General features: G+C 39.3%; 1 protein-coding gene across 1 annotated transcript; it reads right to left on the bottom strand.

The window, feature by feature from the left end:
- Nucleotides 1-12,545: 12,545 nt before the first annotated feature.
- On the bottom strand, nt 12,546-53,765 carry Tmprss11e (transmembrane serine protease 11E). Its single transcript, XM_032916744.1, has 11 exons — nt 53,761-53,765; nt 52,823-53,014; nt 33,913-34,037; nt 30,676-30,797; nt 27,701-27,768; nt 26,090-26,253; nt 23,753-23,791; nt 21,907-22,087; nt 20,750-21,009; nt 17,139-17,281; nt 12,546-12,707 (listed from the first exon to the last, which is right to left on the bottom strand). The coding sequence occupies exons 1-11, from the start codon at nt 53,763-53,765 to the stop codon at nt 12,546-12,548; spliced, it is 1,461 nt and encodes a 486-aa protein (XP_032772635.1).
- Between the last annotated feature and the right edge of the window lie 18,324 nt (nt 53,766-72,089).

Genomic DNA, 72,089 nt, shown 5'->3' with positions numbered 1-72,089 from the left:
TTGTACAAATTCTGCCCCAATTGTTTACAAAGTATATAACTCTCTATTAGAGTCTGCTCAGGATCATCTCCCCTTGAAGTGGGAGGACCCCAACATGTCGGAATTAAACTCCTCTTGCTTTTACATCAATCACTTCCTCAATGCATCGCATTCAAGAGGTCCTGGAAGAAGTTCAACTTGGACCTCACAATGCCAAGAAGTACATGCTGACAGAAGCCTGATGATATAGCTGGTTCCTGAGAGGCTCTGCCAAAGCATGACAAATACTGAGGTGGATGCTTGCAGTCAACCATTGAACCAAGAATGAGGTCCCCATTGGAGGAGTTAGAGAAAGGACTGAAGGAGCTGAAGGGCTTTGCAACCCCATTAAGAACAACAATAGCTCCCAGGGACAAAACCCCCATCCAAGGAGTACACATGGACAGACCCATGGCTCCAGCTGCATATGTAGCAGAGGATGGCCTTGTTGGGCACCACTGGGAGGAGAAACCCTTGGTCCTGCCAAGACTTGACTCCCCAGTATAAGGGAATGTCAGGGCAGGGAGGCAGGAAGGGGTGGGTGGACGGGTAGGGGAATGCCCTCTTAGAAGAAGGGGGAAGGGGATGGAATAGGGAGTTTATGGACAGGAAACTGGGAAAGGGGATAACATTTGAAATGTAAATAAAAAATATCCAATAAAAAAAATAAAAAGAAGGAAAAAAAGAGATTTGACTATTATGTTAGCTAATGAGGCTACGGTTGAGCTGAAATTAAAAATTAGGCCTAATTTCTGTTCTCATGTTGCTGAGACAAAGGAAAAAGCATTTTAAAAATCAAAAACATATTATGAAATATTAGATTCGTGGTTTTATTATATTTTGGTAAATCACGAGTACATCACAGCCATGGATATATAAAATTTACGCGTAATTAAATCAATTCTATTACACTGTTAACAGGTTTAATAAATGTGGTGGAAGCACTGTTCTTTCAGCTTCGTTAATCCTGCTGCTACAAAGCTAGGATTGACAACTTTCTTAGCTGTTTATCTTTCTGTCACTGGATGTTTTTAAAGTTCGGCAACAGATGTCAATTATCAATATAATAAAAGATGATGGTTATTTAGTATTTATTTCATGAAACTCAAGGAATCAGGTGAAAAAGAATCACAAAATATACCAGCTTAGCATCATGAAACTAGAAGAGTTTAGACCTACAGGTAGGTTTTCAAAGCCATACCTAACCTAGTCTATATGAAGTTCGAATGTTATCTTTCAAATATTGCAAAGTATGATGCCATGTGACTGCCTGTTTGAAGGAAGTTTTGCAATTCTCTCTCTCTCTCTCTCTCTCTCTCTCTCTCTCTCTCTCTCTCTCTCTCTCTTCAAATTTAAAAATGACTCCAACTATTCTTCAGTCTGTGTTCTGCATCACTCTGTATAAACCTTTTAAACACACCTGTAGCTGGGACATGCCTGGCAGATTAGCTATGTGAAGATGTGGATGTTTTTGTTCTCACTGCAATGAACTGTTAGGCAGGTTTTGTTTTATTGGGTAGGGTTGTCATTTGCTTTGCTTTTTCAACATTACCTTACCCACAGCTGCGCAACTCCACCTAGTCCTATTTCCTCTTTACACTGCTCTATGCCTAATCCTCCTTCCTTGTACCCATCCCTTTGGATGACTTGCTAATCAGCAGTTTCCAGGAACTACCTTATTTGTGAAATCTCTTCAAAGAAAGTCCCTATTTCAGTCACATCCGGTGGAAGCTTTCACCAGGAGCTCAGCTATGTAACCTCATCCTCAAAAGGAAAATGACTACTAGGACCAATGTTTCCTTATAGGGTTTCAACTCCCTTAGTACTTTATAAAACGCCTTTTCTGAAGACTGTAAAAAGATTTACAGTCTGAGTAAGGACTCGATTGTTTTGGGTCATCCTGCTCACGTCGTGTGCAGCTTGGTAAATCTGGGGTGTGGTTATTATTCTGAGGGACTCAAATATCCAACAACTTAAGTGATGGTGCTGGAATGGTGAAATGGCTTCTACAAAAGTAACTATTACTTTTTATTACAACATATGAGAGATTGTTCTCTGAAAGATGCTGTTGGATACTCTGGAAAGTTATTAAAAAACTCATATTACTGTCTCAGCTGATAGAAGACTGTTTTTCTTCTATGTGACTCTCTTCCTGTCAAAATCAACAAAGAAAATCCTTTACCATGATTTATGATTAGTTCATCCTTTCCTTCAGTAACTGTGATACATGTATTGTGGAAATTGACTGTTTCGGGACTTCGTGCTTCATAAGGTAGTCTCAAACTACTTATGCACCCAAGGAAGAGCTTGAATTTCTAATCCTACTGCCTCTACCATCTGGTGCTGGGATTAGAGATGTGCACTCCCACACAAGATTTATGGGGTTTGGAGACTAACTAGAACCTAGGGCTTTGTACTTGTCCTGCAAACATTCTACAAGTGAACTACTTCTCCAACCAGTTTGATTATGTTTTCAGAAAGAATTTATATTGCAGGATGATTATTTCACAAAGACTTATTTTTAGTTAACTTTCAACAAACTTAATTTTTTTTCACATATTAAACTAAGCATAAGATTCCCTCACTTTGAAATTGAATCTATTTTAAGAGTTCTTTGTTATTCTGTATGAGTCAGCCGTTGGTCTTACTCACTGTGCAAAAACTGCACTAATTTTTAAGTTAATATAATGATGATATTCACAATACTAAAACATCATCTTCACTGTAGATCTATGCTCAGGCTCCAATGAGGAGTACCACTTTTCGGTTAGCTTTATCCATAACTATAATCAGGAACTGGTTCTACACGCAAGCTGCATAGGACACAAAAATATAAAGAATTTGATTTGCAAACTGCCTGAATCAGTTGTACCAAAACCCATTATATAGTCTTTAAGCCAAATTCCCTGAATTTTGTAAAGATAAACATTTTTCTGTAGAAGACTTTTAGACGATGGCATGAAAACTCTTAATAAGGAGCTCAGAGTCAGATGCAAAACTGACTGGGTTGGTGGCTTATACGACTCTCTCCTGGAACCCTGGAGCCCATGAGCCTACCAACAAATGCATGGAGTTTAAGACCCCATATAAACAAGAATGCCAAGCAACCAGAGCTTCCAGGGACTAAGCCACTACCCAAAGACTATACATGGACTGACCCTGGACTCTGACCTCATAGGTAGCAATGAATAGCCTAGTAAGAGCACCAGTGGAAGGGGAAGCCCTGGTCCTGCTAAGACTGAACCCCCAGTGAATGTGATTGTTGGGAGAAGGGTGGCAATGGGGGGAGGGTAGGGAGGGGAACACCCATAGAGGGGGAGGGGTTAGGGGGATGTTGGCTCAGAAACCGGGAAGGGGAATAACAATTGAAATGTAAATAAGAAATACTTAAGTTAATAAAGATGAAAAAAAGAAAGACAGAAATGCGGGCCACCTGCCAGCCTCTGATTTGTGTTTTTATTAAAGTTGATTTGTAATAACACTCACCTATTAATTGTTTAAAATAAGACATTTTTATTTGCTGGTGTGTGTGTGTGTGTGTGTGTGTGTGTGTGTGTGTGTGTGTGTGCAGGGTGAATGTGTGTGTCGTGTGTGCATTTGAGTGTACAGGTGCTCATGCATGTGAGCGTGCATGCAAGATGTTAGGTACCTTCCTCTATTCCTCTCTGCCTCTTATTTTGAGACAGGGTCTCTTGCTGGATCAGAAGTTCACCATTTCAGCTATGCAGGAAGCGCCAGGATCTGCCTGAGTCTGTCCCCGAACTCTGGAGTTTTAGGAATACACAGCCATGCCCATATCTTTACATAGGTTCTGGGGGTTGGAACTCAGGTCCCCTGGCTTATAGAGTAAGTATTGTTACCAACTGAATCTCCTTCCCACCCCTAAGAAAGATTTATATAATATAAAATGTGAAAGCAGGCCTAGTGGTACATGTTTGTAATTTCAGTACTTAAACTGAGACGATGAGTCAGGGTTGAAGTAAAGTACAGGGTAAAACATTCTCACAACATCAGGAAACAAAACAAAAATTTTAATTGTACAAAATTATAGTGTTGTTATGGATGACTAAGAACTTAAATGTTATACCTAACTCCATGAATGTTCCAACTCAATTATAAATTTATAATTTCCCTGTAAATCAAAATCTTACTAAGTTATGATTCATTTTGTTTTTATGTTTTTACCTTTGAGAATTTTCTCAGAAACATTAATGAACATTAAATTAAATTCATACATTAAAATATAGTATGTTTTACCTGGGTGTTGTGGCTCATGTGTTTAATCTCAGCACTAGGGAGGCAGAAGTAGCTGATTTTATAGATAGGTAGATAGATAGATAGATAGATAGATAGATAGATAGATAGATAGATAGATAGAGACAGAGAGATAGAGACAGAGAGATAGAGAGAGAGAGAACACTGTAGAACAACCAAGAGGGCTACATAGAAAGGCCTTGCCTCTTGAGCCCAATATGGCTGTCCCCTGAGAGGTTCTGCCAGCACCTCACTAATACAGATGCAGACACTCACAGCCAACCATTGGACTCAGCCAGGAGATAGAAGAGCTAGGAAAAGGACCGAAGGAGCAGAAGGGGATTGCAAACCCCTAGGAAGAACAATATAAAATAACTTGACCACCCAGAGCTCCCAGGGACTAAACCACCAACCAAAGAGTATACATGGAGGGATTCATGGCTCCAACTACATATGTAGCAGAGGATGACATTATCTATCATTGATGGGAAGGGAGGCCCTTTGTCCTGTGGAGGCTTGATACCCCAGCATAGGGGAACGCTAGGGTGGTGAGGCAGGAGTGGGTGGATGGGTGGGGAAACCCCCTCATGGAAGCAGGGCAAAGGGGAGATGGGATGGGGGTTATGCTGAGGGGAAACCAGGAAGGGGGATAATGTTTGAAATGTAAATAAATAAAATAACCAATAAATAAATAAATAAAATTCAAATTTGATCTATTTTGTATTTATTCAAAGAATCCTGATATTTTTCTAAATCCAGCTTTAACACTAATGTGTAAATTGAAATGACATTTAATACATGAAAGTAACTTTGTATTTCTAGAATAGCCCCAACTTGATGGCAGCTTATACAGGTTGTTTGTGAAAGGTCTCTGTGTGTTTAGCATTTTTTGCTAGGCATTTTACATCTATTCATCTAGAGGAATATTCTATCTCATTGTTGTTACATTTTATGATCAAGGTTGTTTTGTTCTCATAAAATAAGTTGGGAAGTAGTCATATTATTGAAAGTAACTTGTCTGAGATTTATATATATATATATATATATACATATATATACACATAAATTTATATATAAAATATATATATTTATATATAATGAACATACTTTTAGGGCAATAAATACATGTTTTCAAAGCAATACAACCATAACTATAAAATGGCTACCTCCTTTTCAGACATCCATATTTAGGGCTAAACGAACTCTAAGCAATTCATCTTATTTATCCATTAAGATTTGGGAATTTGAATGTAGATATAGACAATACTAATATTACCTTTAAGTAATAAAAGTGATATTTAATGTCTATAACCCATTAGCTTCTTTAGGGTTGGTTGGTTTGTTGAGAAAAAGCCTTACTATGAAGCCCAGGGTGGCCTCTATGTTTCTCGGTAGCTTAGGCTTGCCTCCAGCTTATGATTATTGTCCCCAACCCCTGGGTTGCTGGAATCACAAGCAAGTGTTCTAAAGTATCAATTATTTAGCACGCATAATCTCCCTGTGTTTTTTCTTTGGATTTCCTCCAATTCCAGAAACAAGAGCTTGAATTGCTGTGGTCCTACGATCTTCCATAAATTAACAGAGTTACTGCTGAAGCAGTAGGACTTCCATCTTGAGCAAAGCCCAACATTACGCTTCATGCCACTGTCCCCTTTAGCTACACAACCACAGAAGTCTTGTCAGTCTGAAGAAAGAACACTTGTGTCTTGAGGGTTTATCTATATGAGTACACTGCAGCTGTCTTCAGACACACCAGAAGAGGGCATTGGATTCCATTACAGATGGTTGTGAGCCACCATGTGGATGCTGGGAATTAAACTCAGGACCTCTGGAAGAGCAGTCAGTGCTCTTGACTGCTGAGCCATCTCTCCAGCCCCACTGTCTTGTTTTTTGTTTTGTTTTGTTTGGGGTTTTGTTTGTTTGTTTGTTTTTTGTTTTGTTTTGTTTTTTGTGCCTCGTTGGACCATCATTATTTGATGCAGTGAGTTACAGAGTGTATATTTGTTCCAAGAACACGCCCTCAAACTATCAGTGTCAGTTCAACCATGAAGCTGCTGCATCAGCTGGAATGAGAATTAATCAAATATTCCTTAGCAACTGCAGCTCCCCGTGCATAATAGGCCTCATTTTCCCTTAGTTTGTACTCCCCAAAAAAGCTCTGTCATGGAATTTGCACCTAGAGCTCAAAAATCCCTCAACCTTCCTATTGAAATCTGCTGAAGAAATTGTAACTCACATTATTATCATTATGTCGTAATGCTCAAAACAGCATATGCCACTAAAAATAGTTATGAGCTCCCAAAGTTAGGGTTTATACACTATACTAGCAGTCCGTATATTCCAGTCTCTCAGAAAAACATGTAGAAGTTGAACATGAACAGAAAACTCCTTCCCTCCCTGTTTAACATGCTACTTGATTCTATACCACTTTCCTTTATGTTTATTTTGTTTTATGGTTTAGCTTGGCTTCCATGTAACCAGAGAATGGTTCTTCTTTTGGTTTCGCATGGGTGTTTTTTTCTTGGAGATCTAGCCTGAACCAGCCTAGAATTTGCTGGTAGCCTAGACAGGCCTCAATCTCTATCCTCCTACCTTGGGGTGTGAAGGCTAGAATTATAGGTATAAATCACCTTGCCAGGCTCCAGAGAACATTTTGTTCAGCTGTGCTGGCAATCGAATTTAGTGCCTCATGCATGCCAAGCAAGTGGTCTACCATTGGACTGTATCTCCTTCCGATTTCTGTTTACTATTTTAAATACATTGTAAGTTATTTGCTATAAAGCAAAATTATAGAAGATACAATTAGAGGTCTTGATTTTTAGATTTGGGTTTTGTTTTCTGAGGGTTTTTTTTTTTTGGAGGGGGTTGTTTGTTTGTTTTGTTTGTTTGCTTCCTTTTCGACACAAGGTTTTTCTCTGTAGCCCTGGCAGTCCTGGAACTCACTCTGTAGACCAGGCTGGCCTTGGACTTGCAAAGATGCTCCTGTCTCTGCCTCCCAAGTGTTGGGATTAAAGACATGTGCCACCACCACCCAGCACAAATATATTTTTAATACTTCTCCACTACTCTCAACTATAGCTTCCCCAACCCCTGCCCATATCCACTAGAGTTAGGCTGGTGAACCTTATTTTGTACTTTTCCTGGCATCCATCCACTAAGGTCCAGTCTTGATGGGGTCCATGTTATGGCTTCAAATGAATAATAACAGAAACGGACCACTACATGACCCTGAGTAGTTCCACTCACTAAGAATGAACAGATATTTCATTAGATGTATCCTCATTAAATACAGTTCTCACAGAACTGCCTGTAAAAACAATATGACACAATATGTTTGTGGGGCAAGTAGAACCATATCACCAGACAGAAAAACTGGTAAGGTCAAGCAAATTAATGAACCCCAGCAATTCTCATAATTGAAAATGATAGAAATTTGAATCTGCTCCTGTTCCTGTCCTGGAGCATGTGATCAAAACACCCCACTTTCCGCTAGGAAAACAGTTTGGCGAGCAAGGGCTATCTTCTTCCTCAAGGACCACCGTGAGGGGTCTCCCACAGAAGGCCTCTCTGCACAGTATTAGTGATGATTTCCCTCTTGCAGAACAAGTCCAAATATAACCAAGAGAGCAGTCGGTTACATCATAAACTGTCTTGCCAGTATTGCATCGCATCCTACCCAGTACTGTAGTCTGCAGGGCCCACTGATGTCTTTTCTCCCCAGAGGCCCACATAAGAACTATGTTGTCGTACCATGTACTATGAGAGCTAGCTAGCAAAGAAAACAATTTCTGGTCGATACATGATTGATTTTTGGGGTCTTGCAACCAAAGAGGCTAGATCACAATGTCCCAGTCATGGAGGGTATCTGAGGTTGGATAAAGTAAGGAAGAACATCAATTGATAAAAAATGGAATCCTGCAACTTGGGATAGAGATAAAAAATTCTTATTCACACAAAAAATCATTTGGGGTTTTTTTAAGCTGGTGAAATCTGAATAAGACTGACAGACTGGATTTACTGTGAAGTTCTTGATAACATATGGCTGGATCCTTATACGGTACCTACAAAAAAATAATAATAATAATAAAAGGAAAGGGAAAAGGGAAAATGTTACTGTTGCCATTGCCAAGAGTAAAAGGGCAGAAGAATGTCTGAAGGGTATCCTGGAAAATCAAATCCGCAATAACCTGAGGTAAGAAAGTGTTTTACAGTGATGAAGCATCTCAGAAGAGATTACCTACTCAGGGGGTCCCAGAGACATTTATAGAGGAGGCCAGATTTAAAATAGACTCTAGGTCTCTTGATAACCCAGCCACTATGATCCATAAAGCTTATCACTTTAAAAATCCGACATGAAAACTACAGTAAACCTTCACAATGAGAGTTCACCTTGCCAATTGTGTTTTGAAATAATCTCAAATAAATATTTTGTTAAAGGAACATAAACAATAAATCATTATGTTGGTCTAACCATTTCATTTTATGATAAATACATTAAAACTATTATCATATATTGTATTGTTTAAAATTAGACTACAGTTTAATTATAGCAACCGTTATACTATCATCTGTAGAATACCCATGTTAGTCTAAGAAAGTGTTAACAATCCTCAAACATTAATTTTTTTTACTACTATAAAGAACTGTGAATAGGGGTTGGGGATTTAGCTCAGTGGTAGAGCTTGCCTAGCAAGCACAAGGCCCTGGGTTTGGTCCCCAGCTCCGAAAAAAAAGAAAAAGAAAAAAAAAAAAAAAAAAGAACTGTGAATAAATACTTTTCCTTACAGATGAGTGATTTGGGCTTAAGTTATTTAAATAACTGGCTTCCGCTGTACAGTTAGTACAGTATAAGTTCTGTATTAGCTTTAAAACAAGTATGTAAATACAGCCAAGCATTGTTTTCTGATGGGACGCATTCTGAGAGAAGAAGCACCGGATGTTTCATTGGCATAAATGAGCATCTTATCGTGTACACAAAACTAGACGAGAGCTCAGCTGCTCAACACAACATGTGTGATGACGATGATGATGTCATAACAGGACACAATGCTTTACAGTAAACGTTTTTAATGTTGAAGACGTACATCCCCAATTAACAAAAAAAATTACAGAATAGTAGACACATGAACGACTGTTATGGTCACTTACTATCATTATTAAGTAAAAGCTTCTTAAACTGTCATGAGAATGATAGCGTAGTGGGTCTGGTCACACCAGTATAACTACAAATACATTTATGACGCAGTATTCTGCACATCATGGTGGCTACAATGGCAGAAGGTAAGAGAAGCTTCTTAGCACCATTCTAATCTTATGGGAGGACCATCCTGCACATGGAATGTCATTGATGAAAATATCGTTAATTGACACATGACTGCATAATAAAGTTATGCTTTCTGCATAATGAAATAAATAGAAGAGCCATTGAATAGCGTGTTTTGAAAGAGTATTATGTGGAGGAAAGTCTATTGGTGGTATGGGATAAAAGATAGGGAAGAGAAATGCCTGTTCTGTATAATTAAGACACATTGCAATCGCTACTTCTTAACCTCCTCCAGCTAGGCAGTATGGGTCACACTGAAATCCTGAAGAACACTAAAACTCACTCTATATTATTTCTCCAAGTGAGGTGCTATTTTAATGATATGGCATTGTGCTGACTACTTCATATAACATTTAAAGAAGTATTTGTGCTTTCTCTTTTTGTTTTGTTGTCTTGAGCAACAAAAGTTCGTCGTGACACAAACTACTATTCTTTACATATTTTATATAAGGAAACACTATATATATTTATCTAAGGAACATAGCACTATCTTTAAATTAAACCTCTAAAATGTATGTTCAATTTAACACCTCAAATCATCCAACCTTAGTCTATCAGAAATCTGAAAGATACTGATAAATGACCCAAATTAACATGAATTCACCCATAAATCTGTTTTCAAACATAAAATTTATTTTGTGGTTTTTGAGACCAAGAAACAGAAATTTGACTTCTGTTTTCGCTGTATTTTGTAAACACAAATGTCCTTAAATTCTTATTGCTTTCCTGGTAACTTCCCACAGCTGTAGAATGCCACCTAGAGGCTTATGTGAGTAGTATACTGTTGTAATTTATTCTTTAATTATTTCTTTTCTTTCCTTCCTCCTAGCCCTCCCATTTGTCTCTTCTTGCTCTTTCTTCAAATTCGTGCTCTTTTTCATTAGTTGTTGTTACATTATGTATAATGTAACACACACACACACACACACACACACACACACACACACACACACACGCATGCACACTCACACAATCTGCTCAGCCTGTATACCACTTACAAGTATATTTTAAGGACTGATCAGCTGGTATTGGATACCAAAGGTTACAGCTGGACACCACGTGGTGTAATCTTCTCTAAGGAGTTCTATCTCTCCTACTCTCTGTAGGTGTGTAGTCTGTGTGTGGTCATAGGAGAAGATGCCCATAGAGGCCAAAGGTGTTGAATGTCCTAGGAGCTGAAGTCCAATGTGCTGTCCAGTGTGAGTGCTGGGAACCAGACGTCTGTCCTCTGGAAGAACTGTGTGAATCTCTAGTCTCAGAGCATCTCTCCAGCCACTTGAATCACGTTCTAGCAGGTTTCTGAAAGTAATCTAACTTTAATAGTCTTATATACCTTTAAAGTTTATCATTTCTCAATTCCCCCAAAAAGTTTAATAAATAAAACAGTCATTCAGAATATTGAACACTGACAACACATGTCAGTTTTCATATTTTAGACAAGTGCCCAATTATCAGTGGAAATGTGAGTAGGATTTAAGTTACTAGAAGTTAACATTTTTCATGACATTAGTTTGCAATATGACTATCCTACAGTACAACGTGCTGAATTATGTCTTCTCTTGGAGTCTGTATATAATGATGAGATGGTTGCTGAATGCCTTGGTGGGAAAACTTCCCAATAACACGTCATAGAGCACAACATCAGTCCTAGTTCATTACTTTCCGGATCATTTGGATATAGGATATCTAATGACTCAGCAATAATCTGTCAAACTCAAATCACAAAGGAGGCCAGTGTCACACTGTTTCTCTTCAGCGTTTTGTTGAAGTGGGTACAGATTAAGCATGGCATTGATGTAGCCTCCAGAATGCCTTCCCTATGTTGCTGTCCCAGCAAGTAGCATCTCAGCACAGATGAATGTAACAGGCCCATTTTTCATGCACAGGCCGAACATCACAGCAGAGGAAGCATATCTGCTATGACTTCAGAGGAAAAGACCAGGTCCCAACTACAATCACGTGACTACTGCTACACGCCCATGCTGGACCTTATTCCAGTCAAGATCTGCAGTCTGGAAAAGGTTAAGGATAATCCCACCACAGTCATCAGTTTAGACTGAGTCTCTTTAAATTCCATTCAACTATACAATTATTGTATCACATAGGGGAAGCTGATTATTTTGAAATAAACCTTTAGTTTACCCTCAAACCTGGAGAAACTTCTCAATAGATTGATCAGTACTGCACTCCACACCCTCCATTCCTTCATTAATTTTCATGTCATAATGTCAAGCAGCAAGTAGGTGCTTTGTGTAATTCACCATTGGCTGTATATTGACATCCTCTGCAAGTCAATTGCAAATAAACAATCTTTGCTTTGATCGGTTCATAACAAGTACATCTTTGTAATGACAAGGAGTTCATATGATTATTGTAGCCACAGGAAACAATAGCTCTTGTGTTGTTCTTGTTCGTGATTTAGGAAGAAAATTAAGCTATATGTTAGATTCTCTGTTTCCCCAACTTCTTCTCCAATGTAGAATTTTAAGCAGTCTGTGGCTGCACCTGCTTGCTGGTCTTTTATAATGAATATGATCATTCCCCGTGCTCTATTTTAAAATATTGCTAATGTAAGTTTTTTCTTTTTAAATTTTACTTCATTCCTTATCTTACACTTGAAAAGCAGACATTTACTAATGTGAGAGAAGCTGGCGGATGAAGGAAAGGGTTGCTTCACCCCGTATGTATGCCCGCGTACTTTGGTTGGTCGAGTCAAAACTTGGGCGACAGAAAACTTGTAGGAAATAAATGAGTGTGGGTTGGCAGAGTTCTTCTGGCAGCAGCGAGATGCTTGTGTGAAGAACAAAGCTGGGAAGGAAATATACATTTCAGATTGTTCAGTGTGGCGTTTCAGGCCCTCCTGATTTGCAAGGCTTCTTCTCCATTTGGAAGTCTCCAGGAACAGTCTGTGGATGAAAACATCCATTTCATCCCTCTGGGTCTTTATGGTTTAGATACCAGTGTTGGAAGTAATCCAGTCTCGGAAGGCCGTCACTCTCGTATAAACACCAGGCTTATTGGGTTGGCCACATTCATCTCCCCAGCTCACGACTCCAGCAAGGTACCAGACATCTCTAACATCCGGAGTAACGAGTGGGCCTCCGGAGTCACCCTAAGGAAAAACAGAGACATTGTTCATTTATATCTCAGCTCACCAAGGAAGAATGTGTTATTTAGCCAAGATAAACTATAATGAACGCAGCGATTTTCAAGTACGGTGAGGGGGGTAGGCGTCTTCAGCTACCTACAAAAAAGGCGTTCTGCTGCTGGGAGAGCAGTTTGGGCCTCAGATTCCGGTACACAGCCGGAAGTCTCCATTTAGCTGAAGAGTGAACAACAGTACTGTGGACTTAGCTGATACACCACCTCATTAATATTATCCAACCCACCAGAGAGTGGTGAATAATCTGTTACTGAGGAGAAACACATTAACATTTGAGGCTGGAGAAATTATTTGACGACTAGGAGTACGTAGTAGTACTTTTCAGAGGGCCGGAGTTTGGTTCCTCGTACTCAGGACAGCCTGTTCACGAATGCCTATAACTGCAGCTCCAGGGAGATCCAACACTCTGGGCTTCCACTGGCATCTGCACTCACATGCACACACAGACACACATGTGCACATAGTAAAAGTAATAAAAAATAAATATGTATAAACAGCATTTTTATGATCCTACAGAGTTTGAGATGGCAATTAAATTTTCATCTCACACTAATAACATAAAATGTTAATGGAAATGGCTCTGGAGTAGAAATTTGAGATTAAACTTGGACAGGAGTTTAATTTGGGAGATGTGGATCTTGGGAGGAAGTCATTAAAGCAATGTCAGTTAATTTTTTTTAAGATGGTGTATTTGAACGGGAAAATAAACAATACAGAAAAATTCACATGATATCTGAATTTTAAATTCCCAGATATAAAGAATACAGAGGGCAAACCAAAGGAGCCATGAAATCCAAAGACAGATCATGTTACAGAAAAGAGAAATCTGCCAAACACTGAGATTTTTTTTAAAAAAAGACCAGATACAGTTAACAGTGTCGTTATTGGTTACTAGCCTTTTTGTGATGTTAAAGCTGTACAGAACACTACAAGGGTAGAAAACTGAGAGACAATTCTACCTCAATTGAGGTGTGCACAATTGACACTCAGGTGTCCTCCTGCTCCCTCATGTTTCGGGAGGATCATTAAAATGCCCTGAGTATTGAATTCAGGATAAAATATTGTAGTGAATGGAAACATTTGCAAATATGAGATTGGCAAGTGTACTTTCAAATAACTCCTCCATTATTTGATTTCAACCTTAGGAGGTTGGTTACAGAATAACCCTTGTCTGTTTCACGTGTTACCCCAGGAGCAATGATGGTAGGAGAGGGGAAAAATAAACACGGTGAGTCTAATCCTGAGCTCTGGCCATGGACACGCAGAAAGGTCGGCAGTGGTTGAGAGCTCAATGCAGCAAATTGAACACGGCTAAAATGACTGACCCAGGGAGAAAAGCAGGAAAGATATGTATGGTACCATTAGTGGTCCGAAGGGGCTATGGGAGGAAGGGGGAAACAGGCAGTGTTCTCATGAAATCACGAGAGAAAATATGAAAATCTGTGAAAACAAGATCTTGACAGTAATACATGTGCTCTAGATTGAAACACAGAAAATGAGATGAAATTTCAAAGAAGCGGGATTTAGAAAAACGTGCTAAACTTAGTCCTTTTAAATTACAAAGTAAAAGTTGTAGGAAGGACATACACAATGAATCACTCAGCCACCTACGATTATTTTTGGGTTTTTTTTGGGGGGGAGGGGTGTTATTATTATTGTTTTCCTCTACAATATTTTATCAGTGGTGTTTTTGAAGAAAGCATTTATATACCTTATAAAAAGATGCATTTTTATACTGACCAAGACACGAAATTGACAACCATAGACAGTTTATACCAGGAGACAAACTGGGTTTCAGGAGATGTCTGTGCTTTGAACTACGATGGGATTTAAAATCCTAAGTTTAAATTTGTATGAACAGACCCATTTCTCTCTAAACTGGAGTTCAAGCAGGCTATGTGACACCCAGACAACCTTCCCTATTAGGGGACAGCAAAGACCTCCGCTCCCACCTCTGTAATCATAGCAGGGGAGTATGGGCTACAACCATGAGGTAATGTGTCAGAAGCCCCTTTTCATTACAGTGAGGTCAGAGAACACATGGCTGGAGAGTCATTACTTTGGAAATTGCCAAGTAGGATTGAAACCACTCTGCTGAGGTGTCAGCAATCTATAAGAGCCTGGTGACAAGGTGGTCCAGCCAAAGTGATAAAAGAAAAGGTTTCACAGCGACACTGAAACTCCACCTAAGAGCAGACACAGTGAGGCACTGTCCTTAGGTTAGCAGTGAGGTAATACTTATACTATCCTGTCAGTATGGCAGTATGACAGAAAATTTAACAGCAGTCTTATGTAGTTAAATATCAGAATGCATGTGGACATTACTCATTCTATGAAGAACCAGGAAATTTTCCCCTTGAACAATAAAAGGCAATATACAGACACCAACTCTGTGGTATCACGTACAAAGATCTTAAAGCCACCCTTTTAAAAGTCACAGTATCTCAATGTGTGAGACAGATGATCACTAAAGAAATAAGGAAGGAAATCTCAGCAAAGAATCCCTAGGCACAAAGAGAGAATAAAATGGAAACTCTAGAACTTAATAATCCAATAGCCAAACTTTAAAACATGGTTCATTAGATGAACTTAATAGAAGAAGCAAGGTAAAAGGACAGTGACTTGAATTAGAATCTAAGAACTCACCCAAGCAAATAATAGAGAAAAATAAAGTGGAGACTGTAATAGACACCTCATGAACCTCTGGGACTATCGCCAGAAACAGAGCATGTTTGTCTTCCAAATCCCAGAAGTGAAAGACAAAGTTGGAACTCAAAAAAAAAAAAATTCAAAGAAAACATAGCTGAAAATACCCTTGGGTGAGCAAAGGACATAAAGATTCAAAAGAACTGAGCAAACCCCGAGCTGAATAAAGCCAAGGAAAAGCATGCTAAGAGAAGATCAAACAGAATCTTCTTGGAGACAAGAGTGAAGTCACAGAGAGAGTCACATACAGGCAAGACTGGTGGCTGTAGATTCTGCTCATAACGTAAAGGCCCAAAGAAAAGGGTCAGTCTCCAACTCTAGAGGCACACATCTGGAAAAATTGTATTTCAGAAAACATGAGGAAGCAATGGTTCTGTCAGACAAAACGCAAAACAAAACAAAACAAAACAAAGCAACCTTGTCACGTTTCAAGTAGTCGTACAGGAAATCCTGAAACAGAAAAGGAGTCTTGAAAGGAAAGAGGCCTGAAAATCTTCAAGTAAACAGATTGCTTTCTCCTCCACTCGAGAGCTGATGTTATGCTTAGCAATGAAGGAAGACATTTCCTAACGTAGCTCTCCACATAGAAGAAATGTAAATATTTGTATTTACTGATATTTAATAAAAAAGGATCATAATGAGATTTAAAGGACGGTTTTTTTTTCCTATTCTACACTCCACTGCAAAAAGTGAATACCAGCGGACTGTGATAAGGTATATATCGCATACATGTATTTACATAAACCAGTTAGAGGAGCTGCTAATTTTTTTTTCTACAAAGAAGTAGTCGAGAGTAGTAGTAGACAAATCAGACAGAATTCCAAATCAAGTCATTGTGTGACTTTATGTAACATTCTGAAAATCACAGGATTACAGAGATGGAATCTCCATATTAACTGCAAGTCCGTAAATCTATCTGCGTATGACAAAATATCATATACCTAGATGCATATTTTTGAGCCACTGTCAACTCCCTGGATTTTACATACATAATTACATTTTCCTATAGTTTTATCATAGCTGTGTGAGTGTAACCATGGAAGAAAATTGGGTAACGAGTACACTTGAGGGTTGGCAAAAAGGTTCAGTTCATCAAAATCATTTGCCCCGAAGCCTGGCTCCCTGCACTGAATCCCTAGACCAGGCATACAGAAGAAGAGAACGCGCTCCAGAAAGTGGTCCTCTGGCTCCCACATGCATGTCATGCTACACACATGGCCACATACATACACAAAATAAAAGAGCATGTAGTACACGTTCTTTAAAGAATGGAAGCAGAGGCTGCCTCTGACTCTGCTGCAAGCCATTGGATCCCTTTCCCCTAGCTGCACTGACTGGTCAGGCCTCAGTGGGAGAGGATGTGTTTAGTCCTGCTGTGGCTTGATGCCCTGGAGCAGGAGGGTACCAAGGGGAGCTTCTCCTTCTCTGAGAAGGAGGGGAGAGGGTAACGAGGGGAGGGATTTGTGAGAGTGGGACTGGAGGAGAGGAGGGAGAGGCCGAAACCAGGATGTAAAGTGAATAAAAAAAAAAACCATAAATTACAGGAAAAAATAAAAATAGAAGAAGACATGTGACTCTTCTGTGAAATGTATGCAGCTTCCTGTGAATCCATAACTATTTTGAAGTGAAAGGTGAACGTGTCACTGTACAGTATACTAATAAGCAAGTCCTTACCTGGCATGCATCTTTTTCTCCTTTCAAGAAGCCAGCACACAACATCCTAGGGGTGATGGCACCGTTGTAAGATTGAGGTCGATTGCAGGTTTGGGTATCTATGTAGTCCACTTGTACTTGCCGAAGGTAATTCTGGGCGAAACCTGAAAAAAACAGTCGTGTTTGTAGATACATGTGTTTTATAAACCTCAAAAAAAAAAAAAAGATGGTAGTGTGTGTGTGTTGTATGTGCATGCGTGCATGTTCGTGTGTGTGCATGTGCATGGACATGTGTGTGTGTGTGTATGCATGTTGTAAGAAAAGTTAAGGGCGTTTGTTTGTTTGTTTGTTTGTTTGTTTGTTTTTTAAGACAGTGCTTTTCTGTGTGGAGCTCTGGCTTTCCTGGTTCTCATTCTGTAGACCAGGCTGACCTTGAACCCACAGAGATTTGCTTGCCTCTGACTCCTAAATGCTGAGATTAAAGGTATAAGCCACCACTGTCCAAAGAAGAGTACTATTTGACGAAATACTTTCTAACTAGTTTAAATAATAAAAAAAAAAACCTCAAACTGTTTAAGCGCCACAAGATTGTGTTTGGGAGAAGAGCTGTTTGGTTATTCAATCTTCAAATTGGGTATATTATCAAACCCTAATTTCTCACCTGGATAATTGTCTAGTAAGAAATTCAGTAATAACAGCCTAGTGTGTCAGCACATGCCTGAAACTTCAGTTCTTGGGAGGCAGAGACAGGTGGATTATGGAGGTTCGTTGGCCACTAGTCTAATTAAATAGCTAGCTCTAGGTTTCTGACATCCTATCAAAAACAAGTGACAACTCATGCTGGTGAGGATGTAGAGCAAGAAGCACCATCCTCCATTGCTGGTGGGAGTGTAAACTTTTACAGAAACTTTGGAAATCAATATGGCAGTTTCTCAGAAAATTGATAATCAATATATCTCAGGACCCAGCTATATCACTCTTGGGTATATACCTAAAGGATCTCCATTCTACTACAAAGACACTTGTTCGACTGCGTTCATAGCAGCTTTATTTATAATACCCAGAAACTCAAAACAACCTAGATGTCCCTTAACCAAAAAACCAGATGAAGAAAATCTTTACCTGGGAGGCAGAAGCAGATGGATCTCTATGAGTTTGAGGTCACACTCATAGAGGTCACATACAGAGTGAGTTCCAGGACAGTCACGGTTAGACAGAGAAACTCTGTCTCAAGAAGAAAAAAAGAAGAAAAGAAAGAAAGAAAGAAAGAAAGACAGACAGACAGACAGACAAATGGACAGACGGGCAGATGGACGGGAGGGAGGGAGGAAGAAAGAACGAAAGAAAGAAAGAAAGAAAGAAAGACAGACAGACAGACAAATGGACAGACGGACAGATGGATGGGAGGGAGGGAGGGAGGAAGAACAAAAGAAAGAAAGAAAGAGAGAAAGAGAGACAGACAGACAGACAGACAAATGGACAGATGGACAGATGGACGGGAGGGAGGGAGGAAGGAAGAACAGAAGAAAGAAAGAAAGAAAGAAAGAAAGAAAGAAAGAGTGAAGGAAAGAAAAGAAAGAGAAGAAAGAAAGAATAAAGAAAAGAGGAAAAAGGAAAACATGGTACATTTCACCAAAGTATTACTATTGCTCAGCTGTTAAAAACAATGACATCATGAAATTTGCAAGAAAATGGATGGAACTAAAAAAAAATTTTTTTTCATCCTGAGTAAGGTACCCTAGACCCCAAAAGACAAACATGGTATTCACTCACATATAAGTAGGTGTTAACTCTTAAATAAAGAACAGTCATTATATAATCCATAGATCCAGAGAGGCTAGGTAACAAAGAGAACTCAAGGGGGAAGCATAGATTTCCCTGGGAAGGGTAAACTAGGACAGGTGGGGATGGGAACAGGAGGGAGCAGGCATGGAGGAGGAGAAATACTGAGGGATAGTTCTGGAATTGGGAGGCATTGTGGTGGTGGTGGTGATATCGAAACCTAGTGCAGTGAAAACTCCCTGGAGTCTATGATAGTGACCCTAGTGAATACTCCTAGTAGTGGGGGATATGGATCTTGAACTGGCCATCTTCTCTAAGCAGGCAAGGCTTCCAGCAGTGGGACTGGGATATCAACCCAGCCACAAAACTTCCATCCAATAGTCTGTCCTGCCTGCAGGATATGCACAGAACTTGTGGGACTGGCCAACCAATGACTGGTCCAACTTGAGTTGAGGCCCATGCCATGAAATGGAACCCATGCCAGACACTGCATGAACCAGAAGCAAGACAGCCAGAGACCCAGGATAGAAACAAACTCAACTGGGGGAAAAGGGTCAGTGAAATGATTCCTAATGGATATTCTGCTATACTCATAGATCAGTGACTAGCCCAGCTGTCATCAGAGAGGCATCGTCCAACAACTGATGAGAGCAAATGCAGAGACCCACAGAGACAGGGGAACCCTGAGGAAGAGGTGGAGGGAGGATTATAGGGGTAAAAGGGATCAAAGATACTATAGAACGTGGCCCACAGAAGCAACTAATTAGGGCTCATAGGATCTCACAGAGACAGAAGCAACAATCATGGACCTTCTAAGGGTCTGAGCTTCTAGGCCCTCTGCATATAAGCTGTGGTTGTATAATTTGGTATTCTTACGGGACTCCTAAAATTCTAACTCCTTTTTCCCAATTGTGTTTGTTTCTATCCTGGATTTCTTGCTGTCTAGACTCTGGTTTCTTGCCATCCAGGTAGTGTCAGGCATGGGCTCCCTTTCATGGCGTGGGCCTCAACTTGGACGAGTCATTGACTGGCCACTCCTACAAGTTCTGTGTCACTATTACCCTTCGTGGGAGCCCCTGACTCTTTTGCTTGCTCTTGGAACCCTTCTTCTCCTGTGGGATGCCTTATCCAGCCTTGATATGATAGTTTATGCCTAGGTTTTTTATAACTTGCTATGCCATGTTTGGTTGATATCCCTGAAGAGAAAGAGAGAAGGAGTGGATCTGGGGGAGATGAGAGATGGGGAAGAGGGGACTGGAAGGAGTGGAGGAAGGGAAAACTGTGGTTTGGATGTAATGTATGAGAGAAGAATAAAAGAAATAAAAGACATCTTGTTTCTAGACAGACAGACAGACAAACAGATAGATAAGACCTAAACATATACAACACACCAGATAGATAGATAGATAGATAGATAGATAGATAGATAGATAGATAGATAGATAGATAGATGGATGGATGGATGGATGGATGGATGATGGATGGATGGATGATGGATGGATAGATAGATAGATAGATAGATAGATAGATAGATAGATAGATAAGGCCCATACACATACAACACACCATACAGGGGCACACACACACATTTAAAAAAGATAGAAATTCAGGGGCTAACAGGCATATCTGCTCCTTCTCATGCCTTACAATACTATTAAGGTAACAGCAGCAATCAATAACTAGAGGCCGTGGCAAGAAAGAATGCATTCATCTTCTAAGTGACATAAAGCCTGCCTTAGCCCGAGTCCACATGAACAACCAGCATATTTTGTGTTAGCTCTCAGTTCTTTAAATGCCTTGGAACTCCAAATTAGGTCAACATGACGTGATTCTTTTCTTCTGATGCTCACCATCATTTCTCAATGCTCCAAATCCTGTCACAAACATCCTCTGCCCCGGCTGAAATTCATGGTTTGCATCAGGGAGACAAACCTTATGCACTGCATTTGTGCAGGGGACCGGCCTAGACAGCTCTACAAGTGCAATGTCATAGTCATGTGATGGGTAATTGTATTTTTCATGAACAATTATCCTCCGGATGCCTGTTGTCAGTTTTGGAGGTTGTAATGTGGCCCCAAAGCTAGCAGTCCATCTGGATGGGTCCTTGTGCCTACCAAAAATAAATAAATAAATAAAATAACAGTAATAATAGATTATAACTTACCTTGATATCAATGCAATAATTTGTAAGGAATGGTTTTATCTGAAAGTATCAGATAATTTTTGTCATAGTTCATATCAACAGAATTATGCTCTTTCTAGTCAGAGAGCTGAGCTCTGTGTTCAGGCCAGGCAGAAAAACCACAGTGCTTTTCCTAGGTCAAATGTAACCCCATGCACCATGATGTCCACGCACATCCAGAGGTCTTTGCCATCAGTGGCTACAAGCAACACATACAAAGAAAATCCTGCATTGAATGACAGTAAATACATTCTACATGCCCACATCCTCTCCCTACAAGGATATATATTTTTCTGAAGTCCACAGTGATCAAAGATAACTTTAAAATGATCTACTATGGTGTATATTGTAAATATTTTGGTGCCAGGTTAAAAACTCAACACTCCTTCTAAAATAAATCACCTGTTAGTTATAAAGTTTGTTACTTTGAACTTGTTTCATACTTCCTTATCTTTTTTTCTCTACTATCCTTCTGGTGATCAAACCTACCAACTGTGCAACCTTCGGTTCTGAGAAGGATACTCAGTGACTATCAGTTCCTCTCTGTGAAAACAAGCTCAAAATTCAAACAGGACCTAAAGTTCCTTATTCTTTAGCAAAGTATCATCAACTGATCAATGAGTAACTACCCCCCAGTGTACTTTGGAAACACTTTCATTTCCAGAGACGGAAGAACCTCTTTGGAGATCCCCATTGTTTTGTGATAAGCATGTTATCTTCCATTTGTGCCAAACTTTCTCAAAAATTCATCAACTGCTTTATGAACATAAAATGTAAAATCACATTCACTTTTCTTTGGCCCCCTCCTCAAAGGTCCCGACTTACGTTCGAAAGCAGTGAGCGGCACTCACAAGCCACGTGTTGCTGATCAAAGTTGCTCCACAGCGATGAGACCCATCCCACTGCAGGCTGCTTTGCCAAGGCCATTCTCCCTCTTCCGCTGATGTCCCGCCAACAATCCTCACACTTGTCTGTGCTGTAGATTTGTTCCGCCGTGTCCCACAACCTGCCAAGAAGACAGGAGACGAATCAGCAGTTGTTCAAGCATCCCGGTTTTCTATTATCTTTCTTTTATCTTCTTTTATCTTAAATGTTAGATCAAACATTTTCTCATGGTTTTATCATTCTGCGAACAATAGCGTTTTATTTAGTCGACTCCTGTGCATGTTGTGAAATTCTCTTCAGAAAAATGTATTCGCCTTAGACCTCTCTATCAATTTCTCTGCTTCCAAATTAAATTAATGATGACTTCTTTCATGCTTCCTTAATGACAACGCAAACAGTGGCATTCCACCTGTGGTTGACGGTTGTTTTGTCGTTATTCTCCCTGAGCATCTCTTACAGTTGAGTTTCTCCTCAGCCTGGGTACCACTGCTACTTAGCATCATAAGACTTTCAGTTATGAGCAACTATCCTGTGCTTCATAGCAACCTTAGTGGAGCTCCTCCTAATCTAGACAAACTAGACCTCAGGGACATTTCCTCATACACGATGAAAGGGCTACACTGGTGCATGATACCTTCTGCAATAGCAAGGCCCTGGGATGAAGGCTGCTGTTTTAAAAGTATGTGGTCATGAGTTTGTCTCAAACATCTAGTTATATCAGAGTGTAAGCTGCTTTGGGCAGGCCTGTGAATCCCTTTTGGCAAACACAGAACCAGCACACCTATGTTTCTAATCATTATTGATACAGAAACTGTGCCATTAAAATAATGGGATTCTATATTTGGTTCTAGGTTAGTGACATTTATGAATTAATCAACATTTTCAGCTTCTATCTTAGTTAATTACATCTATTTATTTCATGTGTCTGTGTTTGTATCTACATACTATGTGTGTGTCTGTATGTGTGTCTGTGTATGTAAGTGTGTGTATGTGAGAGAGTGAGAGAGTGTGTGTGTGAGAGAGAGAGAGAGTGTGTGAGAGAGAGAGAGAGAGAGACAGAGAGAGAGAAAGAGAGAGACAGAGAGAGACAGAGAGAGAGAGAGAGAGAGAGAGAGAGAGAGAGAGAGAGAGAGAGCGCTAGAGGACAGCATGCAGTACTTGGTTCTCTACTTCCTTCTTGTGGGTCCCAGGGATTGACTTCAGGTTGTCCGACTTAGCAACAGGTGCCTTTCCCTGTTAAACCATCTCACTACCCCTCCTTTCATTTAAAAAATGAATATCCTGTTACCAGTTTTGTAACTGTTAAATGTGTTCTTTGAATATATATGATTGCTCTGCTATAAGAGAGTGAACTAGGTCTAGAAATTTCTAGGTCCTTAAAATTTCATATTTAATTTCATTAAATATACCACAGTCCACAATTACCTGTAATTTCTATTGTAAACAAGCAATATCAAAATACTTTTATGTAGAGTAGATTGACATTTATTTTATGTCTCTGGCTAAAAACAAACAAACAAAAAAACAAAAAACACATGCATAGAGTGGTTTTGCAACTTCTTCAACAGTTGTCTAACTCACTCCCCTCTGTCCCCATGGTCACAGGCACTGAAATTCTCCCAGTCTTGCTATTCCTTAATGGATCTCAGAGACAAAACATAAGGCCATGATCTAGGTAAAAATCATCCAAACTATTCTATCTCTGGAAAATCAACACAAGGCACATGTAAATTTCTAGAGTGTTACCTTTCTGCAATCAGGTAACACAATCATACATTCTACTTACAATGGTTGAGATAGTTGTCTGATTCTGTCTTGTTGATTTCTGAAATAAACACAAATTATGAAAAGACAGGGTGAGCATAACAGAATTTCACTGAGCCAACACCAGACAGCCGATAAAGTTCTAGGACACTATCCCTGGGTTATGAGGAAATAAATATAGCTAGGTTATCACGGAGATGCATTTTTGTACCATTTCAAAGAGGAAACGGGTCATGAACGGGCTCTGTTGTGGATAAGAAGCACTTAGGCAACTTATTCATATCGTGAATTACTGTCATATTTCTCGATAATTCTGATTCAGGAGTGTTGTGTTGAAATCTAAGAATATGAGTTTTATACCAGAAAATAGGACTCTGGAATTCGATATCCCTTCTTTAATAAATATCTCATTAAACTGTAATATTGATTCCCTAAACTCAATGGTAGTTTTACGAAGCATCACTTCAGAATATTTCACTATGAATATAGCATAGTTGCACACATGTAGCACACTGCCCAACTCTGTGATCACATTTAGAAATAATGTTACTCCTCTCTAGTTTTTCTTTCTGATAGGGATTTAGATACATAGACTGCCCCCATATGGAGAATCAATTCAGCTGACCCATATCTTGGTGACCCTCAGCACTGAGGACCTAACCAAGTGCAAATATTTGCCCAAGTAAGAGGTAAGGAATGTACCAAGCATTCACATTTCCCAAGTTAATGGTTTTACAGTGGTTAGAACTATTCTCTTTGAACACATGTGGCAACACAAGTTTCTAAATGCAGAAAAAATCATAATAAACTATTATTTTTCCTTCTGGTGTTTAATAATTTTAATATACTGGAGGTTCTCTTACAGATACCCTTTTTTTACCTTCTCCATCTAGCCATTGTGGGGAAATGGAAGACATAAGAAGGATTGATTATTGAGTCTTAGTAACTGTTCAGGCACTCAACAGTCTGTTTCAATAATCTATTCTCTACCTCAACTTCTTTCTAAAAATTCTGTTTTTGCCTGTTCCCACACTGAGAATAGCTCTGCGCTTGTTTCTATGCCATTCTGCTACTACCCTGAATTTTTTAATACTTTTATCTTGCAACTGGTGCTTTGAAAGTGAAGTCCAGTGTGATACTCAAACATGGTATGGACAGAGGAGGCATATGGAGCTTGTGTATCTGTGATGTCTCATCATGCCACTTTCATGTATTAGTCATGGTGCTCTATGAAGTCAGAATCCTGGTAAACACATGACATGGGGGCGGGGGGCATAGCAAGACTCAGAACAAGCACAAGGCACATGTGTTAAACTCAGCACCAAGAATGGAGGGGGAATTGGCAATAAAGGGGGACATGTCTGTGTTTGAACTACAAATCTCTAGAACCCAGGAAGAAAGCAATGGCATTCTAATAAGTACAAATGTACACGGCACCCTTCCATAGATTTTTTTTTGCTCAATTTTTGTATGAATTAGGTAATTGTTTTAGCTGAAAATGATATTGAAAGAAAGGGAAATTTAGCCCATTCTTTACCCCCTTTCTTCTTATTGATATGCCAAAGCTTTGAAAGAATGTGTCTTACATAAAGGATTAATGTAAAAGATGTCAAAGACAATGATGCTCTAAAATGGTTTAGTATCTGCATGTAACAGTCATGCATCTTCCTATGTGCTTTAAATCTCTTTAGATTACCTAAAACACCTGACAATACAAATCCTATGCACAAAGGTGTTTCCCATTTTTAAAGAATAACAAGAAAAATGTGTGTAGTCAATAAAAATGTTTTTTCTATGCTCCTTTGACTGCATGGGTATGGAACCCGTGGACCAAGAGGGTGATCGTACTTGCATTAACTATAAAATAGCATTGCATAGTCCTTCATGGTCCCAGAAAAAAATAAACAAAAAATATTTACTTCAACCTGTCCAATTACAGTAGTAAAAACACACAAAACTGAATATACAGTGAATTACAGTTGTTCAATGGCAAACGATCCTAAGAAAGCAGCTATGACAATACATATGTTGAAGCTTTTCTGTGTCATACATGTGTTGGAAGTAACAAACAGGAGAATCTTCAAAGCTATGTTCTCCATATACAATTAGATTCTGTATCCAACATAGAAGCTCCAATAAAAACACCTCCCAGGAGAGAATAAAAACCTGTGTGGGAGACTTACACTTAGAACACCTTCATGAATAAGAACAGTTCGTCAACACCAATTTAGTTCCAAAGCAATGACTTACAGGTGTCAGGACCTCAGCAATTAAAGGGCAAGAGAATTTTCTACTTAATGCCTAAAGCAATTCTAGAATTATTGTAGGTGCGAGAAATGAGAAAGGCAACCCAACCTACTTTTAATTTCAACTGATTCAGGATCAACTTTTGGGGGTCCCGTCGCATATTTCAGCTTTTCACGCAGAACATATTCAATAATTTGATGCACAACTTCAGGATCCTCAGTAGAGCGAATTCGAAAAATCAGCAGCATGTGAGCCAACACTCCATCGTCTTCTTTACTATTGTCCAGAAGGAAGGGAAGGAGGGGAAAGGGGATAAAAGTGAGGAAGGGAGGAAATTTGGGTGGAATTATTATGCATGGCTCTTGGTTTTCATTTTTGTATAATGCCGTGCTTTCCTCTTAAGTTGCAAACTTAACAGACACTATCAAGCTCGACTCCTTGTCCTTCCATCCAGTCAGACTCACTGCCTCAGCTTCTATGGTCTGCTAGTGTCTTAGCTCGATGGTCTGCTAGCCGTTCATGCTTCCCCTAAGCTTGAGCTTCTTCAAGGTACAGCATCATAGGAAGGAAGGGTGAGGAGCAAAGGCAGGGTGGCTGAGATACAGAAGTGAACAAGCTGGAAAGCAACGTGGGAAACACAGCTTTGGTAAAGCTTAGTCATTTTACATCCTGAGGGGCTCGGGTGAAAGAGCTGTGACCGTCAACTTCAGGTTTCTCAGTGCGATGATTAGATTCTTGAGTTGAGAGATTCACATTTTGCCAGGTGTGCAAGAACAAGCAAATAGAGAAATTGCGAAAACAATTCACTGGACGCAAGAACTTGGATTCCAATAGCATAAGATGCCAGGTAGATGACATAGTCCTTGAGAGAATGGAAATTTATGAAGTAGACAGAGATCAACAAAGAATTTTTCATGGAAAAAGCCATCCAAGCAATGCCTCTGAGATATCAGCTAAGTGACAGCCTGGGAAGAAGTTCAGTGTTGTCATTTGAGTAGTATAATAAACAGTTCTTATCGGTTTTGAAAAATATAAATAACATGTGTTAGAATATATTATTTAAGGTCTGTGTGTGGTATTTTACTTAAAATGTTGTATTTTGCCAAATAATTACACACTTGTAATCTTACCTCTCAGAAGGAAAAAGGATTGGGAGTTCAAGGCAAGCCTCTGATTATGCAACAACACTTTGACCCCAACACAAAACAACAGTAGAAAATTGTGTTCTGGCCTTGCCTATTTAGTAATAATTGATAAGGGTTCTGAAATCCTCTTTGGTAAATGTTTGAAGCACAAAAATGTAGAATAGAAGAAAATAGGCTAAATTAACTGGAGTAGGGGGCGGGTGATGCAAGACATGAAGACATAAAGATCTCATTGGGCAGGGTACTACTTACTATTAAATTAGTCCCCAATTTTGATGGTTAGTTTTCATAAACACAAACACTCACACATGCACACACATACACACACACACACACACACACACACACATCGTAGCATCAACATCAGTTATTTCTCTGTTCTCAGCAGGCATCCTGCAAATTTTCATTTTCAAATAGGAGACTAAATAAAGTACGTTGAGCCCATGACTTTCATAGAGCAGGAGAATAAAGGCGAATCCTACCACATCATTAGTGTTTTAAAATATGTTTATTACTGACCGGGTTAAGAATGTCAGCATTAAGTTAAACCCAGAATCAACATTTCAGTTTCAACATACCTGAACTTGATAATGTGAGCTTTGGAAAGTTGTCCCCTTAGTGGAGATTTATGAAATGCATTTTTTACCTGTACAAAGATATTCAAAGCAGGTCAGCAAGAACAGTTTTCTGAAATTCGCCAAGTAATCCAATATTCTAGAGCAGAGGTTCTCAATCTTCCTAATACTACGACCCTTCAACACAGTTCCTCATGGCATAGTGACCCCCAACCATAAAATAGTCTTATTACTATTTCATAACTGTAATTTTGCTATGATTATGAATCATAATGTAACATCTGTGTTATCTGATGATCTGACCCTAAGGGGTCATGACCCACAGGTTGAGAACCACTGCTCTGTAGACAGTTAAAATACAAAACAAAGCGAAAAATAAATAAATAAACAGGCAAAATATATTAAGCAACATTCACTATGTGCTGAAGCTGAGGAATCCTCTCCAGTGTTGAGAGCTGAACTCAGCCACATTGGGGCCAGCGTGGACCTACGTGTTCTGTTCCAAAGGGTATCAAAAACTGAACACTGTTTCCTTAAAAGTCAATTCATCTTCTATACCCCAAGTTAAGAACTTCTACTGTGGGCTCAGTGGTTAAGAGCCCACTCTTAACCACTTTCAGATGGTCCTGAGTACAATTCCCAGCAACCACATGGTGGCTCACAACCATCAGGAATGGGATCTGATGCCCTGTTCTATTGTGTTTGAAGACAGTAACAGTGTACACATATACACAATAAATAAAATTTATAGAAAAAAGAGAGCTTCTACTGCAAAAGAAGAGAATGGAGCATCAATGTTAATTTTTCAGATTTTTATCACAATGATAAAATGTGTAAGAAAAACAGCTTAAAGGAGGAAAAAATTCTCTCGACACGTGGTTTTGGAGAAAGAATGAAGTAGTTCTTCTAAGTGACAGCCAGTCACAGGAATGAGTGTGTAATGGTGTCGTATGAGACAGTTACCACGTGTGCTCACATACTGCGTGGCCAGCTCCGCAATGGGAACGCTCTGAGAAAGGTCCCATGAATTGGAGCTCTGAACAACCACAGCTATGAAATTTACCTAGTCAGATGACAGAAGTCTTTTGGGGGCAGACACTTCTGGCTATAAATAACTCAAATGAATTGAAACTTTCAAACGTGGGGCTTGGGTAAGTAAAGACGTCAGGACCTTCTTGTTCCCAGCCTCTGCATATTCTCTGCAGCAGTGAGCCCACGCTGGTGATTTGCAGAAACAGTGACCTTCTCATGTCATGCTTTGCTTCCTCAGATCCTCATGCTGTCCTCCGGAACTGGTGCCACACTGACAGCACTGTGGCTATGTCCTGGCACTGGGGATTCGCTCTTAAGGATTTATTTGTAACAAGTAATTTCAAAATGAGTATCGATTTATTTTGAAGATACTAATCATCTTTATTCCTTTAGGTTTGAATCAATTTGAATCTTAGAAAACTCATTTTGTGAAAACGTCCCAAAAAATGAGGGGGGGTGGATAGTGACATACTGACGTGCTGAGCTCTGTTCCCTTTTGCTCTCTTTGCATGAGTATTAACATTAGGGAAGAGCTTCCTTGCAAGGAGGACACACGCAACCGGGATCTGATTTCCTCCTCAGTGAGCTACACAGTTTCTGTGAAAGGGTGTCATCGGTCCAAGGTTTAGACATGGTTTGAGCATCATGCATCATAACTTAATCCCATTGTAATATAGCAAGAGAATGAAAAACCATACGGTAAAGGAGGGGCATTTGGGAGGTGAGTCGGATTAGATATGGTTACTAGGGCACAGCCCATGATCGATCGAATCTTGGTGGCTCTGAAGAAGAGTGAGAGAACAGAAGGGATTACACAAATGCTCTCTGGTGATGTGGTAAGCCTCTTTCTGATGCCAACAAGAAGGGGAGGCCACGATCATATGTAACCCTTTGGCCTAGCACTTCCCAACCCATGAACCAAAATAAACCCTTTTTCATTAGGAAGCAGACTATTGGAGTGTTTCACTATGGCACCGAAAGCAGACCAATACAAATGATTTCCATCTATCCCTATTCAGAATATTGAAGCTAGAAGACATTTTGCAAATTACATTAATTTAATGACTAAATTAACATACAAAAAATGTGTCCAGAATGAAAAAAAGTGATCTAGCATACACTGACATATCACTGACTGACAGCCGGTAGGTAGAACTGGCCCTTTAGTTCTCTTTCCATCACTTCATACCGTAAATTACCTCACTAGCCAAGAAGCTTCCAACTTGTTGTCTAGGTAGCACAGTGATGACAATGTATCACTCAGGCTTTTGTTCTTTTGGTCTGTGGTACTAATTTTCTCATTTTGAATTATTCTATTCCTCCCTCAGGAGAATGACTGTTGCCTTTCTACAACCTTGCAGTGGATGTGTCTCCAAGTAAGCAGTGTTTATATATGAGTCTGAAGGGTTTTAATCACTAATTCTGTTGCTCAGAGGTTCTTCCATAGGTTGAAGGTCTATGTGAAATCCATGGCTATTACTCTCCATCGCCTTCAGCCTCACATGCCCAGAGTTCCTGGACCATGTTGATCACGAATAAATACAAAAGTGTGGGAAGGTGAGTGGCAGGCTGGAGAGATGGCTCAGCAGTTAAGAGAACTGACTGTTCTTCCAGAGGTCCTGAGCTCAATTCCTAACAACCACATGGTGGCTCACAACCATCCTTAATGGGAGCCGATACCCTCTTCTGGTGTGTCTGAAGACAGCAACAGTGTACTCATATAAATAAAATAAATCTAAAAAAAATCTAAAAAAAAAAGTGAGTGTTTCTAGATGTTACTTGGTTTGGCCTTGCGGATATAGTATTCTAAGTCAGGTATTGTAAGTTTTGTTTTGGATCCCTTTTATATGACTTTCTGTCAGTGTTCAAAGCTATGCAGGGATCAATTGACTATTTTAGAAACTAGGACCTCCCAGCGTCGTAAACATGGGAACAAAGCTACATACCATAGTTTCAATTCTTTGGCTCATTTCTGTGAAGTTTTTGGAAGCCTCTTTTCCAAATTCAGAATAGAGCTTGTCACTCGTGAATGGCAACGTGCTGTAGTAATTGTAGGTTCTCCTGTGATCTGCAAGGAAAGAGGCAAACCCATCATAACTTTTATCAGATGCCCAAAGCATCGTTATTACCCTGTTTGTTGACTACTAGAAACACAAAGACAAGAAGGAACGCTCCCACCCTTGGTCATCAGCTCCATCGTCCTGCTTCAGGCTCCTGAGCGATCCCCGTATAAAGAGAAATCGTCATCATACTATTTTATGGAGTGTAAGAGCTCTGCAAGATGCCTGGTGCTCTGGAGTGCTGTGCAAATATCTCGTGAGAGCTGCAGGCTAGTTACTCATGTGTTATTTATTCCCTGGCTAGCCCAAAGAATAGCCAGTTGTGCCATGGGAATGAGCATGTCATTCGGAAGCTTCCCAGGGATGAATTATTTTATATTAAAGAAATAGAAAACCCCCCCATTCAATAAACTATTCATTAATTCTGGACTCTACTTTGAGAAAATATATTTTTTGCCGGAGATGGAAAGAAATGAGGGAAGGGATTCAGAAAATAGAAACTTAAAGAGCTAGAACTGCCACCTGGAATGACCTTCCAAAGGCAATCAATACATTCACCGAACTCCATTGTCACAGAACTTATGTTTTCCCATGGGGCTTAGGGGATGTCTTGTCTGCCTCTTATTCACTGTGTCCTGCCAATTCACACAACCAGCTTTGTTGACCTACTGTAGAGTTAATGGAGTATAGCTTTCCTCTTCTACATACGAAAGAGTCAGAGACTTGTGCCTACCGTCAGTGGGTATTAATGCCTACCACACTTCCACGATAGATGTTGTGCCAAGCATTATAAGTATAATCATAACCTAAGACCATTGAAAACAGTTATTGTAAGAAAATGGACTAAGCCTCACCCAGACTTAGGCTCTTTCTTCTTCTTCCAAACTGATGTTGATGTAGTCAATAATCAATCACATATTAAATAGTAATGCTATACAGAGGAGGATAAGAGACCCCTCTAGTCACATAAGCATAGCTTTTTTAATTTATAGATTTCGTCATTTGAATTTATTATTTTGAAGAGGCAAAACATGGTCAGCTATCAGTATTTCATATGGATCATCCACGGAAAGAATTTATGTACTCAAGATTGTGCTTTTCTCTGTAGACTTGAACGAGCCACAAAGTTTTCATAATATAAAGCTTCTGATATTGTACATTAACTCTTGAATTTAAAGAATATTGAATATGTTAAAAATATGGATGAACGTGAGTTTGTTGATAATTTTCTAACAGGCTTGTAATTCTACGACTTACAGTGTTGTTCACAAACACATTCACAGCCCAGAGAAGTGTAAAGAAAGCCCCAAGGGCACTAGACAGGAGTTATACAAACAGTTCTAAGCTGTCCTGAGCTTTGTAAAGTGAGGCTCAAAATGATGTTTTTCCAAATCTAGCCACATTCCTATTTATTCTGTAACACGTCTATTGAGTTTGGCACCTGAGTTCCTAAGTGCTCATTGTTTCAACTAATCTGTTGTTAGTTTCCACGCCCAGGTGGTAAGTCATCCGTACAAAAGAGTAACATACTAGAATCCTTGTTTACCCAGGTGTGCTGTGTGGGTACTGGGAATTGTGTGTTACAGTTTCTGAACTGATCACCCAAGCAGTGTGACACTGGAGCCAGATGTTGGGAAGCATGACCCAGTTTTCAGTGTACACATATGAGTGAGACTCACGGTCTTACAAAACCTGGCTTATGAGAAATTACAAAGGAGATGGAGAAAGAAGCATTGTTTTTCTCTCACAAAAGGAATCCAGTCTCTAACATTCCTAGGGATTTCTTCTGAAATCAGACAGTCCTAAAAGTATGTCATTTCTTTTTATCATTTAGTATTGAATAAAAATTACTATGTACCTAATACATGCCAAGAATCTTCAAATTTTTTTGGAAATATAAAAATGAGTAAATCACTCGAAATGTATATAAGAAATACTCAAGTTAATAAAAAAAAATGAGTAAATCATAGCCTTCCACAAGCATAGAGAAATAGCAATGCTTACACCATAACGAGGCTCAGAATATTCAGAGCATATCTGTACTGTAATGTTTTTTAGCAACTCTTTTGTATTAAAAGTATTTCAGAGACATTTCTATTACCAAAATAAAGATAACTCAATTTAAGAAACCAGCATGCGTATAAGCACCACCCCAAAAATATTTGTTTTGAACATTATTTTTTTTAAACCACCCAAAAGAGTTGTTTGGGAAATTGAAATTGTACTTTGTAGATAGCAGAGGAAGATATTACAGATTACAGATCACTCTTCCTCCGTACAGGAGAGCACCTTCATCAAATTCCCAATTAAATTAGAATCAAGTGATTAGCTTCTATGGTTTCAGGGCCTTCGATATCAAAACATAATCTACTCACACAGGGAGATATTAAACTAAGAGATCGCAGTTGAGTCAACTAATTAAAACCCAAGGAGCAGTATAGGGAAACTTCAGAAGGGTTGTTATATCTGCAGTCTCCTGGGTACCCGATTAATAATAGCAACTAGGAGTTCATCTGGCAGTGAGAACCCTCCTAACAACAGAGGGAGCCTCCTCATAACGAACCTCAGTAAACCTTGACCTCTGTCATCACTAACATCCCAAGATGACATTTTAAATGACATAGGCTCTTATTTAGCAATACACCATTGTGAACACCTCTCCAATTTAGTACAGAACAGAGCCTAGCCTTATATGAGATTTATTCTGGTGTGTAGTTCATTTATTAGAATGTTAAGATTTTGATTAAATTGATTTTTTAAAAAAAAATCAAGGTTACTTACTATCCTGTGACCTTAGCTCAAGGCCTTTTATTCTAGCTAACCTGTGGTGTCCCCTTATTGACGAATTCCTTGATCACTTGCCAGTTATTTTGAAAAGTAGCATTCTATTCCTAGCAGGAAGCACTGTCACACCAAAGATAGAAGAATGGATCCTCCTAGGTTTCTGGGGATTAACATAAAATAAAAAATAAACAAAAACAAAAACCTAAGCATTCAAAGAGTGCTTAGCTAATGCAAATAAATCACAGTGATGAAGAAATAGCCCTGAGGCAAGCCAAAACAGGAAATTCCACGAGGAACAATTGGAGCGGGTCACGTGATGCCAGAGTACCTCAGACTTACTGTATCTGACATAGTGAACAGTGAGTCCGATGCACACTGCCAGGACAATCAGGGATAAGAAAGAGATGAGGCCAATAACCCAGGGCTCCACATAAGTTCTCTTCCTGGCCCTCACCACAGGTGACCTGAGGAAGAAAGAAAATGGGTGGTAAATTAGTTGGAAGTGCTTGCCTCATCGGCACTTTGGGCAAGTTAGGAACAGAGGACAGCTTGCTGCCTTGGTTTCCAGCTGCTGAGAGGAACCCTGCTTCTGACTGCCCAAGCTTGGCCAAGTAATTTGATTCTTCTGGGCTTCCATTTGTTTATTTATGAACCCAAGATGATCGTAATGGGCCTTAAGCCCTTTTGGTCCTTATTCGTTAGGACTAAACAAAAGCCCTATAGTTAGAATGTCGTGTGTCCACCAATCTGTGACCAAGCTCCAGAGTAGGGCACTGTAGAGCTATACATTTAAAGTCTTTTCTTTTTCCGCTTTTTTTTTTTTTGACTCTGTAAAAAAAATTTTATACAAAAAGTTCAATATTTTCAACACTTCCCATTATTAATCACTTCTTTATTGATAAAACTTTGAAAGTGTGAGCCTGGAATTTCATCATGTTGACTGTGCCAAGAGAGGACATTTTTTTAAACAATTTTTTTCCTCTTTTCAAACTTAGGAACTTGTTTGAGATAGTCAAGGAGGCAGAGAGATGTGAAAAACACAAGGAATAGGAATGTATCAAAAATGGAGTAATTCTCTTTCTCTCTCTCTCTCTCTCTCTCTCTCTCCACACACCACACACACACACACACACACACACACACACACACAAACACACAAACCTGTACCAAATGTTCCAAATGAGAGTAGGAAACAAATTTTGTCAACTATGTTACAATTTAAAAGCCAGAGAGGGAGCCACAGAGAGACAGCGGCATTGAGAGCAGAGAGACAGAGACACAGAGAGATAGAGAGAGACAGAGTTAAACAGAGACAGAGACAGAGAGGTGGAGAGTTTTCCTTCCTCCCATATATCAAAACATGTCATCCACTGCTTGTAAATCAAGGACAATGAACTAAAATATATGTGCAGCATCAACTGCAAATACATTACATACAATAGATTTCCCCCAAAGATACTATTTTCTTTTCCTTTTTTTTTTTAAAGTATCACTAATAAATGCAGTTGCACAAAAAGCAAAGAGGTTTTGACAAATGGGTATATGCATTTATTCCTTTTTAGGAACAATACCTAAAATGTAAAAAAATGTAAAAAACAAAACCCTCCCCACTCCCTCCCCCACAAAAGACAAAGATTCACACAGACACATCGGGCTATATGTACAACTGAATCAACCCCATTCTAAAGAAGCGACCAGAATCAGAACTGTAAAAGTCAGAGTGAAGATTGCTTTCTGTAAAGCCTTAGATTTTTTTTTTTCAGTTGGTCCTTCTTCTAGGCTATGACACCTGCAAAGATACATAAAATCTACTTTTTCTTTTTTATTTATTTTCTTTGCTATAGTCTTTAGACAAAGCATTCAAGACATATGACTAAGTGGGACTGAGTGAAAGGTATATTTTTAAATTTTTTTACTCATTCCAGGTTTGAACTGAGGAATGCGTACTAACAGTCCTCATGCTGGTATCTTTACTTGTGTCTAGCTATGCATGATGAAAATGAACTAAGCTACCAGTTTTTTATCCTCTTTTGAAGATCTAACCAACAGCCACTCAGTGAATAACCACAGACCGCCCCTCTGTAGAAAGCAGGGCAAACCTTCAGAAGTAATCGCCAAAGACGTTCTAGTCTAAGCTTATGAGTGGATGGGAATGACACCTTTTGTATGTGTGTGTGTGTGTGTGTGTGTGTGTGTGTGTGTGTGTGTGTGTGTGTGTGTGTGTGTGTGTAAATGAAAAACACTGACAAAATCATAATTTGAAAAAGGAAACAACAACAAAAAGCAGAAGGGAACCAGAGGATAAATACCAGAATAAACCAAAATGAACGTGGCAATCAGAGCCTAGACCTTAAACAAAAGTGCATCCAAACATTCTGAAAATCTCTTTATTTTAGAAGTGGTCTCATGCAGTCAGACACTTCTCTGTTCTCTCTGAATTCATCCTAAGCTTCAACTGTACACCACACTGCAGATCTAATTCTACTTGCCTTCTAATTTTATGATTAAATTCCAAACCAGACCTTGAAAATGCTCAGATGGGATTGTGGAAGAGCTCCGAAGAACCCAGGCATCTGCACTAATATTAACTGTAAGCTCCCGTGATGTCAGTGGAGCCCTTTCTGTGTGGCATCCCCTTCCCCCCAGAGCACAGTCCTAATCCCTGATTGTAGGCCAGGCTTTGGCTTGGTTGGGAATGTTGCCAACCATTCAGATTCCATATTCTAGTTGGTAAGCAAATTCAAACAGTAGAAAAAGTCAAGTCGGTGCTTGGTAAGGCTTTGGGCTATGGTGCTGGGTGTTTTGTTTTGTTTTGCTTTGCTTTGCTTTTTTAATTAGCTATTTCTCGTGTCTATAAATTGGGTGAAATGGGCTTCTTTCTTTCTAGAACGCTACTGATTCAATACACGAAAGAGGGACAGAAAGTAATGTTCTAGTGGAAGAGATCTGAGTACTGAATCCCATTTAAGAGGATTGTACATTCCTGCCTTTTCATTACCAGCTCTGACTCAGGCTCAAACCATTCAAACGCTGAGCTGAGTTTCTCCACCTGAAGGCACAGGACTGGGTACAGGACCAAAGCGAGCTCAAGAAGCTCCTTTCAAACTGCAAAGCACCTTGCAATAAATGCTTCTTTTCTTTTTCCTTCTAGAAATCAAGAGGACTTGTTGCCTGGTGATATAAAATCACCAGGAAATATTTTCATATTGGTCCTGTCGCACAATGGTCTTTGCATGTTTTTGCCTGGTCACTGAATAGGGAAAATCAGTGTCACCATCTCCACAGGATTCTGCCTGCCCCTGCTGCAGGTCAGAGGATGTAATGCCCAAGCCCAAGGGATCCTACTTGTTTCCCTCCCTTCTTCTGTGATCATCCCATGGGATGGTAGCCATGGAAATCCCAGTGTCCTCTCTCTAACCTCCTTGATTTCCCTTGAGTAGGGTTCCCAACACCTGTTCCTAGAACAGCAATTACTAGAGTATAAAAATACTTTTCCAGGAGCTGCTTATTTTTTCATGCACACTTGTGCCCAAGAAGGTCCCCAGCCTGATACCTGTCCCTTCTGTACCTGGATGCTTGTTATCCATCTGCTGCAGAAGACGAGAGATGCATACAGTAGACGTAAGCAAGACTTTGTGGTTGATACGGGAAGGGAAGGGTTTTCAACAAAAGTTCGTTCGTGCCAGATAAAAAATATCAATGTATGCTTACCGAAAGTAGGATAGAATTGTCAGATGTATACGATGACTGTGCTGAGATATGAAATATGATAAGTTGTATTTGTCTGACAGTGACTTTTAATCCGTATAGAAATCCACGCTAAGCACTCACTGAGGGATGAGGTCAAATCTGCTTGTATTAACATGAAAATGGTCAATTATCCATTAAATAAAAAAGAACCATAATGGTGAATATGAATGAGGTGCCTTTTGCATTCTAAGGTTTTTAAATTGTTGTATAAGTGTGTGCATAATGAAAAGTATAGGGGGACTGAATTATTAGCAGTAAAAAGTGAAATAAGAAGTGAAAGGCACTTTCATTTGAATCCATGCATGGTTTGGTTTTATGATAGATTCTTTAAACAATAATCTTTTTAATTAAATGGAGAAGAGAGAGATTAAAAAAAGAGAGAGAAAAATGGTAGTTTATAAAGAATGAAAAAATTACCGAGGCAGATCAGATCTGGTATGTGCGCGTGTGTGTGCATGTGTGTGAACGTGTGTGCATGTGTGTTCATGTGTGTGCATGTGTATGTGTATGTGTGTCACTACTGTGCCAAGACACCACACTGGATTCCTTTCTGATCCTCACAATATCTAAGTAACTTGTTTCTTTGGTATTAAGAGAGAAGAGGGACATTATGGGACAAAAACAGAGAGAATCTAGTCAAAAATATTTGGATAAACTATTTGGAGAGTGTATTTCTGAGTATTGCCCCCAGTTTCTTTATTAAATAGTTATTCCCCAATAGATACAGTACTCTCTCATGTTTTCTCTGTATGAAAAAGAAGGATTAATATTCCCCACTCCTTACATGATGAGCTCTGCGAAGGTAAAAATGCTGTTGGTTTATTTCATTTAATCCATATGAAAAATATATACAAATGTCAGTAGTGGTCATCATAATTATTTAATTATTGGTAATAATATTGATGTCCACATTATTAAGACATTTGACATTTGAAACATTGTCTCTTCCTTCCCCAAAGTATAACATTGTTATTCATGCTAATTAACTCAGTTTCTTTTTCCTTTTATTAAGGTATGATTTATCACTTTTGGTTACCCCTTTTTGTACTTTTTATGCCCGTTAACTCAGTTTCTTTTTCCTTTTATTAAGGTATAATTTATCATTTTTAGCTCCTTTTTTTGCATTGTTTTTCATGCCAGTTAACTCAGTTTCTTTTCTCCCTTTATTAAGGTATAATTCATCATTTTTAGTTACTTTTTCCCCCTCAGGAAGTCATTCAATACTAAACTGCTCTAAAGTAGATATGTTTAGAAAGTGTTCTCAAAAACATCAATAAAATGGAGGAACAAACTGCTCCTCATATCAGTGGATGCTCATGTAGTCAGGCAGTCCATGAACAAGAATACGCAGGCAACACTTCTTTGCCACCCCAAACCCTGGCTGAATTCACCTAAATTTACTCGAAGACAGGCTTTTTGGGTCGTGATCCCATCGCTAGTTTCAAACAACCAAAGTGCTTTCTCGTGTTTCTTTTCTCTTGGGGGACGTGTATAATTACGGAGGAGTTTAGTGAGCATGCAGATAAGGTACAGGTACACGCCACTGGCCTTGAATTGCTGCACGCCGAGCCCGACACTGTGTTATCAGTACCATTTCTTAATATGTCATTGTAGAACAGCACTATAAAAAGAAAGGCAGTAACAACAAACCGTGAGGGAGAGTGAAAGGTGGAGCTGCAAGCAGTGACTAAGAAAGGAGGGTAATGCTTCTGAGGAGGGCTTGTCAGAACAAGCCTCTGAGTGGCTCAGTCAGGACTGTGGTCTGAACAACAGTGGCTCTCGGATTTCTTGATCATTCTTCCTGATGCTAAGTAGTGCGGATGTCGGCATTCCTTCCCCTTGGGATCTCGGTCCAGCCTAGGTGTTCTAACAGCATGTTCATGATGTCCAAAACTTGGATATTCCTAAAGAATTATCACCAACTTCTTTAGCCAGAGTCTGAAGATTCAGATAATAGATCCTTCTGTTCCCTAGGCTCGAGTTCTCTGCCCCAGCTACTCTGTTCTGTCACTCTATCCTCAACACAGCTATAGATGACACAGAATCAAATGAGCACAGCTGTGTCCTTGTACATTTTGATTTCTAGAAATGGATATTTAAATTACGTATATTTTAATTGTCAAAATATTTTTTATGATCTCTTCTGATTTGTTTCAATCCTTAAAAATGAAAACTGTTCTTAGTTAGGCATATAAAAATGGGAGTGTCTGGTTGGGGTTAGCTCAGTGGTAGGCGCTTGCCTTAAGCACAAAGGCCCTGGGGGGTCCCCAGCTCCAAAAAAAAAAAAAAAAAAAAATCAGGTAATAAAGCAGAGTTAGTCCCTAAGCTTTGCCATGACTGGTTAATGGATAGCCTATGAGTCAACCCTCATGATCTTTTCTGGCTGTAGTCTGGCAAATCTGTATCCCAGTGCCCGGGCAATGAATTTGCTTTAGAAATTGTACGGGAAATCTCCCACCAGTATTTCACCCACCGCTTAATAAGAGTTTTCTCTTCTAGCTACCTGATCTCTGAAACAACTTCTGTTCTAGTAAAATGTCTTTTTCTAAGTGTCATGGACAATGGCTTAGTGATTAAACCCCACACTGCTCCCCTTAGCAAGTTCTTCTCACTGCCCCCTATGTAGAGTAGCTCAGAGCCTATCCCCCCTACAAAATGCTTTGGTGTGTTTAAGAGATGACTTCAAAATTCTCTGCTCTAGTTTGTCTTCTAATCCTGATAATCAATACTGATGTCTTTTTGTTTTGTTTTGTTGTTTTCTCTTTTGGCTGTTTTGATTGGTTGGCTGGCTGGCTGGATGGCTGGTTGCTTGGTTGGTTTTGAAATAAGTGTGAGCCTTGTCTCTCTGTATTAATTCTTACCCTATACTCAGGAATTGCTCATCATTCAGGAACTGAAGCAAAGTTGAGTACACGAAGTTGTAAAAGGTCATTTTTCAGTACCTCACTGTGCTGTTGGATCTTTCTCAATGAATGTGGAGCCCACTTCAGTTTCAGGAAGTAACTCGGAATATTAAAGACAACCAAAGGCAACTCAGACCTTGTTAAGAATAATTGCTAGCTCAGGAAAACTTTCATAAAGTACTTTATGTGGTGATCCAGATTTACGGGGAATGTTACTCACAGTTAAAACATATGATTTTCCAAGTATACACTCTTTCTGCGGTGAAACTGTTACCACAGTCCATAAAGTAAAAAGGCAAATAAAAAAACATGTTTAAGGGTCATTGTACATTTTAACATCAGAACAAAAAAGAAAGGAAGGAAGGAAGAAAGAAAGGAAGGAAGGAAGGAAGGAAGGAAGGAAGGAAGGAAGGAAGGAAGGACGCACAAAGTATTAACATCCTAGAATCTATGGCATTAGAAATTTCCTGAGCCACTTCTTAAGATACAACAAAGAAAGCTGCAGATTTGTCTTAGAAGATAAAGTGCTTCTGCCCAAGAATGAGGACAAACTCAGATCTCCAACACCTACACGGCCAGGCATGGCAGTAAATGCTATAATCCCAGCACAAGGGGGCAGAAACTAGAGATTTCCAGGGACTCGCTTGTCAACCATTGTATCCAGTTGGTGAGCTTCAAGTACAATGAGACGCCTTGTCTCAAAAAGGAAGAAAAAGTGAATGACATCTGAGGGCACAGAGGAAGACATCTGAGGTAGAGCTCTGGCACCCACAGGTGCACACCCATGAGCATGCACACCTCCACAGCCATACACATAAGTGCACACGCTAATTTTTTAATTGAAAAATTAAAAAAAATGAGTTTGGTGTGGTGGTGAGTGCCTTTGATCCGAGCACTTAGGAAACGGGTAGGCAGATCTCTGAGTTCAAGGTTAGCCTAGCCTACAGAGCCAGTTCTAGAACAACCAGGTCTACACAGAGAAACTCTGTTTCAAAAAAAACAAAATTAAAATAAATAAAAATATCAATTAATCATTTCCTTGGTGTCTGCTACATGTTTGGCAGTAGCTTAGCTTACGGGATTGTGCCTGCTTTTCCTATTCACTGCCATTGCCCAAGCTGCACTTTACATCAACAACAACTCGGAATTATTATTAGGAATCTTTGATTTTCATTCTCCTTATATTTCTAAGAAAATTACTTAAGTGCCCAAGGTAAAAACAAAATGAAAAGTATGTGTGTGCGTGTAGGGAATGTGCCGTCAAAGGTTATATCAGCCGGCCACAAACTAGAATTATCTGAAAGCTCATTTGAGATTAAATGCCTCCAATAAGTACCAGCTATAAGGCATTTCCCCAACTGGTGATTGATGGAGGAGGGCTCAGCCATTGTGGATGATGCCACTCTTGGGCTGGCGCTCCTGGGTTCTATAAGAAAATAGTCTGAGCAAGGCATGAGGAGCAATTCAGTAAGCAACACCCCTCTGTGGCCTCTTGAATTCCTTTCCTCACTCCTTTGATGATGAACTGTTATAGAAAACTGTAGGTGAAATGAACCTTTTCCTCCCCAAGTTGCTATTGGTCACGGTGTTTCATCCCAACAATAGTAACCCTAATAAAGACAGTATGCTTTCACTCTTATTTTTAATGTGTTAGTATAATGTTTGCATCTATATATATATGTGCACCACTTGCATACCTACTGCCTAGGGAGACCAGATGAGGTATCAGGTCCTCTGAAATTGGATTTATAAGTGTTGATGAGGCTGGGAGCTGAACCTGAGACCTCTATAAGAGCAATGCTCTCTAAACTGTTGAATTTTCTTTCCGGCCACTATTGTTAACTTGTAATTACTCTTATAAACTAATATAAATACCATATTTCTATTTTATTTTTTGATGTACAGAGCACACCTATAAAATGTCTAAAAGTATCACCTTAGTTTGTGGACTGAATTATGTGTTTAATCCCTGAAACAATAATTACAAATAATTCCCATAAGGAAGCTAAAATTAAAGTGTCATCTAGTTGCCAAACAACTATTTACATTTTATTTATACAGCATCGATACAAATAAGGAAAGAAACTTTTATTTCTAGCCCTGGATACTAATTTAAAGTCTAGGGTGGGTAAATTTATCTAACAATGTTCCTATCGTAAAGATTAATTTGTCTCCCACACTGAACTGAACTGATTTATGATGGTTTATAATAGTGTGATGTGGTATGACTTTGTGTGTGTGTGTGTGTGTGTGTGTGTGCATGTGTGTGTGTGCGCATGTACCATTGTTATTGCTACTAACTTAAATTTGTGAATAGAAGAAGGCAACAAAATGTTATTAAAAATGTACGATGGAAATGGTTTTAAAATTATTTGCACACAAATCCTTGAGTCATGCCACAACATGGGTAGCTTTCTAGAAGACAGCCTCCAAACAAAACTAAGCAAAATGTACCACAAAAGAGGGAGAAAAGCAAATCCTTATCTGGTATCTTCTTTTTGGCACCCGTAGAAAAGAGCACAGCAGTTGTTCAGCAACACCATTTATTAAGCCTCCATCAAATGCCCAGTGTGTAATATAATGAACTTCGGTCTTTGTGATTAACATCTAAACAAAAATAGCTGCATTACACTCTTATTATGTCCCTCAATACTGGTGGTGCCAATCGCAGTTCATTAAAAGGAATTTGATAAGAAGGAAGCTCTATGAAATCAATCAGATGTAAAACACTACAATAAATTTTTAAAATATCTCACCAGGCTTTCATAATTATTATTGGAATGGCTTTAGAAGCACTATTGCATTGTAAAATATCAAAAGATTATTGAAATACTAGGCATAAAGTTAGGCTTTTAAAGTATTATATTGCCTTGATAAGCCAATAAGTTCTTTTTTTCAAAAGATTTATTTATTTTATGTATGTGAGTACACTGTTGCTGTCTTCAAATGCACCAGAAGGAGGCATCAGATCCCATTACAGATGGATTTAAACCACCTTGTTGTTGCTGGGAATTGAACTCAGGACCTCTGGAAGAGCAGTCAGTGTTCTTAACCACTGAGCCATCTCTCCAGTCCCCCAATAAGTTCTAAGCAGGTATTTCAACAAAAATCCTACATTTAACTATTAACTTAGGCAAGCCCCATTGTCTAACCATTTTTATATTTAATCTGCCACAAAACTCAGGTGATATTTCTTTCTAGTAATGCTGTCAAGACTGCATATGAAAGCATCAGACTTCATAGAAGCTTCATGTAAATGCTAGTAGTGAGTCAGCGGTGGGGACTTGATGTGCTCTACATGGCCCTACGGTCAATGTCTTTATAAACTTCCCAACCAGATATGTTATGACTTGGCTTACCACAAATTGACATGCATGTTGACACTTTGCCCGACCTCTAGAAATCTATAATCATGGATAGATGGGACACAATAATTTTAAAAACTACGCCATTGAATGGTTAGGTATAGATAGGATTGTACTTATAGTTGATCTATTGCTTTAGGATCACTAATGTTTACTTTCCTCAACCTCTTCTGTTCAAGATTTTTTTTAAAAATTGCCATGGAGGGACTTCAAAAACCACAATTTGTTCCAGCAGGACAAACAAAACACACCACTGCAGTCAGAGCTGGGGAGCTGTACCTCTCAATCAGGGTGAGGCAGGAATTGCTAGGTGTGTCTACACTACAATGTTGTGGAGGGTTATACAGAAGGAAGGTTGAGGACCATGAGCTGGAGACTTTCCTGTCACTGGGAGCACAGAGCATCAGACAGTCAAACACTCTCTGTAATGTTAACTGGGATCTACCACACCCTCATTCGGACTTTTGACCTTAGTCCCCCCTGTAAGAGTTTGCTTGACAGGGGAACTAGCTATGAACTTGAAGATCAGTGACCTGTGTACTTGGAACAGAAATCTGAGTGCGTATTATAGTGGTCCCAATATCCCAGCCTCCAGCAATATGATGGTATATGTTCTTATTTTCTTAAGAATCAATGGGCATAAATAGAAATTTATCTTAGTGTCTTTATACGACCCATCCAAAACTAATGTTCAATATCTCGAATAATCCAGAAATAATGTTTAGCATTATTATAAACAATGTTCAATGTATTAACCAGTCTTCATATGACTTTTCAAATATACTCTTTTTCTGTTGGCTACGATAGCAGACAATTTGACATGATTTGCAACAAGCTAAGAGACTTAAGACGCTACAAGTATTTTTGTTTTATTTTTATCAATAGTTTTACCTTTAGGAAATGCTTATTAGAAGGAAATCTTTCAGCTGTCAATTTTAACACTTCTCAATTAATGTTTTTTAAGCTACCGTAAATGTAAAATATCGGCACCTGAAAATATTGCATGGACACATATCAATTAGGTATCAAATCTATGAAAAGCTTATGGTTCTTGAATATTTGTTTTCTCAGCTAGTTTTAAAATCCTAGGCTCTGATAAAGCTTAAAATTGGAATTGCCAGGTGGACCTTCTAAAAGCTAAGACCTGTGTGTTAGACATAGTTTCCCAATGAGTGGAGGAACCTATCACCAAGAAGCCTTCAAAGAACCTACAAACCCCTCTGCATCCTAAACCCTTATTTGAATTACCTGAGCAACAGTGTGTAGTTAGAGAATGTGTGGACCCTGTTTATCCTTACATGATTGGTCAAAGGAAGTGACTTTACTTAATAAATTTCTTGCCACAGACAGTAACCTGTAACATATATGGACTAATGTTTAAATTTCAAGTGCATGGCAAGATAGTGAAGTTGATCATTACACACATAACCATACTCATTTTAATATTAATACATTATTAATATTCTCAAATTCTTACTTATAGGAAAGAAAACTTGTCCATATGACTAAGTAGATACCAATGGAGCCTGCTGCAGTGGCTACACTCCTGATTTATATTTCATAACTAGAATACATATTAATTAATCAGAGAGTAAGTATCCTTACTAGATTGTAACAGAACATGTGTGCTAATATGGAGGGAGCAGTATGGTAAAAGGAGACTAAGTAACTAATTACCAGCTTCTCATCCCATGGTTGCTGGTCTCCAGATCTGTTTTACACTAAACTAAATGAAGTATCTCACATCATCTGCTGTTATTCTTATCCTGCCTTTCCTAGTTAAATCTCACACTACTGAAATACAGAACAGATCCGTCGTGGTAATGTGATTACCATTTTATGACATATTTAAGAGAAAAGAACCTCAAGATAAATGGTTAGTAACTTTCTGGAAAATTCTTTAAAAGAAAGATAGACTGCTTTTACTCAATGTTTCCTAATAGCAATGTTATTTCTGGAATAGAAATAATACATTTAGTACTAACATTTCAAGACATGGGCATCCCAATTAAGGATCTTCTTGCTACAGCAGATGATCATGATCAGAAGTGAGGACTTTGAATATTAATCTTCCTGACTTGTCATCTCCCCAGTCATGATCTAATGGTGGCCACAACTCTTGTCTGATAGCCCCTCTCCTATAACTACAGCCCTTGACCATCCTGTATAGATTTACTATGAGCACCAGGCCCACTGCTGATGCTAGAACATTTTACTGTCCTTTTTGGGGATCTTATTTGTTTGTTTGTTTGTTTGTTTGGTTGGTTGGTTGGTTGGTTTGGTTTGGGTTTTGTTAAAAGTTTTAAATTTATTTACAATCCAGTCATTGCCCACCTCCACATCCCCTGCCCCCCTCCCACAATTCCTCATTCCATTCCTCCTTCCCCCTTCTCCGTCTCCGATAGGATGTTGCCCCATGACCAGACCTGCCCCCTCCCTGGAGCCTCAAGGATTAGCTGCACCTTCTCTCACTGAGGCCAGTTCAGGCAGTCCTCTGCTATATTGTGTCCTGGGCCTTCAACAAGTTTGTGTATGCTGCCTGGTTGGTGGCTCAATGTACTGCTCCTTTTTTATGGTCCAGAGTATATTCTATCATGATAAATTTTCCATGTGCATTTGGGAAGAATTTGTATTCTGCCCTTCTTGGGCAGAGTGTTTGCCACAGGTCAATCAGCCCAAATTGTTTTAGTGTTTTCAGGTTCTCTGTATCCAATCTGAGTTTCTGAACACTTGTTCTGTCAGATACGAAAAGGGAAGAGTTGACATCTCCAGGAGTAACTTTGAATTTGCCAATTTTACCTGTCAGCACTGTCTGCTTTATTTATTTGAACCTCTGTTCTATATCAGAGGCAAACACTTTTTGAATTCCTATCTTTTTAGCCAATTTATCCTTTTATCCTCATTCTAAAGTCTACTTTCTCTAAGGTTAATATGCACACTTACATATACATTTTGATTAGTATTTATGTGATATTTCATTTTTATAGTATGTTTAACGTTTCTATATTATCATATTTAGAATAGTTTCTTCAACAAGGTCTCCATTCTCTTACTTAATTCTATATGAAAAATCTCTTTCAGTGTGCATTTAAGTTTAATTTTGTAAATGACATTCACTCATTTGTGGGGGTATGGAGATGAGAGGACAATTCCCAAGAGTCAGTTCTCTTCTCCCTCTATGTGTGCACAGGGGATCAAACTCAGGTCACCAAGACTGGCCTTTAGCCAGTGAGCCAACCCTTCAGCCCAATCTTTAAATAGTTAGACCACGTACATTCAATATGATTATAGATGCATTGGATTCAGGCTGAAACCTATACTATCATGAATTTCTCTTTAAACATTCTTATGTATCTTAAAGTCCTTGAGAAAATAATAATCTGTTCTATATACACAAAAACAATAATAATTTTCTGTTACAAGCTCTGTAACTTCAAGCTAATGGTTTCCGTTGTCTTTCCTAGTGTACTAAAACATGGACTTTTGGTTTTGAACAGCCTGTATTTGTCCCTTACAGTAGCCTTCATTAGCTAGATGGCACTGGGGAAGTTGCTTGCCTCCCTGAGTCTACATTTTCCTGCCAACAAATTGAACTAATTTCATAATCCAATTCATAAGGATCTTCAATATCAAAGAGCAAATATTTATAGAGCTCCTGGAACCTTGCCAAACAGTAAATACTCAGTGATTGTTGCCTATTCTCATTATTTCCTTCATAACAAGAAAGCAATTTGCTTTTCAAGTGCCCTCACATGTGGATGAGGGGTTATAGAAGGAAGACAGCACAGACTTGGTCCTAATCCATCTTTTTTTTGACATCCAAGATCCACTTTAGGCAAAGAACAATTAGATTTGAAGACAAAAATTGTAGAATAGCCCTCATCCTGGGGTCAATATGGTGCTAAGTTCTGATGAGTCATGCACCTACATCCTGTCAGCAATGGTGACTACAGTTTAGTGCAAGGATTAGGACACCTTAAATTCCCCAAAACCAACCCTCAATCAGGTAGGAAGTGACCAAGTGCTTATCAATGGCTTGGCTGTTTTAAAGTATCATAGCTGTATATTAATTTATCATTTTGGGAATTTTCTTGATTAGAAAAGTTGGGATGCAAAGATAAATGAAGTCTTTAAAAAGACAAGGAAAATTAACTCTGCTTCTCCAAGGGAGTAGTTAGGAGTCTGAGGTTGATAACATGATAGAGACAGAAGGGAGGATGAGAAAATAGAACTAAGGTAAAAACATGCATGTTAAACCTTCAACCAATCACAGACTCGGAGGTTTAGAGGACTCAGCCTCACAAATCTTGGTTTCCCTGTATGTACTGCCATCTAATATTAAATTTAGCTGCTTACAGGGTTGCTATAGGCAACAAATGACGAAATATATGTTGGATATATGATAGATATCAAATATCTATCGGGAAGTGTATTTTTTATTCCTCCTTCATGGATTTTCAGTTAGCTGGGATGGATAAGCTCAAGAGAGCACCTGTTAATAGAGTTAATAGCAATGTATCATGTGCATGAAAAATACTGAACGTAGATTTTACCTGTTCTCATACACACAAAGATAAGTCTACACGAAGTACTGTGCGTGTTCATTTGCTTAATTTAGCCATCCTGTGATGTTAAAGTATTTAAGTCAACATGTGCATAATGCTAATTATTAAGAAGGCCATCTATTTTTATTTAAGTTCTAATAGTATTAGTCATAACAACAATTCCTGGACCATAGAGTTAGCCCACACTAATCTGTCTCTCCTAAACTATGCAGAGAACACAGGTGCACTAGAAGGTCAGATTCTATCTCCAGCGCTAACTGACTCACCCATTTCTATGGCCATATGCAAATTATCTCCTCTGGCAGAGCTGTGTTACCTGTGTAGAATGGAATTTCCATGCTTCCTGTGGCAAAGGCTGATTTTAAAGAACATTCATTGAGTAGCTGAAGCACTCTTTGAAAATATATAACTTTTCTATATCTTGGCACAGGAAGACAATTGAACTATCCTAGAGGGCATAGATGAAAAGAAAAGGCCCTGTGAGGATGGGTCAGCGCTATAATTAAAGCACAGGCTTTAGAGTGTTATAGACTGGCCTGTGTTCATCTCAGTTCTGTCATCCATTAACAATTGAAAAAAAGAATAAAACAGTAAGTCTCTGAGCATCCACCTACAGAATGGGTACAAATTAGCCATAGGTTGTTATAAAGTTAAACACAAGTAATATTTTACAATGGAAGGTGCTACATAGTACCATACTCAAATGATAGCAATTATTATTTTATCCTACTCTGACTCAGATTTAACTTTACACAAAGTGCAAAAATCCCTCTGTGTTTACTTAGTCAGCTTCAAAATACCTATATCACCTGACACTTCAGATGAAATGTGGTGAATTAGAATGTAATGCTGCTTCAGTGGTATTTTGGATTTCTCTAACGAAACTACTTATCTTCCTAGAATTACTATTTGAAAACTCTGAGAACACACCCTTGCGTGCAAGCCAGGTATGTCCTTGAGGACAGTGAGGCTTGCAGTCTTAGCATGACGTCTTAATGCTAAGCCCACTCTCATTCTCAGTCTTTAACCCTTCCTGATCCCTGATCTACTGGTCTCAGACCTGTGAAATTATGCCAGCATCGCCAAGAGCATTCTTTCCACTTCTCACCCACTAACTTCAACTAAGAAGCTCCAAGAAAATATGCTGGAATAAATTCTAGCTTGTTCTGTTTAGTTGAGCTGAGGTTTCAATATATTGCCCAGGATGTTCAGGAACTTGTGAGCCCAAACAATCGTCCAATCTCAGCTTCCTGGAGGGCAACTCACCCGACAGGAGTAACTCATGTAGTTCTTCAAAACCCTAACGCTGACAGAGCCACAGAACCATTTTTCCACGTAATACCTCAGGAGAGCTACTTCACAGCTAGAGGGTTCTATATGCTATCGTACTTGGATAAAAAACTTGGTGCTGCTGTTTCCAGTTATTCCCTCTTTAATTCCCTAAAATAAGCAATCTTATTTTAGGAGAAAAGACGGTTGCAGTTAATTCTGACCAATGAATTCATTTGCAGAAAACAGTCATGTCGTCAAAGTGCTGTGCTCACAGCCACTGATCACCTTTGAGACAGTGGGGACATGGAAATTAGGTCACGTGTTCCTGTTATACAAGAGAAAACTTTAGCCGTCAGTAAGGTGCTCAGTTAATCCTTTAAAGATGTTTAGAAAACCATATGTGGAAGTAAAACACCATTCCAGCACGTCCTTCTTAGCACATGTGTAGACAATTTCACGTTGGCTTTATATACCAGCCGTCTCTTGACCTACGCATTCATTGTGTGTGTGTGTGTGTGTGTGTGTGTGTGTGTGTGTGTGTGTGTGTGTGTGAGGGGGATACACACACACATATTGGAAAGCATAACAGAAAAGCTTTTCTTCCAATTCTGTAAAGCATCCCAATGGCTGGAGGGTCCTTAGGTTAGCACCTGTGATAGACATTCTGGGATAGGTAAAAGGGCCAAGACTTCCAGACTACAAATACAGCTACTAGTGAGCCTGGAACATTCGACCTACATCACCTTATCTTTTAAAGGGAGAGATAACAGCAGTCATTCAGGAGAGAATTACTCAACGAAGTACATTTTACAAGAGACACAATGTGAATCCACGTCCGGCTGAATCCCAAAGAAAACTTACTAAAAGCCTTTTTATGAATAGAACTGATCTAGAAACGAGTGCATCTTAAACCCTGGGAGCACAAACATGTCGCAACTCTGAACCTAGCTGTCAACAAAAAAACCCTTTCAGTGTCACTCCTGACTAATTTCAGGGTGTGGCGTAGTTTTACAGTGGCGAAGTTTTTCCTGTTAACAAGAAAATGAAAATGAGACTGTTTCCTCTCTGTTTGACGTGAGCTACGCGAGTCTGTCTGTGCTTGCCCTTCAGATTCCATACACTCTGAAACCACTGCCTCTTCCTTAATCACCACCAGGCTGCATAAATCAGTGTTCATCTCCCTTGAAGGGAAAGGTAACCAGGGAGAGAGCACCGCCCACTACGATATAATTATATCAATTTAAATAAAGCTGAGGCTGACTTCGTTTTAATCACAACTGTCTCACCTATGCTTTGTTTTTGTTCCAGCCTCACCGGTTCCTTTCCTTTTTATGTCTACTGCGCTTGTTTTTTTTTTTCCTCTCAAACATAAGGGACTTCAAATTTCCTTTGGGCAAATGTTAATGTTTGGGCAAATGTACATGGGTCTAAATAGCTCTATTTTTAATAAGTGTTTATTGATTCTAATAGGAGGGGTTACATGGGCCATTCTTTGAGGAGTAGTTCATAGTTAAAGTTATACTTTTTGTTTCATTTGAAGATTACTCATTTCACGTTCAGCTCTCTAAAAAAGTATATTCCTATGAGTTTAACTCATTTACTCTAATTCTCAGTATCATCAGTTATTGGTAAACACATGTAAGAAAATAACATTTAAGGAATACCTTCACTTCCCAACCTCCTCCTATAGCCTGACCCAGCTAGGGTTTTCTCTCTCGGCCTTGGTCCCTTCATGCCAATGGATACTATAACTATTTAAAGGAAACTGCAGGGTAAGAGGAAGATGCTTCACCCAGTCCAAATTATTTTCTCACCCCTAAATTTCTTAAGTTAGTGATTCTCATTTAGATGGGGCAGGGAGAAGACTGTCAGAATCTGGCAAGAGAAGAAGGTGGCTGTAAAGACCGCTCTCCTGCTACATCTTCCATGGTTTCCTAGCAATGAGCCAAAGCCCTCAGACAGACATTATCAGCATGCGCAAGCCCTTACTGAGCAAAGGTGTGTGATAAGCCGGCCCCTCTCCGCCTCAGCCCACTCCCCTGGTCTTTCGTCCACTGGCTCCCCATTTCTTTCATCGATCGCTCCATCAGCCACACACTCTCCAGATCAGAAAGATATTTTTTATTGTCAGTTGGTTGGGGATTTTTGTTTGTTTGTTTACTTGAGAGGTAATCTCCGTCCTTTCTGAAACAGGACTTTAAAAACTTAGCACATCTTCTCTTGGAATTTTAGAGATTGATTTTAGAAATACGGTTCGCAGCCAACGTCCCCTTCACCACAGCCTCTCCACATGTTTAGAACGGACTTCAAACTCAGTCAGCTCTAACACAGGCCAGAGCTGAGGAGCCAGGATGGTGAATGCGATAAAGACTCTGTGCTTTTTTCTGTACAGTTAAGTTCTTAGAGCGAATAAGGGGAAGAAGAAAAGACACAAAAAACCATCATGGACTATAAAGAAGTGATTGTAAAAGGCAGACATCACTATATTTGTAAGATCTGGGGCTCTTAATGCCCTCCTTGTGAGACTAGAGGAATATTCAAATTCTCCTAAAATACCTGTAGCACTACCAGTGACGAAACTGGGCTTTTTCCTTATGTAGTGACGGCATAGATTCCACTGAAATTTCTCTATTTTCTTCTCACAGTATAAATGAAAGAGTCTTACCCATGAAAGTATAAACCAAAAAGGGTTTGCCAATACCTCCGAGAAAATAAATTTTCGTGTAAAACTAGGGATGATAATTTTGATACCAAATTATGAAACTAAAACATTACTATTTAGGTTCTAGCATTGAAAGGAAACAAGAGAGGAGTTTAGTGTGGTGAGGTATATTGAAGTTATGTGTGTGTGTGTGATGCTGACGAGTGAACCCAGAGTCTCTCACCAGCCAGGTAAATGCTTTACCCCTCAACTACTATACCTCCATAATTGGATATATTTCTAAAAATCCAATTATGACAATTTACCTATTGAAAGCGGTCATCTTAAGTTGCTTCTTATGATTCCAACATATTTTACGCCTTTTAATTTTAGATTACTTAGAGAAGCAATTTTGACCCCCATGATCTCACATTTACACTTTTTGTATATACTCTGTAGAATAAGTATATTTTTCCATAAGACCAATAAAGCCTAAATTAGATAAAACATAGTATTCTCCCCAAAACAAGCAAGTACAACCCTGTCTCCTTCACGTTTTGGAAAGCCCTTCTGAGCTCAAACAGACAGCAAGAGAGGAAACACTCCTATGGAGAGAACAAGAACCTGCTTGACACAATGTCCTCTAAAACCCCAAAAGTGATAAATACAGTCAGATGCAGATCCACAAGCCCTTGAGTGCCTTAGACCACTGTAGACTACAAGCTACTAGGCAAAAAGGAGAGAGGAACTCACGGATACATTGCTGACCAGCAAGTCACGAGTCCTGTGGTGACTGGTCCGTGACTGAGTGTGTTCCTCAGCTCACCGGTGGCTTTGTAGGCTAATGTGAGGTGAAGAAAGAAGTCACTGATGATCCATAGAGAACCAGTCTGACAAGCCTTGGCTAGTGTAGAGACTCTGTGAGTGACTAGTGTGACGGAGGCACTTTTTATAGGAAGCAACAACAAGAATTATTTATAAGCACTTTCTAGGAGTAAGGACTCAAAAGCTATCATCTAGAGCTACTTTTAAAGTATTAACAGGATGAAATTTTTAGATACTTAAATCTATCTTAAAAAGCAAAATTAAGAGTTATGAAGCTTCCTGTGAAGAAGCCATGGTTTAATTAAGTTAAATAAACCGCTGGACAAGGACTAACACCAATATATTTTTTTAACTAGGCTGACACATTTCCTACTCAGTCAAGCATATAAATGAAAGTTTCCCTTTGGAATTAGCTATAAGCCCGTTTTGGAAATGCATCAGAGATTAGAAAAACATTAACATCTTAAAACTATGTGTCATTGTTGCTCTAGAAAAGTCAAGGCATTCACAGATACTAATCCCAATTAAGACGGTCTATTTCTTTCATTTTATTAGAACCCAGCACATTGCCTAACTCACCCTGTCGTTTATTGTGGAAATTTGTCAATGAGTTCTTCTGTAATGGAGTGTACATTTGTTTGAGACGTAGCCTGCAAGTTGCTTTGTTTAATCCCCATAAAGCAGATTAGTTGTTCCTCTCTGTGCTCTTGTGGTATTATAACTCTATAATACCACATACTGTACAGGAGGTCTTTTTCTATTGTCACTCTACTCAGTTATAAAAATTTAACAGAAAGGACTCTGTTATAGCACACATAGACTCTTAAAACTGTATACGGAAAGGAAAAAACTGTGCTTGATAATACGACATAACTAGTTATCCCAGGGCTCAAACAAGGGCAGAAGTCGAGAGTCATGATGAGGAATGGGGTTGGAGTCCTTCGGGCAGTATTGCAAGGACCCTCTAAGCTGGACATCTTCAAAGATGTACTCATTTTCAAAACCCTCCCATTTGGGCTGGGAACTATGCAAAAGAGGAGGTAGGACAAGTGTAAGAGCCAGGGTAAACAGAGGATGCCAAGTAAACAAGGCCTTTCTACCATAGTAGGACTAACGTACATATGCACTGACATAGACAGGCTCAGCTAGCGAAAGTCTCATGACTTCTGTTTTTTCCCCAGAACTACATTTCAAATGCAAATAAATATGTCTCGAAGGTTTTGTATACATGGCTGTCCGTATACCTAGAAATAAAGATGCAGAAAATGAGCAGACACTTCGGCTTTGCTTAAACACTATGCGAACAGGTTTCAACAAAATCAGCCAATGTGGGTCGGCAAACAGACTTAAATACATGTCTGTTTAAAGATATTAAAAGATAATTGCAATATGTTTGCTTTGTCTTCAGGTCACTCAAATGCCACAGCATGGCATGGGGAGATGGATCAGTGGGACCTGAATTCTGATCTCACAATATAAAAACTGAGTAGTGTCATATACTGTAAGCCCAGTACTGTAGGGTGGTAAAGGGTTACAGAGACAGAAAGACCTCTGGTGCTTGGTAGTTGGCCAGTCTACTAAATGGGTAAGTTCCGGGTTTGTTGAAATACCTACCTCGGGGTTGGGGATTTAGCTCTGTGGTAGAGAGCTTGCTTAGCAAGCTCAAGGCCCTGGGTTTGGTCCTCAGCTCTGGAAAAAAAAAAAAAAAAGAAATACCTACCTCAAGAAAATAATGTGGAGAGCAATGGAGTAAGAAGGCACTTGATGTTGACCTCTGGCTCCTAGAGGCAAACACCTCACTTATACACACACCAAAGCCATGACGCTATAGCACATCAACTTTTGTGAAATGGTTAACAATTTAGTGAAACTTGAAAATGACGAGGAAAAGAGGAGAGGTTAAATTACTACATGCTAAGGCTCCACTGAGTGGAGAATTCATGAATTGAGGCATGTTTATCTTAGAGTTCTAGGATATAAACACTGTGTGAATTGTTTCAAAATTATCTCCAAGGGAGACTGAAAAAAAAAAGTTACTTAGAGCAAGAGTTTGGGTTTGTTGTTTTAGGATTTATTTGTTTTATTTATTTATTTATTTATTTATTTTTTATTAACTTGAGTATTTCTTATGTACATTTCAGTGTTATTCCCTTTCCGGTTTCGGGCAACATTCCCTTCCTCCCCCTTCCTTATGGGTGTTCCCCTCCCCACCCTCCCCCCATTGCTGCCCCCCCCCCGACAGTCTAGTTCACTGGGGGTTCAGTCTTAGCAGGACCCAGGGCTTCCCCTTCCACTGGTGCTCTTACTAGGATATTCATTGCTACCTACGAGGTCAGAGTCCAGGGTCAGTCCATGTATAGTCTTTAGGTAGTGGCTTAGTCCCTGGAAGCTCTGGTTGCTTGGCATTGTTGTACATATGGGGTCTCAAGCCCCTTCAAGCTCTTCCAGTTCATTCTCTGATTCCTTCAACGGGGGTCCCGTTCTCAGTTCAGTGGTTTGCTGCTGGCATTCGCCTCTGTATTTGCTGTATTCTGGCTGTGTCTCTCAGGATCGATCTACATCCGGCTCCTGTCGGTCTGCACTTCTTTGCTTCATCCATCTTGTCTAATTGGGTGGCTCTATATGTATGGGCCACATGTGGGGCAGGCTCTGAATGGGTGTTCCTTCAGTCTCTGTTTTAATCTTTGCCTCTCTCTTCCCTGCCAAGGGTATTCTTGTTCCCTTTTAAAGAAGGGGAACCTTCACATTTTGATCATCCGTCTTGAGTTTCATTTGTTCTAGGCAACTAGGGTAATTCAAGCATTTGTTTTATTTTATGTAGGTGAATACACTGTCGCTCTTTTCAGACACACTAGAAGAGGGCATCGGATCCCATTACTGATGATTGTGAGCCACCATGTGGTGGCTGGGAATTGAACTCAGAATTTCGCTCTTAACTGCTAAGCTATCTCTCCAGTCCAGTCCAGTCCAGAATTTGGGTTTTCATTCAAATACTTTTTTTTTTTTTTGGAAATCATTCTGCCCTTACATTCTAAGCCTGGAATGCAGAAAATGTGCACGCATAACCTTTTACTCTGGCATGAATCAGTTATGACTGTCCCAATGTATGCAACAGTGAAATCAGGACTCAAGAGACTCTCTGTGTAGGTGAGTCTCCTGGAGGCCCTTGGTAGACATATTGCATTGCATAACAAGTAAAGTTACCAGCTTGACCACAGGAATTTTTATCAGCCAACAAATTGTTACATTGTCCTTCCACACACTTAGCAATTTGAAAGCAATGACCATCTGGTGTCACAGTGTCAGAAGTATAGTGCCACTATGGCTAGCCAGGGATGATGCTTATCACGGCCTAAATACCCCCTCGCTTGTACCAAGTTCTTTAATGCTAGAAAATATGATTAAATTTTAATGATACCCGTGATACCTATGATTACCGATAATAATCTGATTAATTTCTGGAAACCATTAAAATCACCATGAGGTTATAGCGCTGTGATAGTAAAGCGATGTTTTTTTACTGGTCAGTTTATTGAGATGTATGCTGCATGTTGACCAATATTGTTAAACTAAGTGAGTGAATTAGATATCTGAGTAAGCAAAGATGTTACCATTTGTGAATCCACTCCTTTCCTTTTATGTATAAACGTATAGATGATGTTAAAATTGAGAAATCAGATAGGAGAGATGATCCAGCAGGTAGAGACACCTGCCACCAAGCCTGATGACTTAAGCTTGCTCCTCAGGGAAGAGACACTCCTCCAAAGTGCATGACAACTTAGTCATACCATAAGTAAACGGAGGAAAAAGTGGAAAACCAAATGTGATCTAGATCTGGTTTAAGACATTTGCTTGGATAGAGGCATAACTGGTTTTAAACTCCTTGGAAGCAAGAAAGCATGGGAAACCGAGTTACACAGTTTCATTATTGAAGGAATAATGAAAAAGGACACTGGAAGAAAAGAATCTGTCATTAAAGGTGGAACAGGAATATGGGAGCAAGTCCTGACTTTGAGCGACCCCTCCTCCCTCCACTAATTAACTTCCACAGCTTTGCTCTCTAGCTGGGAGACAAGGGTGGTGAATACCTCACATATTCATGTGTGTGTGTGTGTAAAGGTATAAGACCTAAGTCTTTTGCCAGTTAAATCCAGTTCTATCTATCACTAAGATTCTGGCACTGGGAGATCTTCCATGGTACATGTGGTTTTCTATCGACAGTGTTCATCCTCACTGTAGTCATCAATCTCCTGCGGCTTTTGATAGCAGCCCCTGTACCTACTCCTTCACCATCTGGAGTGACCCCTTCCATATCCTCTGTCCTGGCTCTACTCTGATCTTATTTTCTAGAATTTGTTTTCTTCTGATTTTCTTAGTTTCCCTTTGTATTGCTTCCCTCATGTCTATACTCACAAAGCAACTACTTGAGAGAGTCCTGAACACTCAGCAAAAGTAGCCTTTTCCAGACTCTACAGTGATTCAACTTGATTTTTTATGTATAAATATAAATAGATGGTTTACATTTATGCTACATATATTATATATACACACCATATGGTATATATATTGTAATATATAATTATATACACTATAATATATATGTACTATCTAGTATATATAATACCATTTATAATTATATATACTATAATATATAACTATATAGTGTATATATAAAATACATAATATAATATATATGCACTATGATACATATAGTTTACTTCACGGGATGCAGTCATTTCAAACTAGAAGCTGCATCCTTCCTTAGGCCTGTACCCAGAGTTTAGACAGTGCCTAATATAAGTGCTCTAAGAAAAGAAAGTACTTGTTTTATGGGCAAGGATGTAGCTTAGTGATAGAATCTGTGCCTAACCTGTACATTGGGTTCAATCCTCAGCATCACACAAAAAGAAAATGATTTGTTGCATGTTTATTTGCATGCAGTATATTCGTGGGGTGATGGAAAGCTGTCACATTGCAGGAAAGTGGACATGAGTAACACTTGTGGACTATTTATCTTGTCCTGTCTCATGTATTTTCCGGTCTAATCTTCACTACATTGGGTGTTATTAATTTTGTTGTCTCTTTGCTGAAAAAGGAACAGAAGTAAGAGTCCTAAGACATGGCTCAGCGGTTAAAAGCATTGACTGCTCTCCCAGGGGTCCTGAGTTCAATTCCTAGCCACCGCATGGTGGTTCACAACCATCTGTAATGGGATCTGATGCCCTCTTCTGATGTGTCTGAAGACAGTGTACTTGCATACGTAAAATAAATAAATCTTAAACAACAACGACGATGACAAAACAGAGATATGAAAGAGTTAAGCTAGGTTACACAATGAACTAGCTATGATTGTGGCCAAATTCTAGCATGTAGCATATGCTATTAACAACTGTATACTAATCTGGCATGTATAACTTCCAAATCAATGGCCTCCCAGTTTTAAAGTACTTTTAATTTAAAAACTAAGAACATCACTTTTATAAACCAAATTCAGATTTATTAAATAAAAAACTGCAGGACTTATTAAGATAGAATATAGTATACAGTCAGGGCTAAGCATGGGATTAAAGATAGTTAATATTTAAGAGCATAAGTATATACCTAAGGCAAGGGATCTTCTTCAGTAAAAAATATAAGGCCTCAATGTGTGATTGTAAACAGCTAAACAGAAGGCAAACATGTATAAATTAATATCTAAATTGGGATGTATTGGTTATGCAAGATTCAATACTACAAAATTTTATTTGCTTAATTTTTAAATTTTATTTGCCTAAATTTTACACAAAATCAGGTTCAAGAGATGGCTCGATGGTTAAGAGCACTGACTGTTCTTCTAGAGGTCCTGAGTTCAAATCCCAACAACCACAATGGTGGCTCACAACCACCTGTAATGAGATCTGATTTCCTCTTCTGGTGTATCTGAAGACAGCTACAGTGTACTCATATAAATAAAATAAATAATTTTTTTAAGTATACACAAAATCTCGTTCTTAAAAAGAGAAAGTAATATACCTTTTAAAATATAATGATTTAGTACATGATAGATTGAAAGTTGTTTTTCTTACATTAATTCTTCTACCCCTAATCAACAACCAGTGAACATGAGATGACTTCTGAGAGAGGAAGAATCCTTTTTCTGTAAGCAGATGGGTCCTTGTACACTGACCACACTCCAACAGATGGCTCCATATTAGGATGTACATTCATTGTATATCGTATATTATATATTGTAGAGAGGAGTATATTATAGCATAAACTGGGAGAAGAAGATGATGATAACGATGGTGATGAAGGGTGTCTTTTTTATTTTCTTGCATTGAAAGCAGATTGATTTCCATATAACAGGTACTGATTATGGTTTTCCTTCCCTCTGCTCCTCCCAGTTTCTCAGCACCTCCCTTCCCATCTGGATAAAATTCTCTTCTGTCCCTCATTACAAAACAAACAGGTTTCAAATGGATAATAATAAAATAAAATATATGATAGTGAGATAAACCAAGCACATTGGAATAGAACAAAACGAACAGGAAAGAAAAGAGGTCGACGAAAGGCACAAGAGATAGATATAGACACAGAGACCCACTAGTTCACACACACACACACACACACACACACACACACACACACACACACACACACACACAGAGAGAGAGAGAGAGAGAGAGAGAGAGAGAGAGAGAGAGAGGCCATATATATATTAATATATATGCAAAACACCTATATGGTTAAAAATGGAAAAACTAAATACAATAAAAATTAAAAGGGAGCTCTAACATGACTATGAAGAAGGGAACCCCCAAAGACGCCACCGAATTCATTTTTCTAGTTGCCATTTATTGTTGATATGGTGTACTCTTAAGAGTAGTGTGTGTTCCCAGTGAGGCTCCCTTGTAGTAAACTAAATTTTCACTGGCAACTTTTTATTTCATCAATTAGAGTTGACTTCTGGGTTAGGGGTGAAGGCATGTGATGACTGGTTTTATGTCAAGTTGACAGAAACTTGAGTCACTGGAGAGAAGGGATCCTCAACTGAGAAAATACCTCCTGAAGTCTGGGCTGTGGGCAAGCCTATAGGGCATTTTCATAAGTAGTGATTGATGTGGGAGGGCCGGTCTGTTATGCATTCAGCCATCCTTGGGCAGATGGTCCTGGGTTCTACGAGAAAGCAAGCTGAGCAGGCCAGTAAACAGCACTCTGTGGGCTCACTGTCAGTTCCTGCCTTTAGGTTCTTGCTCTATTGAATTCCTGTCCCGACTTCCTTCACTGATAAACAGTGATGTGGAAGCATAAACCAAATAAACCCTCTCCTCTTCAAGCTGCTTTGACCATGGTGTTGTATCACAGCAGTAGTAAGGAGAACAGAACGTGTGTCCACTTCTCCTTGCAGCTCTAGTACTCCATCTGGTGCATACTGACCGGCGAAAGCCTTGTGCACTCTGCCTCAATTCTGTGAGTTCACACGTCTGCCTATCCTGCTGAATTTAGATGGTCATCTTTCCTTGATATCCTCCATTCCTTTCTCTCTTACACTCTTTCAGTCTCCTCCTCTGTAGGGTTCCCTCACTCCTGTAGAGAGAGATCTTGTAGAGACATCTCATTTATGGCTAAGGGTTCCAAGGTTTAAAGTCTCTCACATTCTCTGCATATTGTCTTGCTATGGGTATCTGTATTAGTTCTCATCTGCTGCAGGAGGAAGCATCTTTGACGATGACTGAGCAGGGCACTGATCCATGAGTACAGCAGAATGTCATTGGGAGTCATTTTATTGATCTGCTTCTGTAGAAAATCAGTAGTATTTGGGTTTGCCCTAGGTCCCTGGAATACCTAGTCTCGGGTGCTATTTACAAGAAAATGGATGCAACTAGAAAAATTAACCAGACCTAGGTACCCCAGACCTAGAAAGACAAGCATGGTATGTACTCATTTATAGGTAGACGTTAGTTGTTAAATCAATGGTAACCAAGATATAATCTGTAGAAGTTCAGATGTTAGGTATGGAGTAAGCAACAAGAGATGACAAATCTTGTTAGAAAAAGGAAATAGAATAGACCGTTATAGATGTATTGAGGGGGAACTGAAACAAGAGGATCAAGTTGGGACAGAGGGACAAGGAGATAAAACAAGGATAGACAGTGAAAATTAAAGGTCATTTGAGGGGCAGTATAGAAACCTAATATAGTAGGCACTTCCTAAAGTATATACATACATGAAGGTGGTCTAAATAAAATAACAGCAAAAACAAAACAAAACACAGAGGAGACAGAGCCCCAACTGGCCATCTCTTGTTACCAAATGAAGCTTCCAGTACCAGGTTTAAGTTACATCTGCATGACCTTTGACCAAAGGGGTCCCACAGAAATCTTAGCAGCAGGTGTGTCTGAAGACAGTTACTGTATATTCATGTAAATAAAATAAATACATCTTTTTAAAAAAAAATTACCTCACAAATAAAATGTCACACAAGGGAGGTACAGTAGGATTGTTGACTATAAGTTCAAAGTAATCATTTTATCTGTATTTTGTTCTAGTTTAAAGCAATCATAGTTTAAAGCAGTAGTTTTATATCTTCATAGCATTCCTTTATCATGGTGCACACCTGTGGCCTCATCCTTGGACCTGACCTAGAATTAATGTTTTCTTTGATCATTAATTTGTTCCAGGCCTATTTTTCTTCCTAGTGCAATTTATGTACTTGTAACATATGAAAGCTTATTGAACTCCTTCTCATGTAGCCTTTATTTACTATTCTATAAGGAGGGAGAACATTCCATTCTTGATTCTAAATTTATTGCATCCTTTTTGGCTTAAAACAATCTAAACCATCTCCTTAAGCTTTTTATCAATTACTCTAACTTTCTGAAACTATTTGAATTGAATCAGGAATTCTATAAAATCATTAATTCATCATAACAGCATTAATTCATGAAAGTTCATCTTCATGTTGATCTGCAGGGAAAAAAAAGTATTTATTAATGTATATGAGTGGACTGTAGCTGTCTTCAGACACACCAGAAGAGGGCATCAAATCTCATTACAGATGGTCGTGAGCCACCATTCAGTTGCTGGGAATTGAACTCAGTACCTCTGGAAGAGCAGTCAGTGCTCTTAACCAAGGAACCATCTCTCCAGCCCAGAAAGGGTCTTTCTTTGCCCAATCACATCATCATGTAAGAAAAATGAGGGTTACGGCAATGGCAAGAATGGAAAGGCACATCAGTAGCAAGAAGCAGTCCTGGACGAAGTCCCTGGGGTCTTTGCCTCTTCAGAGCTCATCCATTGTATCCATGTAAATTGGTGGACCATCTCCAGGAAGCTCGCTTGCTTGTCACAGCCTTTTCTGCATGGCTTCCTACAGGAACCCAATATTGCTTGGGTGATCAAGATATGTCTTTTACCCCTCTGCAGTTCTGAGGAATGAACCAATGGTCTTATGCTTACCAAGCCAGTACTCTTCTACCTGATTGATGCCCTTATTCTGACACGTGCTAATTAACTAAAGGTTAATGTCTTATATAAGGAATCATATTTTGGTAGCATTGTTAATGCCTGAAATGTATTTGACGTTAGAAGGGGAAAACCTAGACTATTGTCCAGGGCTCTTTTGATGAAGTAACTTGAAATGTAGAGCTGGACATCTTTAACAGGAGTAGCTAGCATATGGGAACATATGTAGGCCTTTCTTCATCTGACATCCCATTATTCTCCATTAGTCAGCCCTGATTAGCTGTTTCCTCTATCACCACCTCAGAGGAGTTCCTCATGATTAGGTGTGTCTGTTTCCCGAGTTATGCAATGAGTCCCACCTCAAATCTTACCTTTCAAGACAAATGTCATTGCCACCTCAGTCTCCTGTTGATAATCAGAACCGGAATAAAAGCCCTTTTGAATTCTGACACCACAGTGGTCTCTTAATAATAGAGTAATCAAAGCAATTAAATCAGAAAGTGAATTGAAATTTAAACCATTTAATTCATAAGCATTTAATGGCCAATGTGTTTAAGTACTATCTGGGATTTGAGGTTAAGAGGAAGAAGAGTTCATGTTTTTAAGCTGCAGGAAGGCAATAGGGATTTTCCACTTGCTTACGTAATCAAAGGGCTAAAACATGAACAGAGGTAGAGACTGATTCTGCCTGACACCACAGCTCTGTGAAAGAGAACATATTTATTTTCCAATCCATAAGTCCACATTATCGGACTCTGTAGTGTAAGAAGCTCCCACATCAAATGCAGCCTTAGCAATCACTTTGTTTAAGGGAAATCATATTCCCTAACTGAACAAGAGAAAATGTTTGTTCTTTCTGTGGACTGGGGATTGTCACTCCTTGTCCCTGTATGGTGAGAGTACCATATTCCTGGGAGAGTTCTATAAATCCACAAAGGGAGCCCATTTTATGTTTCATATTCAGTAGGACTTTAGACAATGTAGTAAAATGTTAGATTTTGCATGGTATACTTTTTAACATTGCCCCTCCTTAAAGTCAGGGCTTCTGCACTTTCTAGCCAAAGTAACCCCAAGACTTTTCTAAGCCTCGAAACCATAGTTGGCATGCAGTAAAGTTCTCTCTTTTTTAAATATTTATTTATTTTATTTGTATGAGTACACTGTATCTGTCTTCAGACACACCAGAAGAGACTATCCCATCCCATTACAGATGGCTGTTAAGCCATCATGTGGTTGCTGGGAATTGAACTCAAGACCTCTGCAAGAGCAGCCAGTGCTCTTAACCACTGAGCCATCTCTCCAGCTCCCAGTAATGATTTCTTAAATGAATAATATATTGACTCTTGGAGTTCTGGGTCTGCATTAGTTACCTTTGTGTTGATGTGATAAAGCATCATGGTCGGGGCTGGAGAGATACCTCAGTGGTTAAGAGCACTGACTGCTTGTCCAGAGGTCCTGAGTTCAAATCCCAGCAACCACATGGTGGCTCACAACCATCTGTAATGAGATCTGATGCCCTCTTCTGGTGTGTCTGAGGACAGCTACAGTGTACTGTATAATAAATAATTAAATCTTTAATAAAAAAAGATATCATGGTCAGGCCAGTTATAGAAGGAAGTTTATTTGTGCCTATGGTTACAAGAAAACAATGGTCTTTCATGGCAGGAAGCCACAGTTAGGGCTGCAGGAACAGTTGAGACGAGTCCCATCTTAAACTACAAACAGGAAGAAGAAAGAGCCCATTTGAAATGGTGCCAGTCTTTAAACTCTCAAAGCCCACTTCCAGGGACAGCCTCCCCCCAATAAGACCATACCTCCTAAACCGTCCGAACAGAACCACCAACTTGGGTCCAAGTATTCAAATGCCCACGACTAAAGGGAGCAAATCTCATGCAAAACCCCACAGGGTCTATGGTCCTCTAGCAAGGCACTGAGCTAAGGTTGACTAGGTCAAGTGTCTGTTGGGCGTGGAAAGTGAAAATCAACTTTGCAGTGGAGAGTGCTATCAAAACCATCCAGAGTAGATCTTGACCTTAACTTCTTTTTAACTAAAATCAACTTTTAATCCTTATCATCAACTACTTAAAGCAAGATTTGCAAGCAGCTTAGCAAGTATTGAAGTTGGCTCATACGTGCGGTGGAGTTCATTTACCTATTGCTTTCATTTTCTTTAATGAACTTACGTTAGAGCACTAAATTCATCCCAAAGCCCTCAAAGAGATGGGGGCCTCAAAACCAAAGAAGAAAGTCGGCGCCTTAGGTAGGGAGACATTTCTAGGTTGTGTCTCTTAAACTGGGGACCCTGTGTTCACAGGAGTGTTTGTCAGGATACCTCGGAAGACAAGAAGTTGCAAGCCTAGCATGGATCATCTCTCAATCCCATCAGATTTGCTCAGTGGTAAGTGTATCTGAAACATTCTTTCCATTAATATTTCAGGTAAGCCACAATTTTACATAACTCAGATATAAAAATAACTATGCTTCCCGAACTTGGGCCCATACAGTAAAGTACAGCCAGGTCCCCTCGAGTTTAGGTTTGTTAACTATTCAAATTCTTGAGTCACATAGTTAAAGAAATTAAAGAAAACTAAGTCTTCTAAGAAACAGAGGAAGCACAGTTTGAAAAGGGTCTTGTACAACTGAGAGGAGGACCAGGAGGCCAGCCTCAGCTAAATGTAATTATTTTGCCCTAAGGGACATTCTGTGATTGAGAAACTTTTAACATGCAAGTAGATTTTAACTTCTTTTTAATAGCATCAACATTTACTCCTTATTATGAACCACTTAAAGCAAGATTTGGGAGAAATTTGGTAAGTTGGCTCACAGGTTCATTTAGTTATTGACTTCATTTTCTTTAATGTACTTAAAATTTTTCATATCAAAAGATTAAAGAAAGAAAACAACACATGCTGATGTACCAAAGAATGTTATGTGTATATAAAAGGCAGAATTTTAAAAAGAAGCATGATTCATTGTCTAGATATTACAGTATTGGTTTTCTATTCATTGATAAAGATGGGTAGACACTAAAGTGTCTAAAAGAAATACAATTTGAGAGTTCAGATATTACATTGTAGTATAATTTTCTAGAATATCCATTAATTAGTATAGGTTAGATAGAGACATTTTAGGTTGTGTATGACTATGTCAATGTATCCTGCCTTCTTCTTCATCAATAGACAATACATTGAATTTTGAAATTAACCTTAGCAGAAGGATGTCTGGCATCTGTAAAATTATCATATTTCCTTAGTTATTGTCAGTTGAAAATTGTGCCCTTAAGCATATGAATAAGAAAACATGTAGTTATACACAATTGCACCTGGAATCAAAGTTTTACCTGTTTCAGAAACCAGCATTGAGTTGAAGTGATATTTGGGGTGACAGAATAGAGGGACAAAAAAAGAACCTGGCTTCTTGATGTCATTGTTGCACCACCAAATTGACCAATCCTGAAGCTCACCGTTCCTCTGCACTGTATTAATTATATCAGTACAAAGATAGAGAAGGCCCATTAATTCACTTTGAATCTTTTTCATGCTACCCAAACTAACTGATACGTATATAGTGTATTCGTTTGGCAAACTTGGTTTCATTTCATGAGCATCTTTTCAGATCAGTAAATTCAATACTGTAGGCATCTTTAAATCCCTTAGTAGTACTTAACTGTGTGCTCATGTCTTCCTAGCAACACCAATATTTACAGCAGAAGAAAGGGATTCTTTAAATGGGTGCAGGGGATATGTATGCTACACAGAAGAGGGTTAGAATTCCTGAGCTATAGTTACAGTTCTTGTGAGCTGTCCATCATGGGTACTAGGATCCAAACTCTGGTCCTGTGGAGGGGCTCTTAACCACTAAGCAATCTATTCAGGCCTAGGATAAAGATTTTAATGGTCAATTAAGGACATAGTCGTGGTATCAGTCGAGTTATATATCTCTTCATATCAGTGCTTGTTCTCTTCAAAAATATGTCATGAGGCAGTTTTGACATTGCCTAATCATTATAGTATGGACATACATAAACCAAAGTCAGTCTCTCAGGGTGGCCTCTTCAATAAATTGGTATTAAAAACACAGCATCTATGGGGCTATTACTGGCATAACACAACATAAAAATTTTTAAACAAACATTTAATAAATAAGAGTGCAGTCTAAAACAATGAAGAAAACCCAATCTATTTAAATTCAAAAACCAGTAACAAATGTTGTGTACTGTTCATGATTATATGTGTTCTGCTATTATTCAACTGGAAGTACAATGGCTTTGCTAACTTGGACATCACGTATGTTTCACTCATGTTACTATATAGCTATGATATCATAACAGTTATAGTGTCCTGCAACATGAGTTTGTCAGCTCCATTCTAGTCTCAAGATTATATATGTGACCAGTCATTGCCCAGAATATTGATGCACATCTATGCTTTTCATTAAGTAATCATTACAAAGAAAATTATATTCATATGCTCAAAATCATTTTTTCCAAGTTAATAGTCTAACACTAATATGGTGCTTTATTCTTACGAGTTCACAGTCTTATATACTATTGCCTAACCAGGGAAAAGGTTACCATAATTTAGGACTAGAACAAATTTGACACATGATACAGGATACTACGAGAAGTTCCTCCTCACCAATTTTCATGCCTGAGGAGGTACTGGTCATAGGAAATTTGTCATGATTATTTTCCTGACATATGTATGTGTCATTCCAAAAGTTAAGAAAGTAACAACTCACAAAGGAACAGGCACTCTGGTTGTTAGGAAAAAAGATGGCTTTTTCAAAACTTGCATTAACAGGTCTTAACTTTGATATATGGTGTTAGTCAATTACCTTTGACGGCTCTCAAAGATGTGTTGTATTACCAGATTAAGGTTAAAGTTATCTATGAAAAATAAAGGATAATTTATTGACCATCGCATCTCTGTGGTTGAGGATTCCCAATATGGTAAAGAAAATGAAAGAGAAATAGTTCAACTGTGTTTTAAGTTACATAAGTAAGCATCATATGAAATACCTTATTATATTTGAAAGGAGTATGATTGTACCGCAACTACTGGAAATGAGTATTCTAAACTGGATTCTACATGTATCGTTTCCTTACTGTTACCTCCTTTTTCTTTCAGATTTTTTATTTTATTTTATGTGAGTGTATTTTCTGCATGTGTATATGGGAAACATGAGCATGTCTGATGCCATGCAGGGATGGAAGAAGGGATCGGATTCCCAGAACTGGGTTTAAGGGTGTCTTGAAGCTACCCTGTGGATAAAATCTGGTCCTCTATAAACACGAATGTACTTAATTGCTGAGCCTCCAGTACCCATCATTACCTTCAATATTCTGTCAGGGTATTAAAATGTGTCCCTTTACGCTTCATGAAAAGACAAATCAATTGTATGTTCTGTTATTCCGTTTGAGTTTGTTGTTGTTGTTGTTGTTGAGGGGTTTTGTTGTTGTTGCTGCTGTTGTTGTTTTGTTTTGTTTTAGGACTTATTTCATGTATGTGGGTACACTGTTGCTGTCTTCAGACACACCAGAAGAGGGCATCACATTCCATTATAGATGGTTGTGAGTCATCATGTGGTTTCTGGGAATTGAACTCAGGACCTCTGGAAGAGCAGTCAGTACTCTTAACCACTGAGCCGTCTCTCCAGCCCTGTTGTTCCCTTTGTTATGGTGAGATAGTGCTACTGAATTGAGGAGGGTTCTAATCCAGATTTTCTTATGGAAGCAGAACATTCACATAAAAAAAACAACCAAGCTAATAGTATAATCTTTTCAATTAATTAGCACATACCTACCCAAAGACCCATACACATTCCAAGAACACCCCACCAATAATCATTCATGTACTACCAAAACACACCCCTCTTCTCCAATGAGAAATTACATAAAATCATATGTATGTATGTTTGTATGTATGTGTGCGTATTTATCTATCTCTATATTTACATTCATATATATCTACACACACACACACACACACACACACACCAGATTTTTACAATGTCAGGAGCTCAATGGCCTTCAGTCCACCCATGGGATTCTGTAATCCCTTCCATGCACATCAGTTACATGCCAATGTGAAGCTCTACCACACCACAGTCTGATTACATGACCAGTTTCCATGTTCTTTTGATCAAAGTCCCAACAAGAATTTTAAGCAACAAAAGAGGGAAATTTCAAGGAGGAATCATCTGCAAAGTTATCTTTACAAATGTGTGAATGTAACTAAAAAAAAAAATGTGTGTGTAGAAGCCAAGATTTTATAGTAACTGAGTTATTATTGCTCCTATAGAAATAACCAAGGAGGAAGTCTCTGGGCAATGTCCCTCAGTTGAGTTAGATCAGCAGTCTGCTGTTGTTGGCCCGCCTGTCTGGTGTACTATGGGACCTTCCCATGGCTGATTGAAAGTCAGACAGCGTAAGAAACCAGGGACGATGTTCATGTTGGGGAAACTCTAGGCAGGAGGAGGCTAGAGCGTAGAGAATGGATTCTGAAGTGTAAATAATGAGATAGCAAAGGCAAAATAATTATAATAAGATACTGCAATAAAGTATCTCATTAAAGGGGATGGAAATCTTTACTAGAAGTGGGCACTGTGTATAAAATGGGCTGACTAACTATCTTGAAAGTAGTTAATCTGCAACTTGCTGAGCTGATGTGCAACTTGAGCCCTGCTTCCTGGAAATATTCCCTCTGTTTTTCAGTGTTTAAGACTGTTTGTGGGGGTTTGGGGATTTAGCTCAGTGGTAGAGCACTTGCCTAGCAAGTGCAAGGCCCTGGGTTTGGTCCCCAGCTCTGGGGGGGGGGGATGTTTGTGGATCGGAGTGGGGGGTGTTGGAGAGAGTCTCTTTTGAGAGCTGCATTACTTTTGCAAACCCAACTTGAATTTAGCAGTCTCAGTGTCCAGACCAGGGTTTCTCCCTTATCCAAAAATTCAATTAATTTAAAAATTGCCTATGATCAGCCTCTACTTGGAGAAGGGTTCTGGGAGAAGAGGTGTCTGGGAGCAGTGGAACAAAGTCAAATTCTGGGTTCAAGCTGGTGGCCTATGCTATGCTGGAGGCCACTTCCCAGACTACTTCTCTCTATTCTGCTTTCTTTCTCTCTCCGATCCTCTCTCTCTCTCTCTCTCTCTTTCTCTCTCTCTCTCTCTCTCTCTCTCTCTCTCTCTCTCTCTCTCTCTCTCTCTCTCCCAAGCAGTTCCTCTTGCTGTTCTAAACCATTCTCTGCATAGCTCATCTCCTGCAAATCATAAGCTCAGACTTTTCATCTACATATCAATCCAGTCATTTACTTCAGGTTCCCTTCTGATTGTCCTATGAATCTGAATCCCCAACTCCTAAAGTCTTAGGAGACAGCACATCCGTACACATTTCCTTTTAACATTGCAAAAAGAATCCACAGCTCTTCCTGCCTTTGTTAAGCACTGGTCTAAACTAGCAGGGTGGGACCAGGTCCTGAAATTAGCATTTCTACCACACCTGGGCCTAACCTTGCTCTGTCCCAAGATGACCTTGAACTCAGGAATCTGCCTGCATTTGTATCTGCCTGTCTTTGTACCTTACTGACAAGCTGACTCATAGTGTAGTGGCGTCTATGCCTTTAGATTCATGAAGCGCCTCTTAACTCATATTGCATCCTTATTTTTTGCACGATTGAATATATTTTCAAACTCATGTTTTTAGAGTTCTTGAAGGTCCCAGCAGCCATGCCTTCACCGTCTAGACTCAAGCTGTCTCAGATTATCATGAGCTATTAACATTAACAGAGAGGACATTCCTCAGAGCGATGTGAAATATGTACATTGTTATACAAATAAGCCTTAGGCCCCTGGAAACCATTGACACTCACAGAGGCCGGGTCTGCTGTGTCATTCTGTCCCCACCTGGCAAAAAAAAATCCTACTGGCTTTAAGTCAAATGCAACTTGAATTTACTAAAATAAGAATATTATGGGATTCTGCCAGTTGAATCCTTTGACTTGTTAATAAGTGGCTTAGTAAGCCATTCCTGTCTTTCCTGGAGTTTCGGCCTTGCCTGTAGCTCTCCGCCTAATGGTCTTTACATGCTGCTGGATGAAAAGTAATACCTAAACTACTGAAGGTGAAAATATCAGTCTCCTTCTACAAGTTGCCCTCCTTGCTAAATTCCAGGGAATTCAGACGCCTTGTAGGATATGGTATTTTCTTAATCTCACTGGTCAGGAAGTACTTCCTTAGTCCCACTAGTTGAGAAGTGCTTCCTTGGTCCACTTGGTCAGGAGTTGTGTGTGAGTTGCTCAGAACAGGTAACTTTCCTGCCTTCAACTGTCTCCCTGACTGCAACCACAGGGATCCTGCTGTTTTCTCATTGGCTCGTTAACCTCCATATCTTTTTCACACTGTTGAGTCTTAATTGTTCCTGACCTTATTAGAGCTGTTACAGATGGTTATAGTGCTTTAATTAAAATTTATAGGCCCATATTATTTTTATACGTCTGCTTTATCATAGCCAGATTGATACAGAAACTGTTATAGGTCAGTATTACATGTTTAAAGAACCGTATGACTCATGAATTACATTGCCAAAAGCCCAATTAAGTACTGAACAGACTTGAAGACCTTGATATTTTTCTATTATGGCCATAATTCTTTGGTTAGCATGTGCGTGGGCCACTGCAGAATCTCCACAAGCAAGAACCCTGCTCTACAGAGTTTTGAGTGGATAAATACCGTGGCAGTTTATTCCTATTTCTGGGCTCTGTGGAGGACGATTGATCTCCCATATTGAACTAATTTTATTGGGGGGGGAGGGGAGAGATTCCTGCCACATCCTTTTCTGTCTAGCTTCCATGTAAACAACACAGAGACATCAAAATTTATTAACAAGGTACAAACCTAAACTGGTTATGTTCTGAGACTGTTATAACCCAGCTAGACTATTAAACAGACAAGTGCCTCTTTACTTGTCAGTGAGTCTTGCTCAGTTTCATGTCTGTCCTCAATGTGAGCTTCTTTTGGCCACATACTCATGGCCCTTCCTCATGGTCCATCTTGGGTCATGGTGACCTTCTTCTTCTCCTACCTTTTTCCTTCTCCTCGTGGTCCCTACCCGAGAGCCCCTACTGATGTTTATAAAAAGATAAAGAGAGGCTATGTCTCAGGTTTTAGCACCAATGTTGTGTCTATAAAAGATAGATAGGAGAGGGGGGATATGTTCTATGGAGGTCTGAGGAAAGGGGGTGCCTCATCAGGGCCATGCCGAGACATCCTGTCCCCCTGAGGGACCAGCCACAGAACAGTACAGGATAGATAGAGTTTATTCAGGGCATGAGGAGGGGAGCTAAGAGAGTAGTAGGGGCAGAGAGAGAGAGAGAGAGAGACAGAGACAGAGACAGAGACAGAAAGAGAGACAGAAATAGAAGAGTAGAGAAGGAAAGGAGTAGAGGCTGGCCATGAGCATGAGGAGAGAGAGGGGACGAAGGGGGAAGAGTGTAAGAGCAAGAGCAAGAGAGTGAGGAGGGGCAAGCAACCCTTTTTTTTTTTTTTTTTTGGTTCTTTTTTCGGAGCTGGGGACCGAACCCAGGGCCCTTGCGCTTCCTAGGCAAGCGCTCTACCACTGAGCTAAATCGTCCCCAACCAAGCAACCCTTTTTACAGTGTCAGGCATACCTGGCTGTTGCTAGGTTTCACCACACACACACACACACGCACACACACACACACAAACACACACACACACACACTGACACACACACACACAC

The sequence above is a fragment of the Rattus rattus genome, chromosome 11, assembly GCF_011064425.1.
Source record: "Rattus rattus isolate New Zealand chromosome 11, Rrattus_CSIRO_v1, whole genome shotgun sequence".
In the NCBI taxonomy this organism is placed as follows: Eukaryota; Metazoa; Chordata; class Mammalia; order Rodentia; family Muridae; genus Rattus; species Rattus rattus.
This window is presented reverse-complemented; position numbering and strand designations above follow the sequence as displayed.

Coding starts and splice junctions, on each gene's coding strand:
- Tmprss11e (XM_032916744.1), bottom strand. Junction 21,010..21,906: donor GCCGCTCACTGCTTTCGAAC/GTAAGTCGGGAC, acceptor TATTTTTGGTAG/GCACAAGGACCCATCCAGAT. Junction 12,708..17,138: donor GAGAAAAAGATGCATGCCAG/GTAAGGACTTGC, acceptor GTTTTTCCTTAG/GGTGACTCCGGAGGCCCACT.